Source organism: Apium graveolens, chromosome 9, assembly GCF_009905375.1.
Source record: "Apium graveolens cultivar Ventura chromosome 9, ASM990537v1, whole genome shotgun sequence".
Classification (NCBI taxonomy): domain Eukaryota; kingdom Viridiplantae; phylum Streptophyta; class Magnoliopsida; order Apiales; family Apiaceae; genus Apium; species Apium graveolens.
The window spans coordinates 276075811-276147899 of record NC_133655.1 but is presented as its reverse complement, the minus strand read 5'-3'; the positions used below and the strand labels follow the sequence as shown (position 1 = coordinate 276147899).

At 35.2% G+C, this 72089-nt stretch overlaps 1 protein-coding gene and 2 long non-coding RNA genes across 4 annotated transcripts; all 3 read right to left on the bottom strand.

Annotated features, from left to right (window-relative positions):
- Nucleotides 1-44098: 44098 nt before the first annotated feature.
- LOC141686969 (uncharacterized) lies at nt 44099-46573 on the bottom strand. Of its 2 annotated transcripts, none has more exons than XM_074492085.1 (8): nt 46452-46573; nt 45974-46224; nt 45812-45878; nt 45653-45681; nt 45364-45428; nt 44905-45023; nt 44321-44416; nt 44099-44237 (listed from the first exon to the last, which is right to left on the bottom strand). In XM_074492085.1, exons 2-7 carry the CDS (start codon nt 46130-46132, stop codon nt 44358-44360), a joined length of 498 nt encoding a protein of 165 aa, XP_074348186.1. In that variant the 5' UTR covers nt 46133-46224; nt 46452-46573; the 3' UTR covers nt 44099-44237; nt 44321-44357. The 2 variants fall into 2 exon arrangements, 1 of the variants encoding a protein (XP_074348186.1); XR_012560872.1 differs by having other exon boundaries at nt 44168-44237; nt 44321-44517.
- Nucleotides 46574-55215: 8642 nt separating this feature from the next.
- On the bottom strand, nt 55216-56990 carry LOC141682735 (uncharacterized). The gene is made up of 3 exons (XR_012559928.1): nt 56322-56990; nt 56123-56200; nt 55216-55261 (listed from the first exon to the last, which is right to left on the bottom strand). It is a non-coding gene; the product is annotated as an uncharacterized LOC141682735 (long non-coding RNA).
- Nucleotides 56991-64771: 7781 nt separating this feature from the next.
- Nucleotides 64772-66301, bottom strand: LOC141682984 (uncharacterized). Its single transcript, XR_012560033.1, has 3 exons — nt 65878-66301; nt 65679-65756; nt 64772-64817 (listed from the first exon to the last, which is right to left on the bottom strand). It is a non-coding gene; the product is annotated as an uncharacterized LOC141682984 (long non-coding RNA).
- Between the last annotated feature and the right edge of the window lie 5788 nt (nt 66302-72089).

The window sequence follows — 72089 nt, the reverse complement described above, 5'->3', positions numbered from 1 at the left end:
TTACTGGATAACCAATCCATTCCTAAGATTACATCAAATTCTCCTAACGCAAATGGGATTAGGTCAACCTCGAAGATCCTCCCTTCTAACTTCAACTTGCACTTAGGGTGTACTTGATTTACAGGAATTATTTCTTTGTTTGCTATTTCCACTCGCAATATCTCACGTAAGGGTATGGCATTAAGTTTTAACTTTTTAGAAAAATCTTGAGATATAAAAGACTTGGTTGCTCCAGAATCAAATAGGACATTTGCATGTTCGGAATTTAACAAAAGGGTACCTGCTATCACGTCAGTGTTTCGGACAGCATCTTGAACAGTCATGTTGAAGGTCCTAGCAGCTGGGGGTCGGTTGGATACAGCTCTGCTCATACCTGAGACTGGGGGCTTCATTATCGGGCAATCCTTCCTCATATTTCCTACTTTCCCACAATGGAAACATGTCTTGCTATATTGGGGACAGTTGTTAGCAAGGTGTCCGGGTTGGTCGCACCTGTAACATTTCAGAAGGGCTCTTGCCTGATTACATATCCCAAGGTGTCTTCTCTTACAGGTCTGGCACTTTGGTATTGGGGCACGGGGTTGGCTATGAAATGTGGCCCTAGATTGTCCGCCGCCCTGGCCAACACTCTCACTCGGGGCCTTTCTGAATCCGGGGCCTCGTGCAGGTTGGGACACCGCTCCCCTGACGAACCTGCTCGGAAGGCTCATGTTTCCGGTTCCTATTCCTTGGCTTCCTATCTTCCTTTTCCTATTTTCCTTCTCCTTCACACTCTGCTCACTGCCAGCTTCAACAATCGAGGCTTTTTGTACTAAGGTGGCATAGTCTGTCAGCTCTAACACTGCCACTCGGTTCTGTATCCACTGTTTCAGACCAAGCTGAAACCTTCACGCTTTTTTCTCTTCGGTGTTCACAAATTCAGGCACAAATCTCGACAACTCAGTAAATTTGGCCTCATATTCTGCTACAGTCATCTTATCTTGTTTCAACTCCAGAAACTTAATCTCCATTTGGGTTTCCATAAACCTAGGGAAATACTTGTCTAAGAACAGTCGAGTAAATCTATCCAATGGAATCACAGCATCAGTTTCTAGGTTTCGTTTGGACTCCCACCAGTAGTTAGCTTCTCCTTTCAGTATGTAAGAAGCGAAAATGGTCTTATGTCGTTCCTCAACTCCTAGTATCTCGAAGGACTTTTCTATCTCCTTGAGCCAGGCCCGTGCTTCAACGGGGTCGGCAGATCCTAGAAACTCTGCAGTCTGTTGGGCAGCATGTGGCTGTGGTGGAATAGGCTGTTGGTTCAGATTTGCTCTTAACAGTTCCATAAATTCATTCATAGGGTTTTCTCCCTGATGGGTATCCTCAGCCTCTTCTTCTACATATTCTTCCTCATCATATTCATTATAGTCTAAATCTTCTTCACTTTCCTCATTCACTACAGGGTCAGGTTCACCTCGTTGTTGGTTAACAGATTCTGGGGTTGTGCCCTGGTTCCTCTTCTACGGGGTGGCATTGTTCTGATATTGAAAATTGGTCAACATAGTTGTAATTATAACAGTTGGATTATTTTATTCATATGCAAGCATGTCATTTATTACTTAGCAGGTTTTTATAAAGTACAATAATATAGATATCATTTCTTAATAACTTCTTAGATATATATTAATAAGATCTCCCATTTATATCTTGGGGAACGAAATAACTAGCTGAGTTCATACATGCCTGATTATAATACATCACTACTAGTCCTGAATACTGAAATGAAAATACATAAGCCGTGTACCCTGAAGGGCTAGGAACGCTATCTACTACTAGCTATCCTATCAAAATTGGTGACAAGTCACCCAGCCTTCTTCAAGGTCCATATCTCGTCACTAGTCTCTCAGTCACTATCACTGCGAGTGAGGTCACGCACCCTCCTCATCGCTCCTGCAATCATCAGCTCTACATCAACTATCGGGGTGTATCCTCCCACCGCTGTCATCCTCATCTGAACCCTGGTACGGAGCTCGATCCCATCGATCTCTCTGCGGGCTATGGTTGGGGAAGCAGCTCTGAAATCTCCTAGGTATCCTAGTCGGGTGACTCTCTCAGCTGTCAGTGCCTGGCGTAACACCGCAATGCGAGCAGATGCCGCAGTGATCTCAGCGTTAAGATGATCCACTATCCAGTCGTGTACGGCTGCATGCATGGTCGCCGGTGGTGGTAGAGGTGAATCTGGGTCGCTAGAGGATATGTCATGAACCTTGTGGAACTGTGCACGTATCGCCTCCTCCTCATCATCATCAGTATAGGGTATAGGGCTCTGAATCCCTGGGGGTGGTGTAGGAGAGCGAATAGGCGAGTGAGGGTACATCTCTACATCTCTCCATACTACGCCATTAGCTATGGGAACATGAAGCTCAGTCTCCTCCTCTAGGACATCCTCAGTAGGGTCATTATCCGAATCATCAATGGGTGGGCTCTCTGGCTCGGGAATAGGGTCACGCTCAGGGACCATGACATCATCAACAGGATCAATCTCCCTCATAGGCTCCACTGGTACCTGACACAATAGGCAAGGTGTTACTAACTTAGAGTCGAAATTCCCTTGAGGGTAAAACAGTCAAGACTACCCGTGTAGCCTGACTACGAACTCGACTTGAGTTCTAATTGATTATTTTATTATTCCTATGTTTATGTATTTTATATCCTATCGATTCCAAGATTTGATAACCTAAGGCTCTGATACCATTTCTGTGGCGCCCCAAAACCCGGGGTCAGGAGTCTCGGAGGCCACGCCATCTAAACACACACAACTTACACTACAATATATAAATACTCACGCTTCACGACCCCACACTTATCACACACACACACTTACAGGTTATTGTCTTGGAAACAAACCATCATAACTAGAGTAATTGTCAACCATCAAGTGATATTTATTACAACCCAAAAGTAATTAATCTTACCGGGGAGTGACCTTTAGGTAAGGCTAGTCCGCCGGCCAAATATACGTTTCTTGTTTCTTATCTTACATAAGTCATACTTATAAATAAGCCGAACTATAAACAACCGAAAACTAATCCAGCTTATTCTGACTACCTGTGGTACAACACCAAACAATCTACGGAACAGCTGGCCATTTCCTACCCATTTTTTGGCTGTGGTTCTCATGGCAGGCATCTTGATTCACAGTTGTGTTGTGTCAATTTAAGAAAACAAGTGTGAGCTATAATGCCCAGCATAATAATGTACAGTATGAAAATGACTGTATGATAACATCATATATGATAATTATGTTTTATTCGAAAATAGTTTTCCTTGGTGATACACACCTTCTTATGAAAACAATTCTTTAAGAGATTTTAATATCCTGCGAATACCTTAATAGTAATCTCAGCACCTAGGCTTGGGTTACGGTATTGTATCTCAATTCCAGTTGGAAAGGACATTCGTTGGAGCCACCGCATACGATGATCAGTCGTACTGCGATAAAAGTAACCTTTTCTACTAGTAGAGGGACGACACCTTCACATCTCGGTTATCACCCTTGCCGCATACGGGCTATGTGTCCTCATTTCGGGTATACACACACTTCGCAGGTCCGTAGGTACATATTGTACCGTCTCCTACGGTACCAGTAGTCTATCCAATACATGAAGTACTTGGATCCTACCCCTCCCTTATCCTTTAGGAAATCCTATCATATCTCGAGAACTCGAACCACATCAAAGTTCCTCCAAGCGTTTTGCTTGTTGATAGGCACAGCTATACTGTGTATATATATATATGTGTGTGTGTACTTCCGAAAGTTTCGGAGGAAGTACTAAGGATGTGAGTTGAACGTTGTCAACAGATAATTAAATAAGGGGGAAAATTTCTCCTTGAAACTATATTCAAAATATTTAAATAAGTCGGGATAATATTCTCCGACGATCTGAAATTACTCGGATGATTTCCCGAAATCAGAAAGTATGTTTTAAATCAGGATCTATGATTTTAAATCAAAATAAACTCTTTATTTAAATAATAAATAATTAAATGATAATCGTTAAATAATTAAACCTCGAATGAGTTTACTCTTCAAAAGAGTATTTAAAATAATATTCCTCAACTAGTTTATGTTTACGCAATTAATAATCTTTAATGATTAATCAGGTTTGAAATAAATAATTGGTAGGGTATACTACACCCATGATAAAAGAATAAGTATATAGTATTTATTATTCGAATCAATAAAATATAGTTGAGGGAATATGATCGTTGGAGAATCGTTTTAATAAAAGTTCAAGGGGTTTTAATGTTTCGTAAGTGGACGTTGAGTCCCTTATAAAACGTACTACTATGGACTTATAACCGTCCTATAATATTACCAGAATGATTCCCGGATTTTATCTTAAATCTCGACCGACTCTCGGTCTCATATAATATGTCACGCTTAAAGCGAAATATATATTTCACGATATATACTTATCGTACAACATCGCTACATTATGCGAAAATTCAACAACTATGCATCATGGCAAGCATGGTATTTATGCAATAATAGTAAAACAATCCATTCACAATATAACAGTAAAAATGGAGTTGGTTTCATAAACTTGCCTGGGTATCTCGAGGTGGAGGATGCTCTAGGTTCCGCTCGAAAATCTATAACCATAAACATATTTTATTTCGTTAGGTTCCGTTCTAATTTACGGCAACTCGCACTCATGCTCTACTTATTATGGACCCTCTCAGCTTATATTACCCTTATTATCCTTTTAAGTCCTTATTCACATCGTGGTCGCTTCATTTTTTCAAGTATCTTAGGTTCATTCTTATTATCGTCGTCGGCTCCGCTTATGGATTCTTACAGTTTCTACTCGCGCGGTCTCGGCTCCGACATTTTTATAAAATTAAAAATCATTATTTTCACTTGAAATTTTTATGGAAGTTAGGAAACTCAATATTTTACTCTCTTTAAAAATTTCATGATTTATGAACACTTTCAAGTCGATCCTTTATATTTTCAAAGTTCATGATTTGTAGCAGTTTTCATCGCGTAAATCACTTTTAGTAAAACAGCCATAAATTTTGATCCATAAATCGGAATCAAGCGATTCAAGCGCCTAAACGATCCTTATAACATTTTATATCCTAAAAAACGGTTAGTTTATAATAAACTACAGTTTACAACTTCTGGACTTTCTGCAGAAACTTAAAGTTACGATTTGTTGGTTTTAACGAAGTTACGTTTACGATCGGGGTTTCCTTTACGCCCTAACTCTTAACACAACCACCAACAATCATCATTCCATCATCAACACACAAACTCCTCTCAAGAACATCATGTTCTTGAGGCAACAACAATAAACCTTAAATCTACTTATCTTAAACACCAAGATTTCATCAATACCACTTATTAAACTAGGTTCACTACCACATACTAAATGGATCTTAAAAATGAATCTTAAATAAAGTTGGGCCAAATATTTTTACCTTTATTCAAAGCTTGAGATGTGTTCTTGAGAATGGTAGAGGCTTGGAAGTGCTTGGTATGATTTTTGGAACCTAAAACAACCAATGAAATCAAGAAACCAAAGAGAGGTTACTATTCATACTATTCACTTGTGAATTTCTTGATTTTATTTCACCCATCAAACCTTGATAAAAAGAGATGAAAGATTTTTCTTACCTTAGTTTAATTGCTAGGAGGCTTGAGAATTAATGGGAGAATTTAACAAGAGCTAAAACTTTGAGTTTTGAATTTGAATTCCCCTTCTTTTTCATCAATAGCCGAATGGAAGCATCAAGGGGGTATTTATACTTTTCTTGGTTGCTTAGCTTGGTTGATTTGCTAGGTTGCTTCTAGGAAGATGGGGTGATATCTTTCCTTGATCTTTATTCTTCCTAGTATAGCATTCTAGGTTTATTCTTTGTAGCAAATCTTGGGGACAAATCTTAATAGCTTGCTAGGTTACAAGCTCAACTACATGGTTAGCTTCCTTAGCACACTATTTTGCTAGCTAGCTTGATCATCCTATGGTTAGTTCACTATTTGATGAAGTAACCATGGTTACTTTTTTACCATGGTTTAGTTAGTGCGTTACATTTATTTAATCGTTTACGCGTTCGCTCGGTTGCTTAAACATTTTCGTAATACTTACTCGTGAATGGTTCGCGACGTAATTCCTTTCGTATCCATTCCTTATATTTTTAATTATCCTACTTGAATATAAATCCGTAGGGTTTTAATCTCGTAATTATATTGTGATTCCCGTAATCCTCGATGATTCGTAAATACGGTCATTTTTCAAAGTTCGTTTTCTTCGAAAACTAATAGCGTTTACATACACTCATTTGATACGTATAATCGTAATATCAATTCCGGAACTCGTTTTATCATGCACTACATAGTGTGGGCTCAAAAGTTTTTCCCGTCCTTCAGGGTTACTATTCTTTTAAACGTTTTACAAGGTCTCGAAAATTCGAGTTATTACAAAAATCAAATGTTGGACTATGTTCTACAGGTGAATAAGATTCCTATTTTCTGTGACAATACAAGTGCAATTACTGAAAATCCAGTTCAACATTCAAGGACCAAGCATATTGACATCAAGTACCATTTCATTAGAGAACATGTCATGAATGGTAATGTGGAACTTCATTTTGTTCCAAGTGAAAAGCAACTTGTAGACATGTTTACCAAGCCACTTAATGAATCCACCTTTACCAGCTTGGTAAGTGAGTTAGGTATGCTTAATTACTCGTAAATATGTTTTGATGTCTAAGCAGTTTGTATTGCAGCCAGAATAATATCTGATATTTTTTGTCAGAAATGTAAATTTTGTCCTAGTTGAAATTTACATCTCGAAGGATGTTCATTATCCGTTAGAAGTGAATATCCGTTGATTCTTATCATCAGTTGAAATATTAAATATTATTCTGGGTACTTTTATCGAGGTAAATAATTGTCCAATCGTTATCCGTCAAATTGCTCTCAATCCTAGCCGTTAATTATAGGCATTATCCGTCGAATTTACTTACAGCATGTAAGTATATTTCGATGGATACTCATTAGAATTTTAACAGTTTATTTTATTCTTCAATGGCTATTTTGGGATAATTTGATTGGTTACTTTATTTTATTTTTTTAACTTTTGACAGTTAATTTCAGAGAAAGCATAAAAGCCAAATTCATTTTCATTTTTACTTTTATCTTTCTCAAGCAAGTTCAAACTCTCTCGTCTCCAAAGCAAACCCCCCCTTTTCTGCAAATACTCTCAATCACAACAATGGCACCAATAGTCAAAATCATATCTCAAACCGGGTATGTATATGAAAAGAACAACTTTTTCGCTTTGGTGAACAAGCAGATTCTTGCATCTGGAGACGATCATAAAATGATAGACTTCATTCTAAACTGTAAACTAAGTTATTCCATGCTCGAGTCTCCAATCATCTACTGTGAAGTTGTTGAGGAGTTTTGGTCTACTACTGTGTTCAACTGCAAGGATAAAACCAATACCTTCACTCTCAAAGGTAAGGAACACTGTATTAACTGTGATTCTATTGAAACATGCTTCAAATTTCCTGAAAATAACACACTTGCTCCACACACAGACACTGATGTGAGTAACATGCTAGTTTCTATGGGCTATGCTCTTGATGCCACTAAGTTAGGTGATGTTAGGAGAATGGGTCTTAGGAAAGAATGGAGCTTTTTATGTGATTCATTTATTAAGGTGTTTTCTAGAAAAATTAGTAATTTGATGTTGTAACTTACTCACTTGTGCACATGCTTTATATGCTTTTAAGTGATAAGTATTTCAATTTCAGCACCTCTATATTGTTTGAATTTGGGGGTAAATTAGGAGATATAAAGAAGAGTGTTAGGTCACACACACTGTAGAAAGGGATTGAATACAGTGTTTACTACAATCAAATCGAATATAAGAACTCAAGTAATAGAAAACAGATTTTATTCAACACAATAAACTCTGTTATAAAGAACTGTCCTCTCTCAGTGATGGACAAATTATCACGAGAGCTGCTAGGGTTACAATAAATAATAAACTCGATTATGATAACACATATAGTGTAAACCCTATGCTTGTGTTTATATACTACACAGTTACAAGATAATCTTCTAATTGATATCGAATACAATTCTGCTTCCTAATATCTATTCCTTGTAGAATTCTTCTCCATGCATATTTCCTCTTATGTTTGTCTTGATCTTCTTTCCTTTCAATCAGTCGCCTTCCTTATCTGAACGTCTCCTTAAGTCCTGATATTATCTCCTGATAAATATCTCCTGATAACTTAAGTTCTGACAACTGAAGTTCTGATATCTTAAGTCCTGACTTCAGTATAAGTATTGATTTCCAGTTAAGTAGTGATTTGTCATGTTAAGTAAGATCTGAAAACTAAACACAAATCATATTAGACATGACATCATAAATATATCTAACAATCTCCCCCAACTTGTAAATTAGCATAATATACAAATTAACAGATATTTGATGATGTCAAAAATATTAAGTATAAATGCATGAGAATTTGACTAGATAATTACAACTTACAGTCCTTGTAGCTTTACCATCCTCAAGGTCTGATAACAGCTTTAGTCTGTATACACTTCAGAATTTAAGCAGTTGTAGATCTTTGACTTGGCTTCAATTTCTGATCTCTTTGATGTCAGGAGTTGTCCAGAGATAGTTCTTCAACAAACATCTCTCAGCATATTCAAGTTCATTGATCATCCTCCTTTTAGCATTCTTCAATTCAACTGTATCTTCACCAGTTTGAAAGATAGCAGCCCTAAGATCATTTATTTTAGCTTTCCTTATATCCTGATCTAGTCGGATTATGTAGGCTTTGTTAGACTCAAGATTGAATTCAAGTCCCTTAATACCAGAAAATGTAGTGATGATTTTAACAATATTAGGCTTCATTTCAACAATTTCTCCACTATGAGATCTATACTTGGGACAGTATGGGCTGTCAGTCTTTACAAAGTAAAGCTTCTTCTGTCTTTGAATATTTGATCTTAAATAATCTGCAGCACCATCTATTGATATGTTTTTCACTTGAAGTAAAAATAGAACATGTTCCAGTTCTTCAAAATACTTCAGTGGAATAGCATTCTTCCTGATCTGGAATACCCTTCCATCTGTCATAAAATATAACATGATATGTTCTTTCAAAACAGAATGGTAAACCATTTGTACAGATTCAAGTTGATTCAATCTCTCAGGAGTTGCTCCTACACCTGGTTCACTTAAGGAAGTTGAATCATTGGTAGTATTGCTTACTCTCTTCTCTTTTGAACTACCCAATCCAGATTTATCTCTTGCTTCCTTTCATGTAACAACTCTTGCTTCAAAACCACTTGATATAGTCTTTAAAGGTTGAGTCTGTTGAGCTTTGGTGAATCCTGGTAGTAGCATCTTTGAAGGTTTAACATGAGCAATGTCAGAGGTTTCATTTTCCTTATCTTCTGATATCAAGCCAACTTGAGCTATGTTAGAGGTTGCTTGCTTCACTGTCATATCAGAACTTACTACATGTTGACTCTAAACAACTTGAGCCATGTCAGAGGTTGTTTGAGAAATCTTTTTTTTCATCAGAGTAAGACTAGCATCTTCTTCATCAATTATTTCTTCATCCATGACTGGCACATATACCTTTACAGGTTCATCAACTTTTTATTTGCCCTTGGATCTTGGATCTACCTTCACTTGTGATTTGGCTTTGGTTGCCTCAGAATTTGTCCTTTCCTTAATCACAATACCCTTAAGTTTTGGAAGTTTCTTTTCAACAACAGAAGCTTTAGATTTGGAGTTGACTTTTTCTGCTTTAAGTCTAGCTTCTTCTTCATTTAGACTTTCAAAGTCCATTCCAGGATTTTCTTTAAGAAATAATCTCCTTGAAATTTCTTCATCAAGTTCCAGATGTTCACTAGAACTTATCCTTTTACCAGTATCAGAACTTATTCTTCTCCCGGTATCAGAACTTGTTCTTTGTGTAGAAATTTCAGTTATCTTTGATGAAGAACCTTTGCCACCTTTGCCTTGACCATGACCTCTACCCATTTCAGATTTTCCCTGGTCATCATTTCCATCATCCTTTCCTTTCAGTGATTGAGTAGATTTGCATTTGGACTTAAATACTTTCTCCCCCTTTTTGGCATCAGCAGGTAAAACACTGAGGATTGGATCTCATTGAGTTGAGTTTGATGAGAAGCTTGATTCTTTAGAATTTCATCAATTTGAGCTTTTTGCTTCTCCTGAGTTTTTTCAATATACCCAATTCTGTCAAAGGTTGGCTTGAAAAATCTGTTCTTTTCCAATTTTATATTCATATCTTGCTGGATCAAGGATTCTTGAATTTTATTCACCTTGTCATGAGTTATTGAGTGTTGACCTTGAAGGTGCCTAGTACTCATTGCAGTAACTCTCAGCTGTGCCTTGAAATCATCATTTATCAGCATGTCATTAGCTTTGGCAAGGTGCTCAGCAAGAATTTTTCCAGTAGGAACAAAACTAACTGAGTTCCATTCCTTAGTCCACTTCTGTCCTCTAGGAGTTTCACTCCAAGGTACTGGTGCATCCTCTCTAACAAACTTCTTGATTAAATCATCTTTGTTTGGAGCTTGTTGAGGTGCATGTCCTGATGGCCCGGCTGCATCAGCATCTACATTTGCAGTAGCTTCACCAGTAAGTTCAGCATTATCAGCATCAGAACTTACAGATTCTGCAGCATCAGCATCCTCTGATAAAAGAACAGTATGTAAGGCTATAGAGGCTTCAACATCATCCTCTAAGTTCTGATCTGCAGCTAAGTTCTGATCAACAACCAAATCTTGTTGCCCACCTAAAATCTGATTTTCATCATCCAGATTCAAAATTGGTGTGGTTGGAATATCTTCATTAAAATCAGCATCTAGAAGTGGTGTTGTCGGTAAAGTGAGTTGAGTTGGTGGAGCTTCCAAGTACAAAACCTCAGGCACAACCAAGTTATGAATATCAATTTCAGCACTTGTACATGGGTCTTCAGTATGTACTGGATCAATTACAGGAGACACGAGAGGTGTAAGCACTTGCTCTGGAATATTCCCTTGTTCTTGAATATGAGACTTTTGAGCTAATTCAGCAGTAGGAAGTAATTCAATTACTATAGGTTCTGTTGGGATCAGAGATTCCTGACCCCCTTCCTTAGCTGCTACTTTCAGAGTTGTTTCAGAGTGTGATGATACACTTACAGCCCTCCTCGCTCTTTGCTTTTTAAGTCTCTTTGCAGAATTAGAGACTTTGGGAGCTTCATCATTAGAATTTAGCTTTCTAAGGCTTTTGAGGGTCCTAGAACTCCCAGTTTCAGTGTCTTTCTGAGAAGAGATCTTCTCAGCTTCTACAACAACAGGTTCTGATAATGGAACCTGTTCCTCATTGTCTGACTCATCTCTCAGAACAATTCTCCTTCTCATCTGTTGAGTCTGAGGTACTATCTTAGTCCTCTTGGGTTTGGAAGATGAAGGCTTCACCGGATGTGCTGAAGGTTGAGGTTGAGATGACTGTGATGGTTTGAAATATGGAGGGTTGAGAAGTTGGAGGTTGATGAGAGATGGTAGGTTCTGATGGCTGTTGAGTTGGCTGTGATGTGTTGGTGGGTTGAAAATCAGGATAAACAGATGTATATGTTTGTGGATCAGCATTTACCAAAATCTGTTTTACTAACTGAGGAATCTGTAAGGGTCTCTGTATTTGTTTCTTAATGTCAGCATTTAACAAATCATTAAATGCCCTTTTTGTAAGCTTAAAGGGTGGAATTAAATCACTGGTAGGTTGGGGTTCATCAGCACAACAAAATGTATATATAAGCTGATAGAATCTAGAAAAGTATACTACATTCCTATCCTCTTTCATCCTATCCCCTATGAAACCTAGCACATCACTTGCAAAATCAAAATGAGTTTGATGAATAAGGGCATACCCGATTTGTTGACTCATGATGGGAATAGCATCAAAGTTGGAGCACTTATTTGCGACTGCCTTAGTGATACAATCAAAGAAAAATCTCCATTCCTTTCTGATATTTGCTCTTTTCAGTTGACCCAGCTTTCCCAAACTTTTCTCATAGCCCAAACTGGCCATGAGCTGCTGTAAGATAGGTTCCTCCACTGTTGAGAATGTGCAACCTTCAGGTAAATGAAGAGCTTTACGAACTGCTCTAGGAGTAACCACATGCTCGACATCTCCTGATGTGAAAATGATGCTTGGAGTACCAGTAGCACCACCATCATCAAAAAGCCCAGTTCTCCAAAATGTCAGCACTTGTTGGCTAGAAATAGTTTGAGGTTGGGTCAAAGCATACCCAATCTCACTGTGAGCTAATAAATCTTGCACAAAGTGTAAATCTGATGGAGCTTCAGCCTTGGTCAGGATTGCAGCATAATTATTTAGGATAAATGGCTCCATCAACAATTAAATCCTTGGGCGCCATCAGAAATAAGTGAGAAGTTAAAGTGCCTGTAAAGTATTTGAGAAACTGTCTATAAAGAAAACCGTTAGAAAATGTGAGAGAGAATAAGAAAAGAGAGAGAGAGAGTAGAATAAGAATGAAAATAAAAGATTTGACAATCTTATATCTCTTTTACTTAAACACCCCACGTGACAGCAGTTAATAGGAAGTGGAACAAACCTTTACACCTGTCAGGCATGCAGCAGTTAAGGCAAAAGTTAATGGGCACGGTAAATAAGTAATAATTACATTGCACGTTCAGTTTTTTAAAAAAACTGTTCCCACTAAACAAATGATTATTACTGATTTATCTCACATAAACCAATATTCTTTAAAAATATGACCGTTCAAGTAATGACCAAAAATAAACCAAGTAAATAAATACTGCCACGTCAGCATCAGAACTTGATTCTTATCAGGATTTAAAAGTCATCAGAATATGGCTCCTTAACTTAAAAAGTAAATGTTTATTCCTGTTATTCTTCACACAAATACTAATATGAGTACATCAGAACTTAATCATCAGAACTTCCATTAGAACTTGTCCTCAGAATTTATGCAACTAACACTTAAACTGTTCATCTAAAATAACATTTATTACCACAGTAATTTTCATCATTCATATGGAGTGTATGTGTGTGCATTAAGCTAAATATCAGACAAAGAGTAAAGTCTGATTCACTTCAGTATATCTTAGAAATAAGGCATAACTAAGAACTTTGCTTAAAATCTGTCATTATTCTGAAGTCTACTATAGAATGAGTAAATGCATGAGTCCACCTCACCTGTTTTGTGCTCATTTTATGCATCTTTTGAAATTCCTTTTTACAGTGGCTTCTCAGTGTAAGTGAGTCACAACTGCTTATCAGAATTTATGCTATTATCAGAGTATTTCTCCAGTAATCAGAGAATGTGAAAAGTCACCAAGAAAATTTTATTTTGCTTTTCTAATGCATATTACTTAATACCAGCAATGCACTTGGGTCTTCCCTTCCACATATACTTTTCTCTAGATCTCAAAGGGGTACCTGATATATATTTCTTTTCTTTTCTTTTTCTTTTTCTTTTGATAAGTGAGGCTTATCAGCACTTAGTACATCCATCAGATTTACTAACATCAGAACTTAACAGATAAGAAGCACTATTCTACTTTTTGACTTAGTAATAAGATACACAAAGTAAACTTTAACTGAGCTCAATATCAGAATTTGCTAGTGTCAAAAGATTTCCACATAAACAATTACTTCATACATGGGATATTTAGTATGTTAAAGACTACTAGGTCAGCATCTAGCACAGTTATCCTCATTAGATTGAATAATCACAGAAATATTCATATCACTATCAGAGTTTAGAAATTCACATCAAACAACAATCAGCACTTAGAAAATTTCAATTTAAGCACATAATACACAAGGATAGTAATATATGTAAATACTGATCATAAAATTTGATGTATCAGAACATAAACTAAGAAAATTTATAGAAAGAACCTGAAACCATTCCAAGTTCATTTACCAATCTTGTAAAAGTAGCTTCACACAGTGGTTTTGTGAAGATATCTGCTAGTTGTTGATCTGTTGAAACAAAATGCAATTCCACTGTACCTTCATCCACATGTTCCCTTATGAAGTGGTACCTAATGCTGATGTGCTTTGTCATTGAGTGTTGAACTGGATTACCTGTCATAGAAATAGCACTTTGATTATCACAGTAAATAGGGATTTTAGAATATGTTAACCCATAATCCAGTAACTGATTCTTCATCCAAAGAATCTGTGCACAATAGCTTCCTGCAGCAATGTATTCTGCTTCTGCAGTTGATGTGGAAATTGACTTTTGTTTCTTGCTAAACCAAAAAACTAATATGCCTCCAAGAAATTGGCAGCTTCCACTTGTGTTTTTCCTGTCAATTTTGCATCCTGCAAAATCTGCATCTGAGTAACCTATTAGCTTAAAGTCTGATTCTCTTGGATACCACAATCCCAGATCAGCTGTACCCTTAAGGTACTCGAAAATTCTTTTCACAGCTGTTAAGTGAGGTTCTCTTGGATCTGCTTGAAATCTTGCACAAAGACATGTAGCATACATGATACCAGGTCTACTTGCAGTTAGATAGAGTAGTGAGCCAATCATACCTCTGTAATCAGTAATATCTACTGATGTACTAGTATCTTTATCCAATTTTGTTGCAGTGGCCATAGGAGTGGATGCACTTGAACAATCTTGCATTCCAAATTTCTTCAACAAATTTCTGGTGTACTTAGATTGACAAATAAAAGTTCCTTCTTCATTCTGCTTGACTTGAAGGCCCAGAAAATAGCTAAGTTCTCCCATCATACTCATTTGATATCTTGACTGCATTAGCTTGGCAAACCTTTTACAAAGTCTGTCATTTATAGAACCAAAAATGATATCATCAACATATATTTGCACCAAAAGTAAGTCATTTCTATGGTTAAGATAGAACAATGTTTTGCCAATAGTCCCTCTGTTAAATCCACTTTCCAGAAGAAACTAAGCTAATGTCTCATACCATGCTCTTGGAGCTTGCTTAAGGCCATAAAGTGCTTTATCAAGTCTGTAGACATGATGAGGAAATTTTGAATATACAAAACCTGGAGGTTGTTCAACATATACTTCTTCTTCTAATTCTCCATTAAGAAAAGCACTTTTTACATCCATTTGAAAGACTGTAAACTTTTTGTGAGCAGCATAAGACAAAAATATCCTTATGGCTTCCAATCTAGCAACTGGTGCAAATGTTTCATCATAATCAATTCCCTCATGTTGAGAATATCCTTTTGCAACCAGCCTTGCTTTATTCCTTGTAATTATGCCATCACTATCAGTTTTGTTTCTGAACACCCACTTTGTACCAACAATAGATCTGTTCTTTGGTCTTGGCACTAGGGTCCAGACTTTATTTCTTTCAAATTCATTTAACTCTTCCTGCATTGCTTGCACCCAATCTGCATCTGGAAGAGCTTCTTCCACTTTCTTTGGTTCAGTTTGAGAAAGAAAAGAGTGATTGAGACATTCATTTGATGTTGTTGTTCTAGTTCTTATACCTGCTTCAGGATCTCCAATAATAAAGTCAGGTGTATGTGCTTTAGTCCACTTCCTTGCAGATGGAAGGTTATCTCTAGAACTGGATGCTCCCCTATGATCCATGCTGTCTCCATCAACATTTTCTGATTCTCCCCCTGAAATTATGCTCTCTGAGTTGGATCCTTCAGAATTTGAGTTTCCAGAATTATCAGAACTTGGCTCATCGGAACTTGATTATTCAGAACTTGAAGAGCCTGTTCTTGATTCTGATGCTTCTTCAGATATGGTTGGATCTTCTATATACTCCCCCTGCACGGGTGCATTTTCCTTTGGCATAGTCACCACAGTTTCAATAACATCAGAGTTTAATTCATTAGAGTTTGCAGTATCAGGATTTAGACTATCAGAATTTACGATTTTCAGAATTTAAAACTTCATTCTCAAATCTAAACTGATCATGATCATTGAAATCTTCAAGTCCTGTTATCTTCTTATCATCAAAAGAGACATTGATAGATTCCATGACAACCCTTGTTCTTAAATTGTAGACTCTGAAGGCTTTTGTGGAAAGTGGATATCCAACAAAAATTCCTTCATCAGCTTTTAGATCAAATTGGATAGTTGTTCAGGATGAGTCTTAAGAACAAAACACTTGCATCCAAATACATGAAAATACTTCAGATTTGGCTTCTTTTTCTTCACCATCTCATATGGTATTTTTTATGTTTGTTGATAAGTGTTGCATTCTGAGTAAAACAAGCAGTCTGCACAACTTCAACCCAAAAATAGGGTGGTTACTTTGCTTCATCAAGCATAGTTCATGCAGCTTCAATAAGAGTTCTATTCTTTCTTTCAACAACTCCATTTTGCTGTGGAGTTCCAGGAGTAGAGAATTCATGCTTGATTCCTTGGTCTTTGCAGAACTCTTCCATGATCAAATTCTTGAACTCGGTGTCATTATCACTTCTTATGATTTTCACAGAGTCTTTAACCACTTTATCCAGTTGTTTGATATGATCAATCAAGATAGATGCAGTTTCACTTTTTGTGTGCAAGAAATACACCCATGTGTATCTGGTGAACTCATCCACTATGACCAAAGCATATTTCTTCTTTGCAATAGACATGACATTCACTGGACCAAATAGATCAACATGTAGAAGGTGATAAGGCTCAAGAATTGAAGATTCAGTCTTGCTCTTGAATGAAGATTTTCTTTGTTTTGCCTTTTGACATGAATCACAAAGGCCATCAGGAGCAAATACTGATTTTGGAAGTCCTCTCACAAGATCTTTCTTGACTAGTTCATTTATATTGTTGAAATTTAAATGAGAGAGTTTCTTGTGCCAATTTCAGCTTTCTTCAATTGATGCTCTACTTAACAAACAGATCGCAGAACCATCGGTACTTGTTGAAAGTTTGGCTTCATAAATGTTACCATGCCTGTATCTTTTCAAAACAACTTTTCCTTTAGATTTGCTAATAACTTCACAGTGTTCTTCAAAGAAATCTACATGATAACCTCTGTCATAGATTTGACTAACACTCAGCAAATTGTGTTTAAGTCCTGAGACTAGAGCTACTTTTTCAATGATGACATTCCTAAGATTGATATTGCCATATCCTAGAGTTTTTCCCATGTTGCCATCTCCATAAGAAACACCTGGGCTAGCTTTCTCCACAAAGTCTGATAGCGGGGCTTTATTTCCAGTCATATGTCATGAACATCCACTGTCCAGAACTAGGATGTTTTTCCTGTTGCCCTGCAATCACAAAGACCACTAATGATTAGTTTTAAAGACCCAGACTTGCTTGGATCCTTTGGCCTTATTAAGTTTGTTAACATTTGCAGCGGATTTAGCATCAGAATTTATGTTAATAGTTTTCTTATCCGAATTTGCAATATCAGACTTTGCATCAGAACTTACACTAGAAGAAATAATGCTAACTTTCTTTAAAGAAGGTTTTATTTGATAATAATCATAGTACAAACTATGATATTCCTTACAAGTATAAATGGAATGTCATAAACTACAACAATGAAAATAAGGATTTTGTGGCCTATATCTAACAGACTGACTTTTAACTCCTGATTTTGAAGGTAAGGAGTTTATGTTCTTATTCTTCCTGCAAAAAGAAGCCAGATTGTTAGAATTTCCACAGTTATAACATTTCTTTCTAGGAGCATTAGGAACAGGCTTATAATCATTGCTTTTATTCACACCTTCCATTCCATTCCTATTTTTCCTAGGTAGTTTTACCTTGTTTACATTCTTAACATCTTTCAGCTTATGCTTAAGCTGCTTTTTTGTCATTAAGCCTATGTTTACTTCAGTTGGATTATCCTATTTTGGTTTGTCAGAAGTTAATTTCTCTTTAACTTCTGATTTATCAATATCAGACTGTACAGCTAAAAACTTAACAGGATTTACCTTTGGATTTTGTTTAACAACTATAGGCTCAATTTCTACAGTTTCTTTATCATTCTTATCATCTCCATAACCTAAGCCCTCTTTCCAGTTTCCACTACTTAACAAATTCTGTGTTGTTCTTCCAGAGTTAATCCAAGTCCTGATAATCTCTCTTTCCTTTTCTAACTCAGTTTTTAGAGATTCATTCATTTTAAGCACTTCATCTCTAACATAGAAAGTATCATCTCTATCTTTTCGAGTTTGATGGAACATAACTAATTCTTTTTCTAAATAATCATTCCTCTTTTTATAAGCAAGATTTTCAGAAGTTAATCTTTCACATGTTAAAATTTGATCTCTATAACTAATGAACATGGTTTTAAGATATCTTCTCAACTCACTAATATCATCAGTATGAAAAGCATAGGTTGTTTGAGGTACCTTTAACTCAGCAGCTTCAGAACTGCTATCAGCATTTGCCATCAAGGCATAGTTCACCTCACTTTCAGAATCTGAAGTGTCTGTCCAGCTTTTCTTCTTTGTGACAAGAGCCTTGCCTTTGTCACTCTTCACTTTCTTGCAGTCAGGAGATATGTGGCCTTTCTTACCACAGTTGTAGCATTTGACATTTGAGTAATCTCCTCTGTCAGACTTTCCTCCTTTGCCTTCAGATTTTCTGAAACCTTTCTTATCAGAACTTGCACCTTTCCAGGAAAGCTTCTTTCCCCTTCTGAATTTCCTGTATGCAATCTTTGTGATTCCTTTCACCATAAGAGCACATAGCTTCATCATCTCTTCATCAGGGTCCATCTCAGATAGACTTTCAGTTTCTGAATCCTCATCACTATCAGGACTTGATGACTCAGTATCAGACTTTGTGATGAGTGCCTTTCCTTTGCCTTTCTTTGAGACAGCCACTTTAGGGGATTCCTCCTCAGCCTTAAGAGCAACTATCCTTGACTTTCTCCCATGCCTCTTGCTTCTTTGATCCATCTCAAGTTCATGAGTCTTGGGCATACCATAAATTTCATCAAGAGTAATTTCATCAAGAGCATAGTTGTCTCTTATAGTTGTGGCCTTCAAATCCCAACGTTCAGGAAGAGCTAAAAGGAATTTGAGATTAGTATCTTCAAGATCATATTCCTTGTTAGATATAATTGATAATGTCATGTTTAATATGATTTATGTTTAGTTTTCAGATCTTACTTAAACAGGACAAATCAGTACTTAACTGAAATCAGCACTTATACTGAAGTCAGAACTTAAGTCATCAGTACTTAAGGTTCAGGAGATATTTATCAGAAGATAATATCAGGACTTAAAGGAAACGTTCAGATAAGGAAGGCGGCTGATTGAAAGATCAAGACAAACGTAAGAAGAGATATGCATGAAGAAGGAATTCTATGAAGAATAGAATACTTGGAAGAAAAGATATCTGATTGATATATTTTAGGAAGCAGAATTATATTCCATATCAATTAGCGATTATCTTGTAACTGTGTAGTATATAAACACAGACATAGGGTTTATACTATAAGTGTTATCATTATCGAGAAGATTATTTATTGTAACCCTAGCAGCTCTCGTGATATTTGTTCATCACTGAGAGAGGACAGTTCCATACTGTAACAGAGTTTATTGTTTTGAATAAAGTTTGTTTTCTGTTACTTGTGTTATTAGAATTCGATTTGATTGTGCTATACACTGTATTCACCCCCCCCCCCCCTCTACAGTGTGTGTGACCTAACAAGTGGTATCAGAGCCTATCTATTAACACACAAATAGTTTAAGATTCAAAAACAATCATGTCTGAAGTAGAAACTCCAACTAAGCCCACCAAAACTGAAGAACCTCCAAAGACACAAATCCATAGCTGATATGAGGCTATTAGAGTTCCCATATTGAGACCATCTGAATATCCCATATGGAAGGTGAGGATGACTATGTTTCTGGAAGCTACAGATCCAGAATATCTTGATAGAATCAAGGAAGGGCCTCACAAACCAACCAAGCTCGCTGTTGCAGTTGCAGGTGAAGCAGCAAAGTCAGTACCAAAGGAGAAGAGTGACTACACTGCTGAAGATATCACATCAATTGCTAAGGATGCTAAGGTACGACATTTACTACATAGTGCCATTGATAATGTAATGTCAAATAGGGTAATAAACTGCAAGACTGCAAATGAGATATGGGATGCCTTGGAAACAAAATATCAGGGAACTGATACGATTAAGAAGAACAGGAAGACAATATTCACTCAAGAGTATGAACACTTTGACTCAAAGGCTAATAAGTCATTGACTGATTTATATGATAGATTTGTCAAACTCTTGAATGATTTATCACTGGTTGATAAGGAGTATGATCTTGAAGATTCAAACCTTAAATTCCTGTTGGCTCTTCCTGAAAGCTGGGATTTGAAGGCAACAACAATAAGCGACAACTATAATCTTGATGAAACGACTCTTGATGAAATTTATGGGATGCTCAAGACTCATGAACTTGAGATGGAACAAAGAAGCAAGAGGAAAGGAGGAAAGTCAAGGACAATTGCTCTTAAGACTGGAGAAGAATCCCCCAAGGCAGCTACCTCAAGGAAAGGCAAGGGTAAAGCTCTCTTCACAAAGTCTGATACCGAGTCATCAAGTTCTGATAGTGATGATGACTCAGAATCTGAAAGCTTGCCTGAGACGGATGCTGATGAAGAGATGATGAAGTTGTGTGCCCTTATGGTGAAAGGAATCACAAAGATTGCATACAGGAAGTTCAGGAAGGGAAAGAAGTTTTCCAGGAAAGGTGCAAGTTCTGATAAGAAGAATTTCAAAAAATCTAAGGGCAAAGGAGGAAAGTCTGACAGATGAGATTATACAAATATCAAATGCTACAACTGTGGTGAGAAAGGCCACATATCTCCTGATTGCAAGAAAGTGAAGAGTGACAAAGGCAAGTCTCTTGTCATAAAGAACAAAAGCTGGACAGACACCTCAGATTCTGAAAGTGAGGAGAATTATGCCTTGATGGCAAATTATGATATGGCAAGTGCTAAAAGCAGTTCTGAAGCTGCTGAGTTAAAGGTACCTCAAACTACTTATGCCTTTCATACTGATGATATTAATGAGTTGAGAAGATATCATAAAACCATGTTCATTAGCTATAGAGATCAAACTTTAACATGTGAAAGATTAAAATCTGAAAATCTTGCTTGCAAAAAGAGGAATGATTATTTAGAAAAAGAGTTAGTCATGTTCCATCAAACTCAGAAAGATAGAGATGATGCTTTCTATGTTAGGGATGAAGTGCTTAAAATGAATGAATCTCTAAAAGCTGAGTTAGAAAAGGAAAGAGAGATTATCAGGACTTGGACTAACTCTGGCAGAACAACTCAGAATTTGTTAAGTAGTGAAAACTGGAAAGAGGGCTTAGGTTATGGAGATGATAAGAATGATAAAGGAACTGTAGAAATTAAGCCTATAGTTGTTAATCAAAAATCTAAGTTAAAGCCTGTTAAGTTTGTAGCTGTAAAGTCTGATAATGAGAAATCAGAAGTTAAAAAGGAATTAACTTATGACAAACTAAAACAGGAAAAGACAACTAAAGTAAACGTAGGCTTAATGACAAAGAAGCAGCTTAAGCATAAGGTGAAAGATGTTAAGAATGCAAACAAGGTAAAATCACCTAGGAAAAATAGGAATGGAAAGGAAGGTGTGAATAAAAGCAATGATTATAAGCCTGTTCTTGATGCTCCTAGAAAAATGTGTCATAATTATGGAAGTTCTAACCATCTGGCTTCTTTTTGCAGGAAGAATAAGAACATAAACTCCTTACCTTCAAAGTCAGGAGTTAAGAGTCAGTTTGTTAGATATAAGCCACAAAATCCTTGTTTTCATTGTGGTAGTTTATGGCATTCCATTTATACTTGTAAGGAATATCATAGTCTGTACTATGATTATTATCAAATAAAACCTTCTTTAAAGAAAGTTAGCATTGTTCCTTCTAGTGTAAGCTCTGATTCAAAGTCTGATAGTATAAATTCTGATAAGAAAAATGTTAACATATACTATGATGCTAAATTCGCTGCAAATGTTAACAAACTTAATAAGGCCAAAGGATCCAAGCAAGTCTGGGTCCTTAAAACTAATCATTAGTGGTCTTTGTGATTGTAGGGCAACATGAAAAACATCCTAGTTCTGGACAGTGGATGTTCAGGACATATGACTGGAAATAAAGCCCTGCTATCAGACTTTGTGGAGAAGGCTGGCCCAAGTGTTTCTTATGGAGATGGAAATATTGGAAAAACGTTGGGATATGGCAATATCAATCTTGGGAATGTCATCATTAAAGAAGTAGCTCTGGTCTCAGGACTTAAACACAATCTGCTGAGTGTTAGTCAAATCTGTGACAGAGGTTATCATGTGGATTTCTTTGAAGAACACTGTGAAGTTATTAGTAAATCCACAAGCAAAGCTGTTCTGAAAGGATACAGGCATGGTAACATCTATGAAGCCAAGCTTTCAACAAGTACTGATGGTTCTGCAATCTGTTTGATGAGTAGAGCATCAATTGTAGAAAGCTGGAATTGGCACAAGAAACTCTCTCATTTAAATTTCAACAATATAAATAAACTAGTCAAGAAAGATCTTGTGAGAGGACTGCCAAAGTCAGTATTTGCTCCTGATGGCCTTTGTGATTCTTGTCAGGAGGCTAAACAAAGGAAATCCTCATTCAAGAGCAAGACTGAATCATCAATTCTTGAGCCTTATCACCTACTACATGTTGATCTATTTGGTCCAGTAAATGTCATGTCTATTGCAAAGAAGAAATATGCTATGGTCATAGTGGATGAGTTCAAAAGATACACATGGGTGTATTTCTTGCACATAAAAAGTGAAACTGCATCTATTTTGATTGATCATGTCAGGCAACTGGATAAATTGGTCAAAGATTCTGTGAAGATAATAAGAAGTGATAATGGTACTGAGTTCAAGAATTTGATAATGGAAGAGTTCTGCAAAAACCATGGAATCAAGCAGGAATTTTCTGCTCCTGGAACTCCACAGCAAAATGGAGTTGTTGAAAGAAAGAATGGAACTCTCATTGAAGCTGCACGTACAATGCTTGATAAAGCAAAGCTTCCAACCTATTTTTGGGCTGAAGCTGTGCAGACTGCTTGTTTTACTCAGAATGCAACACTCATTAACAAGCAAGGAAAGACACCATATGAGATGGTGAAGAAAAAGAAGCCAAATTTGAATTATTTTCATGTATTTGGATGCAAATGTTTTGTTCTTAAGACTCACCTTGAACAGCTATCCAAATTTGATCTAAAAGCTGATGAAGGAATCTTTGTTGGATATCCACTTTCCACAAAAGCCTTCAGAGTCTATAACTTGAGAACAAGAGTGGTCATGGAATCTATCAATGTCTCTTTTGATGATAAGAAGATTACTGGACTTGAAGATTTCAATGATCATGATCAGCTGAGATTTGAAAATGAAAACTTAAATTCTGATACTGAAAATCCTGACATTCTAAATCCTGATACTGCAAACTCTGATGGATTAAACTCTGATGTTATTGAAACTGTGGTGACTAGGCCAAAGGAAGATGCACCTATGCAGGGGGAGCATACTCAAGATACAACCACATCTCAAGAAGCATTAGAACATACAACTGGCTCTTCAAGTTCTGATTCGTCAAGTTCTGATAGTTCTGAAAACTTAAATTCTGAAGGATCCAACTCAGAGAGCATAATTTCAGGGGGAGCATCAGAAAATGTTGATGAAGATAGCATGGATCATGGGGGAGCATCCAGTTCTAGAGATAACCTTCCATCTGCAAGGAAGTGGACTAAAGCACATACACCTGACTTAATTATTGGAAATCCTGATGCAGGTGTCAGAACTAGAACAGCTACTTCGAGTGAATGTCTTTACAATTCTTTTCTTTCTCAGACTGAACCAAAGAAAGTGGAAGAAGCTCTTCAAGATGCTGATTGGGTGCAAGCAATGCAGGAAGAGTTAAATGAATTTGAAATAAACAAAGTCTGGACCCTAGTGCCAAGACCAAAAAATAGATCTGTTGTTGGTACAAAGTGGGTATTCAGAAACAAAACTAATAGTGATGGCATAATTACAAGGAATAAGGCAATGTTGGTTGCAAAAGGATATTCTCAACAGGAGGGAATTGATTATGATGAAATATTTGCACCGGTTGCTAGATTGGAAGCCATAAGGATTTTTGGCTTATACTGCTCACAAAAAGTTTACTGTCTTTCAAATGGATGTGAAAAATGCTTTTCTCAATGGAGAATTGGAGGAGGAAGTATATGTTGAACAACCTCCAGGCTTTGTAGATCCCAAATATCCTAATCATGTCTACAGGCTTGATAAAGCACTTTATGGCCTTAAGCAAGCTCCAAGAGCATGGTATGAGACTTTAGCTCAGTTTCTTCTGAAAAGTGGATTTAACAGAGGAACTATAGATAAAACACTGTTCTACCTCAACCATGGAAAGGACTTACTTCTGGTTCAGATATATGTTGATGATATCATCTTTGGTTCTACAAATGACAGACTTTGTAAGAAGTTTGCCAAACTGATGCAATCAAGATATCAAATGAGTATGATGGGGGAACTTAGCTATTTTTTGGGCCTTCAAGTCAAGCAGAATGAAGAAGGCACTTTTATTTGTCAAACCAAGTACACCAGAAATTTGCTGAAGAAATTTGGAATGCAAGATTGTTCAAGTGCATCCACTCACATGGCCACTGCAACAAAACTGGATAAGGATACTGGTAAATCAGTAGATATTACTGATCACAGAGGTATGATTGGCTCTCTACTCTATCTAACTGCTAGTAGACCTGATATCATGTATGCTACCTGTCTTTGTGCAAGATTTCAAGCAGATCCAAGAGAACCTCACTTAATAACTGTGAAAAGAATTTTCAAGTATCTTAAGGGAACAGCTGATCTGGGATTGTGGTATCCCAGAGAACCAGATTTTAAACTAATAGGTTACTCAGATGTAGATTTTGCAGGTTACAAAATTGACAGGAAAAGCACAAGTGGAAGCTGCCAATTTCTTGGAGGCAGATTGGTTTTTTGGTTTAGCAAGAAATAAAAGTCAATTTCCACATCAACTGCAGAAGCAGAATACATTGCTACAGGAAGCTGTTGTGCACAGATTCTTTGGATGAAAAATCAGTTACTGGATTATGGGTTAACATATTTTAAAATCCCTATTTACTGTGATAATCAAAGTGCTATTGCTATGACAGGTAATCCAGTTCAACACTCAATGACAAAGCACATCAGCATTACGTACCACTTCATAAGGGGACATGTGGATGAAGGTACAGTGGAATTGCACTTTGTTCCAACAGATTAACAACTAGCAGATATCTTCACAAAACCACTGTGTGAAGCTACTTTTACAAGATTGGTAAATGAACTTGGAATGGTTTCAGGTTCTTTCTCTAAATATGCTTAGCTTTTGTTCTGATGCATCAGACTTTATGATCAGTATTTACAGAAATTACTCTCTTTGTGTATTCTGTGCTTAATTGAAAATTGCTTAAGTACTGATTGTTGTTTGATGTGAATTTCTAAACTCTGATAGTGAACTGACTGTTTCTGTGACTATTCAATCCTATGAGGATAACTGTGCTAGATGCTGACCTAGTAGTCTTTAACATACTAGAGATCCCATGTTAGAAGTAATTATTTATGTGGAAATCTATTGACACAAGCAAATTCTGATATTGAGCTTAGTCACGTTTAATTTGTCTATCTTATTACTAAGTCAAAAACTAGAATAATGCTTCGCATCTGTTAAGTTCTGATGTTAGTAAATCTGATGGATGTACTAAGTGCTGATAAACCTCACTCATCAAAAGAAAAAGTAAAAGAAAAGGGAATAAAAATCAGGTACTCCTTTGAGATCTAGAGTTAAAATGTGGAAGGGACGACCCAAGTGCATTGCTGGTATTAAGTAATATGCATCAGAAAAGCAAATAATTATTTTTCTTGGTAACTTTTCACACTCTATGATTACTGAAGAAATACTCTGATAATAGCATAAATTCTGATAAGCAGTCGTGACTCACTTACACTGAGAAGCCACTATAAAATGGAATTTCAAAAAATGCATAAAATAAGCACAAAACAATTGAGGTGGACTCGTGCATGAACTCATTCAAAAGTAAACTTCGGAATAATGACAGATTTTTAGTAAAGTTCTTAGTTATGCCTTATTTCTAAGATGTACTGAAGTGAATCAGACTTTACTCTTTGTCTGATATTTTGCTTAATGCACACACTTACACTCCATATGAATGATGAAAATTACTGTGGCATTCAATGTTGTTTTAGATGAACAGTTTATGTGTCAGATTGCATAAATTCTGAGGACAAGTTCTGATGGAAGTTCTGATAAATAAGTTCTGAAGAACCGAAATCAGAATTTGTGTGAAGAATCACAGAGATAGGGAGTTAAGAAATCATGTTCTGATGACTGTTAAGTTCTTATATAAGTCTAAGTGCTGATATTAAATTCTGATCCTCTATTTGACTTATTTGTGGTTAAAATCTGAAACAGTCTTATTTTAAATCAGAATATGTACGTGTGAGATATTAACAGTCAATACAATTAGGGTTAGTGGAACACGTACATGCACAGTAATATTTACTTGTTTCTTGTGCGCATTAAACCCTGTTTTACACTTCCAATGACTGTTTTTCTTCTTCCCAGTCTAGGGAGACGAGGTAGAATTATTTCTACCTGTCAGCAATAAATTTCCTTGCGTCTCCTGGCATTCTATTGCCTATATAAACCAACACCTCAAATCAGCCTACACATCATTTCTTTTCTCACATACTCACTCTCTTTTCCTTCATACCAACACAATCATGGTCAACTATAATATGTTTTTAAATTATGAGACCTTCAACATGGAGTTGAGCTGTGAGGACTGGCAGCAGGAATGGCACGTAACTGTCATTCCTAATGAGATTTGGGACTCGGTTCCCCAGGAGGTTCTCACACACCTCATGTTCTTTTACATGGACTACCATCGCCATCTGGAGCGATTGGAAGAAGAAAGGCTGGAAGCTCTCTGCCAACAAGAGCGAATCATTCGACTCGCTATTCTTTTTGTAGAGAGTCGGAAGAAGAAATAATTTGTTTTCTTCTTCCTGTTTTTCTTCATCGTCAGCTTTGTCCGGCTTCTTAGCCAAGGACAAAAGCTGTTGATGTTGGAATTTATAGCTTAGGACAGTCTTATAATGTTCTGATGTAAATTTCAATTTCATGAATGTATTCTCTTAATATATTAATGGAATTTTATATTTTTGCAAGATTTTATCTCTGAGATGTTTTAAATTCTGCTGCATTTTTAAATCCTGATATATCCATATTCTGATGACCATTTTAATTACTGATATAAATTAAGTTCTTATTTTAAAATATCAGTACTTGTTTACTTGATTTATTTTTTTTGATCATTCTCACACTTGAATATTTTTACAGAATATTGGTTTTGCAGTGAAAATGATTAAATAAGTGGGAACAGTTTAAATTTTGAATTAAAACTGACTTACCTCAATTAATGGGATTACTTGGTAAGTGGAACGGTTTTTCCTTGAAAAACTGCATGTGATAAGTAATGATTACAGTTTTCCCGTGTCCATTAACTATTCATTATTGCTGCATGTCTGACAGGTGTCCAACGGTTATTTTTTTTTAACCATGTATAAGTAAGAGAGAGAGAAGATTATACAATTTTTTATGTACTTTTACACTTTATCTCTCTTTCTTTACTTTTACTCTCTCTCATCTCCTGACGTTGGTTTTCATACAGACATTTTATCAAATACCTTACAGGCAACCTTAATTCTCAATTTTTTTTCTCATGGCACCTAAGGATTTGATTATAGATGGAGCCAAGTTCGTTGCCAACAACTATGCTGCAATCCTAAATCATGATGAAGCTCCATCTGAGTTGCACTTAATGCAAGATCTTCTGGCACACAGTGAAATTGGGTATGCATTGACCCAGCCTCAAGTCATTTCCAGCCAACAAGTTCTGACGTTTTGGCGCACTGGGCATTTTGATAATGGTGGTGCTACTGGTACTCCCAGCATTGTTTTTGAAGTCAATGATGTTGAACATGTGGTAACTCCTGGAACAGTTCGTAAAGCTCTACATTTACCAGAAGGCTGCATTTTCTCAATACCGGAGGAACCAGTTCTACAGCGGCTTATGGCCAATTTGGTGTATGAGAAGAGTTTGGCTAAGCTTGGACAGTTAAAACGAGCACATATCAGAAAGGAATGGAGCTTTTTCTTCGACTGCATCACTAAAGCCTTCGGGAATACGTGTTCCAACTTTGATGTCATTCCAATAATGAGTCAGCACATCGGGTATGCTATTATTAACCAAACTCATTTTGATTTTGCAAGTGTTGTGCTAGGCTTTATTGGGGATAGGATGACAGAGGATAGAAATGTAGTTTACTTTGCTAGATTCTGTTAGCTTATATATACCTTTTGCTGTGCTGATGACCCTCAACTAGCCAATTCTTTATTTCCACCTTTTAAACTTGCAAAACGGGCTTTTAATGACTTGGTAAATGTTGACCTTAAGAAAACAGTGGTTAGACCTTTACAGATTCCTCAGTCTGTAAAACAGATCATGGTAAATGCTGATCCTCAAACCTATAGATATGTTTATCCTGATGTACAACCTACCACCACATCCCAAACACCACAACAACCATCAGAATATACTACTCATACATCTATACCTCAATCCTCTATCAGAACACATCTCAAACCTTCACAGATAGCTCAACCTTCATCATCAGTACATACTGTGAAGCCTTCATCTTCCAAGCCCAAGAGGACAAAGACTGTCCCTCAGACACCACAGAAGAGAAGGAGGATTGTTCTGAGAGATGAGTCTAATAGTGAGGAACAGGTTTCTGCATCAGAACCTGTTATTAAAGAAGCTGAGAAGGTCCCTTCTCAGAAGGATTCTGGAATTGGGGGATCTAAGCATCTCAAAAGGCTTAGAAGAATGACTTATGCTGAACCTCCCAAGAAATCCCCACCTTCAAAGAGATACAAGAAACAGAGAGCTAAAAGGCCAGCTTCAGATGATGAGGAAGCAGTAGCTAAGGAAGGAGATCAGGAATCTCTGATCTTAAAAGAACCAAAATTTGCTGAAGCTACTGCATCTCCCTCTCCATTATCCCCAACTCAGGAAGCTGCTACCGATAAGGCAAACACACCATTTGTGTCTCCTGTACATGAAACTGTATCTTCTGTAGACCAAGGAACAAGTGCTGAAATTGATATTTACAACCTGGTTGTGCCTGAGGTTCTCTACTTAGAAGCTCCAACAGCAATTAATCCATCAACAACACCACTTACTGATGCTAATGAAACTCCAGAATTGTCTACAACACCTTCTCTGCATCTAGATGTTGATGATCAGAATATAGGTGAGCATCAGGATATGGCTGTTGATCAGAACTTGGAACCAGATGAGCACTTAGAGGATGATGCTGAAGCTTCAATTGCTTCTCATATTGTTGTTTTATCAGAAGATGCTGATTCTGTCAGTTCTGATGCTTCAAATACTGATACTACTGGTGATGCTGCTATAAATGAAGATGCTACTGCAGCTGGTCCATCAAGACATGCACCTCAATAAACTATTCACAAAAGTGAGTTGGTCAAGAAGTTTGTTCGAAGAGAAGCACCAATACCTTGGAGTGAAACTCCTAGAGGACAGGAGTGGAATAAGGAATGGAACTCAGTTACCTTTGTTCCATCTGAATAGATTTTTGCTGAGCACTTGGCAAAAGCTGATGAAATGTTAATTAATGATGATTTCAAGACACAGCTTCGTGTCACTACATTGAGTACTAGACATCTTCAAGGTCTCCATTCAACAACTCATACAGAGTTACATAAAAATTCAGGAAGAATTGCTCAAGCAAGAAACGACTCAGAAAATTGATAAGAAAAAATTCTTCCAACCTACCTTTGACAAAGTTGCTTACATTGAGAAGACCCAAGAGAAGCAACAGTCTCAGATTGATGATATTTTGAAAAATCAAGCTTCTCAGCAATCTCAACTCGATGAAATCCAAGCCTCAGTGGAATTGCTTGTCTCTCTTCTCTTACCTGCTGATGCCAAAAAGGGGGAGAAAGTAATTAAGTCCAAATGCAAAACTGTTAAGACACTGAAGGGGAAGGATGATGAAAAAGATGACCAGGGAAACTCTGGAATGGGTGGAGGTCATGGTCAAGGTAGAAGTTTCTCATCAAGAAGAGCTGAAATTACAAGTCACATGACAAGTTCTGATGCTGGAAAAAGAATTACTTCTGCTACTGGTAAAAGGATAAGTTCTGATGAACTTTTGGATCTTGATGAAGAAATATCAAGACAGCTATTTCTGAAAGAAAATCCAGGAATGGACTTTGAGAGTCTGATGGAAGAAGAAGCTAGACTTAAGTCAGAAAAAGTCAAATCTAAATCTGAAGCTTCTGTTGGTAATAAGAAACTTCTAAAGGCCAAAGGCATTGTGATAAAAGAAAGAACAAATCCTGAAGCACCCAAGGCTAAATCACAATTGTAGATAGATCCAAGGTCCAAGGGCAAAGAGAAAGTTGGTGAACCTATCAAGGTTTATGTGCCTCTTGTGGATGAAGAAATTACTGTTGAAGATGCTGATCTTGCTCTCACTTCAAGAAAATTTTCTAAGACAACCTCTGACATGGCTCAAGTTGTTCAGAGTCAAGATATAGTTAGTTCTGATATCTCAAAGAAGCAAGTAACCTCTAATATAGCTCAAGTTAACTTGATATCAGAAGATAAATCAAAGTAAACCTCTGACATTGCTCATGTTAAACCTTCAAAGATACTCCTACCATGATTCACCAAGGCCAAACAGACTCAACCTTTGAAGACTGCTGTAAGTGGTTTTGAAGCAAGAGTGGTTACTGGAAAGGAAGCAAGAGATAAATCTGGATTGGGTAGTGCTGATGAAAGAAGAATACAGAACACAACCAATGATCCAACTTCCTTAAGTGAACCAGGTATTGGAGCAACTCGTGAAAGATTGAATCAACTAGAATCTGTACAGATGGTTTACCATACCTACTTGAGAGAACACATCTTGTTGTACTTCATGACAGATAATAGGGTTTATCATATAAGGGAAAATGCCATTCCACTGAAGTATTTTGAAGAATTGGAACATGTATTATTCTTACTTCAAGTGAATGACAAAATAACAGAAAGTGCTGCAAACTACTTGAAGAGTCAAATTCAGAGACAGAAAAGGCTTTATTCTGTAAAGTCTGACAGCACATATCTTCCAAAGTACAGAGATCACAAGGGTGATATTGTTGAGATGAAGCCTAACTCTGCTAAGATTATAACTACCTTTCTGAGTTACAAGGCTGTGGAATTCAATCTTGAGTCTGACAAGGCGTATTTGATCAGACTGGATTGGGACATAAGGAAAGCTAAAATTAATGATCTCAGGGCTGCAATCTTTCAAACTGGTGAAGATTCTGCAGAACTTAAAGATGCTAAAAGGAGAATGATTGATGAACTCAGATATGCTGAGAGATGTTTGTTAAAGAATTATCTCAGAACAACTCCTGACATCAGAGAGATCAGAAAGTGAAGCCAAGTCAAGATCTAAAACTGCTCAAATTCTGATATGAATACAGACTGAAGTTGTTATCAGAAGTTAAAGTTGGTAAAGCTTTAAGGACTGTAAGTTGTAGTTATCTAGTAAAATTCTCATGCATTTGTACTTAATATTTTTTACATCATCAAATATCTGTTAACTTGAATATTATGCTAATTTACAAGTTGGGGGAGATTGTTAGATATATTTGATAATGTCATGTTTAATATGATTTATGTTTAGTTTTCAGATCTTACTTAAACAGGACAAATCAGTATTTAACTGAAATCAGCACTTATACTGAAGTCAGAACTTAAGTCATCGGTACTTAAGGTTCAAGAGATATTTATCAGAAGATAATATCAGGACTTAAAGGAAACGTTCAGATAAGGAAGGCGATTGATTGAAAGATCAAGACAAACGTAAGAAGAGATATGCATGAAGAAGGAATTATATGAAGAATAGAATACTTGGAAGAAAAGATATCTGATTGATATATTTTAGGAAGCAGAATTATATTCCATATTAATTAGCGATTATCTTGTAACTGTATAGTATATAAACACAGACATAGGGTTTATACTATAAGTGTTATCATTATCGAGAAGATTATTTATTGTAACCCTAGCAGCTCTCGTGATATTTGTTCATCACTGAGAGAGGACAGTTCCATACTGTAACAGAGTTTATTATTTTGAATAAATTTTGTTTTCTGTTACTTGTGTTATTAGAATTCGATTTGATTGTTCTATACACTGTATTCACCCCCCCCCCCCCTCTACAGTGTGTGTGACCTAACATTACTTATCCACCAATGACAGATCATTCAAGAGTTTGACAAATCTATCATATAAACCAGTCAATGACTCATCAGGTTTTGAGTCAAAGTGCTCATAATCTTGAGTGAGTATAGTCCTCCTGTTCTTCTTAATTGAATCAGTTCCCTGGCATCTTGTCTCCAAGGCATCCCATATCTCTTTTACAGTCTTGCAGTTAATTACCCTGTTTGACATGACATTATCAATGGCATTGTGCAGCAAATGTCTTACCTTTGCATCCTTTGCAATAGATGAGATATCTTCAGCTGTATATTCACTTTTCTCCTTTGGTACAGTCTGTGCTGGCTGATCAGCAACTATAACAGAGAGCTTGGTTGGCTTGTGTGGTCCTTCATTAATTCTGTCAAGGTATTCTGGATCTGTAGCTTCCAGAAACATAGACATCCTCACCTTCCATATGGGATACTCAGAAGGTTTCAGTATGGGAACCCTAATTGTCTCATATCGATTATGGATTTGAGTCTTTGGAGTTTCTTCAGTTTTGGTGGGCTTGGTTGGAGTTTGTACTTCTTCAGACATGATTGTTTTTGAATCTTTACTGTATGTATTTTAACGCATAGCTCTGATACCACTTGTTAGGTCACACATACTGTAGAAGGGGGTTGAATACAGTGTTTACTACAATTAAATCGAATATAAGAACTCAAGTAACAGAATACAGATTTTATTCAACACAATAAACTCTGTTATAAAGAACTGTCCTCTCTCAGTGATGAACAAATTATCACGAGAGCTGCTAGGGTTACAATAAATAATAAACTCGATTATGATAACACATATAGTGTAAACCCTATGCATGTGTTTATATACTACACAATTATAAGATAATCTTCTAATTGATATCGAATACAATTCTGCTTCCTAATATATATCAATCAGTTATCTTTTCTTCCAAGTATTCTATTCCTTATAGAATTCTTCTCCATGCATATTTCTTCTTATGTTTGTCTCGATCTTCTTTCCTTTCAATCAGCCGCCTTCCTTATTTGAACGTCTCCTTAAGTCCTGATATTATCTCCTGATAAATATCTCCTGATAACTTAAGTTCTGACAACTTAAGTTCTGATATCTTAAGTCCTGACTTCAGTATAAGTACTGATTTCCAGTTAAGTATTGATTTGTCCTGTTAAGTAAGATCTGAAAACTAAACATAAATCATATTAGACATGACATCATAAATATATCTAACAAAGAGGTCTAAGAATATCTATTATGCTAAATTATTTATGATGTTAGCTAATTTTGTTACTGAGGATCTCTCCATTGTGAACCCAACAAATAAGTTAGATTGTTGGGTCCAAGAGAGAAGAATTATTGTTGACTTGAACAGGGCAAATCACCACAAGGATGTTCCACTTGTATACATGCCAATTATGGAGCAGCCTCTGGTAAGTGAGGTAAACACTTCTGTCCCTACTACTTCTCTACCACCAGTTTCTTTGCAGACAACTATGGTGATGACATATGTGACAATGACCAAACGGGTGCCTACCCAAGCCACAAAACCTAGAATTTCAAATCCAAGTCAAATAAAGCCCCCTCTAGTTTCTCTCAAAAGAAGCTAATTGTAACATCCACTAAAAACCAAGAGGGGAGTGTGAAGGGAAGTAAGTCCGGTGAGGGACATGGTGAACATAAAAGAAACCCTAAGGATAAGGAGGGAGAGGTGTATGTAACTCAACCTAGCCACACTGCAGTTTCCCAACAAGTTGTAGTGCTTAATAAGGACTTAAGCTCATTCCTAGTTTCATCTTCTCAAAAGGATGTTACTATTGAAACAAGCTCTCAACCAAGAGCATAGGCCAAAAGGATTAGGGGCATAGACTCATCCCAAACTTACACAAGAAAGAAGAAATCTAAAACACTTGGGGATACACAGGGTGCACACACTGTGCCTACTGCAGTCAAAGACTCGGTTAATGCACCTTCTCAAACTCAGGTTGATGTGGCTCCAATAAATGTGGAGTCATAGCCAAAATCTAAAGAAGCACCTCATACACAAAACTCACCCATTATCTCTTTGGATGTGGACATGATTCACACATCAGTTCCTGATTCTCCATCTTTAACTTTGTTGGAGAATCCAAAATCTCTAGCAAGTGAGCATCATCTTTTAGGTGATTTGTTGGCTCATTTGCCATTTCTTTCTGATTCTACTAAGAAATCTGTGCATAATCTCAAATCAATCACCACAGATTCTATAGTAGTTTCAACTCCAAACTCTGCCATTTCTACTACCTCGACGGATATAGTTCATCCGTTGACCAGTGATTGCTTCTCGACGGATGTGCTTAACAATAATTATTCATTGAACCCTTCAACTTCTACTTCGATGGATGCCTCTCATCCGTTGACTGTCTCTGCACCACTTGAAATCTTAACTATTTTTGTAAGTGCAGATGATTTAGTAGTTGTGCAATCACTCCTAGGATTGACGGAAGGGAGTGACCAGAGTGAGAGGCTGAGTTGCTCTCAGGAAAAAAGAGAGGAAAAGAGTGAATATATGCAAGCTATCTCTTCCAGCTTGGCAAAAGTGAGTGAGTGGAGTCCCACCGTAAAAGGTGAAGGTGAGGGTGTGAGGGTGGGAAGCCAAGGGGAGCCCTTGATGCAAGAAAAGAGAGATTATGAGAGAAAAGCAGGTACAGAAGAATGGGAAGAGCCCATTGTAAGTGAGTCAAGGGATGTCAATGAGGCTGAAAAGAATCAGCTATTTCAGCAAGATTATCAAGCTGTCTTAAACTCTGTTTCTTATGAAACTGAGGCATTTACTCACCCTGTTCCATCTTATCAAGTTTTAGCTGAACGGGACAATATAGGTTCTGAGAGAATTCTCAACTTGGTGCACACAACTGCTTCTATGCAAAGGGCCAATGATGCAATTACTGCCATGCCACCCATCGCTGGTGATGATGTTGATTATCCAACTGGTGGTTCTGAAGACATGTTTGGGGATGAAGATGATGATGAAGGAGATTTCATGGATATAGGGGGAGAAGCAAGCCCTAGCTCAAGATCAAACACTCCATCTTGGGTGTTTGCCAAAGAATGTGATGAACACCATTTCAAATACACTCTCTTTCGCATCATTCAACAAACTCAGAAAACTCTTCAAGCTACTACAAATGCTAACACCAAAAGACTTCTTCAAGCACATCTAGAATCTCCGCATCTATACCAAATTCAATCTCTCAAGCAAAATCTGGTAATCACTGAGCTCAAGACAGAAATTGGTCAAGTCAAGAAGGATATTACTGAACGATTGGAGGCTACCTTTCCTAACATAACAATGCTAGATATCAACAGACAGCTTAGGAAAAACTCTGATCTAGCCAGCAAAGTGGACTTCTTAGACACAACGCTCAAAACCCTGGAAACATCTATTACTCAAATTCATCTCCATCAAGCTCAAAAAATCTGCTACTTCAGAACCTGGTGGTTGCACAAACCTCAACCTCCACTTAACTTGATGCTAACAAAAAGGGGGAAAACGACTCTATTATCCCAGTTAGTCAAGGGGAGTCAACAACTGAGGGGGAGAAAGTCCTCAACATACAAGTTAGCAAGGTGATTATTCCAGCAATTGCTTTCACTAAACCACCAGCCTTTGACAGCATTGATTTGATCAAAATAGCAGCAGCTAAGTTGGAATCAAATGACAAATAGAAGAAGCTTGATATAGCAGCAGTTGAGTTGGAAATAGATGAAAACTGGAAGAAGTTTGATGAAGACATCAAGAAGAAATTTGGTCTAATTGAGAAGCAAGACAAAATTTTCTCTCATTTCTCATAATTAAGACTAATTTCGATAAATGATATGAGCTTGGGGAATATGGAAAGAGGTCAATGCTCATCCATCAAATCTCCAAAGGCCAATATGATTTTTAAACCCAAGAGAAATTATCCAAAGAAATCAGATAAAAATCCATTGGACCTAATGTATGAAACCCCTAATCCAGATGAAAAGAAGCTGCTTGGAAGGTCCATTGATTTCTTCAAGGATCCCAGAGACTCAGTGCTAAAGAAAAGGATTGCTAAGATATACAGAAATGGTAAATTGATCTGTGTAGTGGCTGGAAATCCACAGTTTGCAAAGGCTAAGAAGGAAGAAAAGGTGAGGCTCAAACAATAACAAAAGCAAGCTACTTTAGATGCCAAGAACCAAGCTGAGAAGCCTGCAATCACAGAAACTGAATTGCCAACTGAAATATCTGAGAATCTGAACAAGAAAAACCAAAGAAGACAAGGAGATTTAGACACAAACCCCAATCAAAGAGGAAGTTGGATTTCAATGATGATAAGGAAGACTACATGCATGTCTAATCTATAACTTCAAGTCAATCAGCCATACCTACAGTAAAGAAGGCTGAATCCAATGTTGATTCCAACATAACTTTCTATGGTGAACATGTAATTCCAAGGATGAATCCATAGATTGGGACAATCTGTCTCATTCTGATCTAAACATTCCAATCTTTTCCAAACGAAGAAAAATAAAGAAAAGAGCAGTCAAAATAGTCAAGCCTGTCAAACTTCAATCCAAGTCAGTGACTAAACCCAAACCCATTGTCAACAAGGGAGATCAACTCTTCATTTGTGACATTAAAGAATTCACAGAATTCTCAATGAAGGCTGTTCTGTTTTGGTGAAGATTTTCTCCTCAATAAAGAAGAATTTTGGATTCAATATTATTGCCAAGAGAATGACACTGAACAAAATTGAGAAGATAATGAACAACAGAAGAAATCCAAATGCACTACCAAGAGTATTAACCATTCCTTTTACTGGAGATAGGGTGCATTTGAGGCCATACTGGATAATGGAATTCAAGGATGAGAAATGCATCAAAAGATTCTTCAGACTGGAAGATCAGCTAAAAATCTCTAGCAATGAAACTCTCAAGGAGATGCAAGAAAAGCTGGATCAGTCAAATGAGGATGAATTTAAATTCTACAGGCAACTCCAACACCAGATTGAAGAAAGAATGTGAAATTGGGAAAGAATTTCAGACAATCAAGGAAATAAGCTAAATTTGCTCAGTCTAGAGGAGCACCTTGAAAATGATCTGTGAGACTTTCTACAAATTTTCCTCTATGTGTTTGTCAATAAATTGCAGCACTTGTTAATTTTATGTACTAGAAATCTGTCTGTATTCATAGGGTGTTTTGTTATCATCAAGTTTCTCTTAATTTATGTCTCAATTCCAGTAGACATAAATTGGAGGAGATTGTAGCTTTCAACGGATGATCAATTCAACATCCGTTGAAAGAGTAACTTATGTAACAATAAGAATAGTAGCACATTCCTGCATATAATAATGGTTTAGTGATCTAGACGTTGCAGAATGTTTTATTCATGTTGACTACTAGATTGATATGCAAGATAGGTTGGTTAAATATAAATATTAGATGCCTTATAATCTTGTATAAATGAAATGGAGTCAACAACCAAGAAAACAGTTTCAACAGATGATTCACAAAGCTTCAACGGATGATCAACTGAAGTCTCAACAGATGTTTAGCCAGATCCTCAACGGATGAACAAATTCAAAAGAGCAGTTGATAGTGACTTGAAAGTCACATGCGTTGGTTATATGCAAATGGAAGGTGGCATCCTAATTCAGGTTTTAGAGAACAAAGAAACATTTTCATTTTCATGCTAAACTGAAGATATTCAAAGATGCTGGATTGAGAAATGAAGAAGCATGGAATTAGACTGGAGACATTTTTGTCTTATTTGTTTGTCTTTTTATCATGTATCTTGGTAATATATAAAACCAAGAGTAGCAAGTTGAAAAACAATGATGTTAGTAAGCAACTACCAGAGAAATTAGAAAAGGCTACATCTATAAAGAATTTCTCTGTTCTTTGTAAGTTCAACTTGTAAGCGGCTGTGTGCAAACATTGCATCACAAAGTTATCATATCAATATATATCTCTGGTGGAAAAGATCAATCCACTAGAAAGTTTTTAAATACTTGTATTTGTTTACTTTGTACTTTGATTTCAATACTACTTTCATTCTGCACCATTGCTAAATCAAACACAGTTATATATTTATAGAAGAATTGTTCTTAAAATTGAAAAGAAGCCAGAATTACATTTAACCCCCCATCTGTAATTCTTTTTTAGATTATTTGGGAATAAAAGTGAGCGAGAATCGAACCGAGGACCTGTGTATTGAAGCTTGGTAACGTATCACACAAATTTTTGCGATATTTTGACGTTAAAAGGACAAGAATCGAGGAATAACTGAATTACAACGGGTTCTACAAAGGTATACCTAATTTGTTTGGTTAATAATATATAACTTTTTCTACGGCGGTTGTAGAGTGGATTTAGTCTCGTTATGTAAATTTTTAATTATTTAGTTGTAAATTTTTTCTTTCCAATTGTCATTGTTTGATTAAAATTATTAACTTAAAAAGTGAATCATGGTGTGTTATATTACTAGGACATTGACAATTAAAGTGGCTGCCATTACATGTTGTAAAACCATTTTATGTTGTAAAAATTACAGCTTTTGGGATGAAAAAAAGAAAGTTATATAAGCTATTGGAAGGAGCGAGGTTATATTGTGGTTTTACACTATAAGTCTGTCGTTTTATTATGTTAAATTTAAAAAACCTGTTGTAGTGCTGTTATATATTTAAGGTTGTACTTCTATTGACTTAATCTTGTTCAAAATAATGTTTATGTTAAGGTACATCTAACTTTTACTGTAATTTCTTATTTCAGAAATGTTGAGAAAATTGTCCCATAAGCACAATCTCTCAAGATCTTATTTTACAAAGGTCTTCGAGAAATAATTAGTCAGAGAAGTTATTTATATAAATGTTCATATTAGAAGTTAAAAATATTGTGTAAGTATTTTTCATGTGTCCCGTCAGGGCTGAGAATTCCGTCGGTTCGGTCCAAAATCAGACAGAACCGAATAGACCAAAAATCTGAATTTTCATTTTTTTTTGGACCGGATCGGACCGAACAGAAATTGAAATATGGACCGGACATAACCGAAATAATTTATTTCGGTCCGGTTTTGGACCGAACGGACCGAATTTTTTTCAAAAATAATTTTTTTTTGAAATTTTAAACCAAAATATTATAAAATCTAAAATATATTTAAAGTAAGGTGATATATAGAGTACGAAGAGTGTATAAATACAATTATAAATTAAAAAATATGATTATAATTTTTAAGATATATGTAAAATGTATATAATATAAAATTAGAGTATTTATAATTTGGTTTATTCGGTCCGGACCGAAATATTTTTAAAAGAACTGGACCGAACCGAATTTTATTTTGGTCTTTCGATCCGGACCGAATACACCGAATTTCTGAAAAATCAGGACCGAACCAAATTAACATGATTTGGTTCGGTTTTTCGATTTCAGTTCGGTTTTGCTCAGCCCTATGTCCCGTTACTGTTATGTAATATGATTATAGATAAAATTGTAGTGATGATCTGTATTTTTCGTTCTATGGCCATATAAGAGCTGAGCAGCTTCTGTGTTCCGATGTACGATTCTATTAATTTGTTGTGTAAGGTAAATTTGTTTCACGAATAGAAGTAAAAGAATTAAAGAGTGCTACTTTTCAAATAATTTTTTAAAAGCAAAAGTATAAAATAAGCCTATATTCATTAATCTATAAAATAAGACTACATAAAAAAAAGAGATTGGATTTTGAAATTCTGGCTAGGTTTTCTTGATCCTTTAATGTTGGATCAAAGCTAATTTTGCTTTGTTTAGTATGGGTTAATATTTGCTCAGTGAAAAATTGTATTAATTTAAAAATAGTTTTGTTTGAGGAGTGTGGACCCGCAATTGCAGATTGTTGATATCATATATACATATATCTATTATTATTATATAAAAGACGAAACATTGAAAGGTTTGGTACGACACCTGTTTTTTGTTACACGCTGAATTTATTGAATTATCTTTATTTTAATTAAAAAATTTATTAGCCTTAGTAATCGAATTATAATAGAAAAAGAAATATAAATCGTTTTCAACTATAACGCCTTACCTTTTTTATTTCTCTCAATTAAAACAACTTCGAATTACGGGTCCACTTTAAAAAATATTTGTTTTATATAATTTTTAGTATTAATTAAAAAAAATTTATTAAAGTATGTATTATCTTACAATTCAATTACATAAACAAAATAGAAAAAAAAATAGACGAAACATTAAAAGTTTGGTAGTCGGTCGGTCGGTACTTGATGAAATTACTTAATTACCCTTACTTAATAATTCTAATTCTAATTATTGGGTCAATCAATTCTAATTCTAATTAATATTGAAGTCAACTTCCTCTATTACTTTACCAATTTCAATTCTATTTTATATCGAATTCTATAACACTATAATTTATATATTAAATTTAACTTAATGTGATTCGGGCTAAGATAAAATAATAATATTATAAATTCTCCTAAAAAAATTATACCAATGAACTTGGATAAACAAAATAATATATATTATTTATCCTGGATAAAAAAATACATTATACAATTGATTAAGGCTAACACAAAACTAAAATAAAAATACAATCTGGCCAAAAATATATATATACTAATTACTCAGTCTAAAACAAAATTATCTTATTGATTCGGACTTTAAAAAAATTAAAATTAAACTAAAAATAATTAATTTGATTTGGTCGGTGTATTGGGCATGAGGAGAAAATAAAATAATATAAATCATTGATCCGAGATAAATCAAATTAATATTAGACCAAGTATAATTCGTATCGTATTCATGTGAAATGAAAAATCAAATTTTATTTAAAACATATTTTTTTTAAATACACTTAGAATTATCAATAAAACTATATCGTTCAATCACTAATATTGCCTTTTTCAAATATCTTTTATAGAGTTATAGTTAATCAATTAAGTAATTATCATGCTAAAAGAATATTTTTTTAAGGTTCCAACATAATAGAGACATTATATTTTTACCCTTAATAAAACAATAATTTCATAATAATAATATTTCCCCCTTACCAATGTTATCATTTTAAATAAGTTTAAATGTTTTAAAAAGTTATTAATATATACGTTTGCTTATATAATTATCATGAAGTTATATCATTTAAAATTTTAAATGAACAAAATTAATAATTAAATTCAAGTACTTATTTTTAAAATTATGTAATATTAAAAAAAATATGTGCAGTCCGTGCATCGCACGGATTTTAAGCTAGTATATATATTAAACACAAAATAATGAAAGTTTGGTTAGTAGTCGGTGTGATCATCATAATTATAGTAATATTTAAAACACTCTCATAAATATATTAATATTTACAATAGAATTATTTAAATACAAATTAAATTATAATATGTCTAATGGTCTTGATTTAAATAAAATAATATATAATATTCACCCGAGCCAGACTAATTTTTTTTTTACTACTGATCCAACCTTTAATATAAATTAAAAATTAACTACATACAGTTAGCTGGATTTGCAGTCTCGGACTAAAACAAAATGATAATGATTAATAAAAATTTGAAAGAAAATTTGTTTGATCGATATAATGCCATCAGGCGAAAACAAAATAATAAAGAGGCTAAAACAAAATCAAAATTTAAAATAAAATTTGTCTAGTTGATATAATATCATCAGGCTAAAACAAATTTGTATATTATCCATTCCCTCTAAAACAAAATAATGTTTACCCCGACTCAAATAAAATTAAACAAAAAATTAAATATAATTAGCTGAATTTGGTTGATATAACATGTGTGAGGCTAAAATCAAGATTTGTTATCTCATGTTAAAACAATAAAATAAATACTACCGACCTGGCTAATATTTTTTAGTGAACCTTTCCAAAACAAAAATAAAATTTTAAACGTAATACGTTGATTGATATAATATTATCATACTAAAATAAAATATATTATTTATTTGATTTAAAATAGAATAATATTCACCCTGAGCTATAAAAAAATATATATATAATTAGATGTTTGATATAACGTGCCTGATATTAAAACAAATATTGTAGATTATTGATCTATGTTAAACTAAAATTAAATTCCAACTAAAGATAATTCTTATATTATTAATTGGTATTAAAATATAATTAAAATACCTAATTTATTGGTAGATTTAATGTAGGATTAGAAGAGTAGGATAACGGGCTAAAATCCAAAATATTAAAAGTTTGATACTAGGTTTGCGGGTGCAATATTTGGTTTATATAATTACGTGTTTACTTCAATTTTTATAAGATATATATACTATTTTAATAAAATAAAAATATAGATGATTTATTGGTGAGTATGATTGTGTGGACTAAACTAAATCAAAAAATGCTATATAGCTACAAAATTATACAATTAATTTATTTTAAAATAAAATTAAACATAAAATAACTTATCTGTATTGGGCCAGGCCCACAATAGATAGAATATAAATTGGGGAGGGGGGGTGAAGAAAGCGGAAGGGTATTAATTATTATGTCGGGTTGAGGAATACAAAATTAGGGCAAAATTGGTGGCAATGAAGAAGCGGGAGATGATGGAGGAGAATATTCCTTTGGCTGATTTTTATAAGACGAGTCGAAAGAGCGCGAAATCGAAAGAGGAGATTGTAGAAAAGAGTAGCAGCAACTCACAACTAGATAAACAAGTAGAGCCGTGTTATGATGAAGCTGGTATACTTTTTGGCAAGTCCTCTGAGGAGGATTCTGAGGAGGACAAAAAGCATTATAACAGGTCTCCGTTTTACATCAAACGAGTTTCTGATTTCATTAATTTCAAGTTATGTGGGATTAGGGAAAAGGAGAAGGAGCCCGAGTCGGACGAGGAGCTTTTACTCGACTGTGATCGTAGTAATGAAGTTGATCATGGTTACACTTACGTCCTCAAGAAGCGTTGGAGGGCCATTACCAATCCCATAAATCCCGTTCAAACTTACCACAAAACAGGCAGTAGTGATCGCATCAGATCTGTACTACATGACTCTAAATACCCCCTGCTCACTTTATCCAAACTGGCTCTTCGCACCTATAATGAAATCCAGGGCACACAGTATGAATTTGTTGGTTTGGTCAAGGCGTACTTGCGATTAGCTGATGGTTTCTGTTTCACTATCCGTTTTAAAGCATCTGTTGGGGGTCAAGATGCCATCAATTTCCAAGCTTCCATATTTGAGGAAATTCCAGACAGAAAAACAAATGTTGTGTTTGTACGTGTTAAAGCTGTCTACCCTCTTCCTTCCTGGTAACATGCTGTTTTATTCTATCTGTGTATAGCCTAGTGTTTGCTTAACTTCCTGTTGGATGTTTACGTACATCTCGTACCTGCTAAAACCTGATGATATTTGGAGGACAACTGTTATTGTAATCCAAATCCATGATATTTTATTAATGTTATTCACTGGGATTCTATTGAAGTGATACATCTCTTCTTTACTCGAACAGTGAGATATTTAGAACAACCTCTCATATTTCTGTCTCAGTTGTACCCATTACCTGGTTCCTGGTGTGTATGTGCATAGATAATTTAACAAAGGAAACTGAAATATAATTGTATTCTTTTTTAACAAGTGATAACTGTAAAAATGGTCAAGTCGTTGCAATAATAACAGCAAAACAAGCACAATTAACATCCTCTATATATGAACCAAGAATCCGATACATACATGACAGATATCTGATGCGGCTTTTGCATAATATGAAACTGTCGGTGAAGCTCATAAGTGAAGAGTAGTAAGAATACTGCATTAGAATTTGGCATGTGTTAGCGTATAGCTTATATTGAAAAGATATTTAACTGGTATCTACGTGTAAATGTATCTTACGTTTTGAATACTCGTATATATGAGAATACGGATAGCATCACAATTTGGAAAAGGACATCCCAGATACAGTTTCCTTGTCAACACGAACCCCAGATACTGAGAAAAATGATAGAAAGTTGCTGTGAATCAGAAAGCTGTCACAATCCTCCAGTGTGTGCATAACTATGACCATGAACTCCAGCACCGAATCAATATGACTGGTAGATCAACAGAAACCTTATTATATTTTACAAGATATCATCATGTGAAAGTCATCCAAGTGGTGTAGTTTAGAACATACAAAATTCATAAAAGGGGCTTATCATCTAAGATGTCAACATATTGTTGGCACTAATACCCGTCCTCTAGGAATTAGATATAGATCGCTTTAGCCATACTAAACAAGAGTTTGGATCATTTTAGATTTTACAAGTAAATAAGTTTGGAGGCACATTTCCATGAAACATCAGCATGACCAGAAAGTATATTCTTCTGGGGAAATGTATTGAAGTCAGGGTAATACAGGCTTGATGAAGTTCTATAACAGTAATATCAGAGACAAAATGTAAAACACATTTCAAAATACATATGTATATAAGTCTTACCATTACGATGCGTAAATGATGATACATTAACAATCCGAGAAGGGACAGGACTTTTTTCCAGGAGCTGCTGTAGAACCTTCGTTAGAGTGAATGCACCAATATAATTAGTTCCCATCATCCTAAATATCACAAGGATTTTTGTGAGCAAACAATATTAGTTTATTAGGAGACATTTTACTGATGTAAGACCTAGCAGCAAAAATAATACATGGAACAGTTACGAACAAGAAACAAATATGTAAAACGATAACTAATCAACTAAAGGTTACAACTCTTTATTACAGTATATATTGGGAGAGCTAGTGTTAGATCTACGGGAAATTCTACCTTTGACTTTTCTTAACTAATCGAAGGACATAATACAAATTTGTATGTATTTTAAATATTGGTGCTGAAAACGATAATGCTTATGTTCTAAACACAATGAACTAATAAGACTATAAGGGTGAAAGAAATTACTGATCATGGCCCTCAGAAGTGCATCTATATGATGTTGCAAGTATTCCAACATTATTTATTAAGATCTGTATAGAACAATGAAAATCTGAATTAAGAAGCCACTGCTGAAGGGCGGCTTTGAACTTCAATATTGACCCAAAAGATGATAAGTCTAGATGAAATGCTTTGAGATCCGCGGCTTTATTTTGTGATCTGATCTTAGAAATAACCAGAGATATTAACAAGAAAATAAAGATATGCACAAGTACGGGGTCTCATACGATGAAATGAAGACAGTCATGTAATGTACCTTTGATAACAGGTGAGATGATCTTCCAGCTGCAATAAATTAATTAAAAAAAAACATTAGCATAAAACAAGTCGTCTCCAATTTTCTTCTGTTTTGTCCAGTCAATACTTTTGAAAGATAATGAAAAGAATTTGACACGAAAAGAAATTTGCAACATACCTAGAACAACATAAAATCCATCTCTCGCAAGATCAGCTGCTGCTGCAGCACCCAAACCAGACGTCGCCTGCCAATACCATAATAAAAAATCAAGAACCCGCATTAACTAAAACTACAACAATACGTAAAGAAAACATAAACAGAACTAATGTGTTTATTTACGCCAGTGATAACGCAGACAGGCTTTCTATCAACTGTGCTTTTCATCGTTTCAACCATTGTCGAACAACGACCATATGTTTTGCTCTCTCGACTAAAAAACCTCTGAGCAAGTAAACGAGCATACGCCATAATAAGAGACAGTGTCCAACATACTCCCATTCTCTAAAATTCCACAGACCGCATAAAATGCAAAACCTCTAGAAGCTCTTTCACCGCCATCTCGATTCCGAAATGGTTCAAATTTTTTCGGCCTAATACAAAAGATTTTAACTGTCATTATAACTTACAACATATATTATCAAGTTGTCTGTATCTACAATTCTAGCACATGCATTCATAAAAATGTAAACCGTAAGAGTAGTTGGACTTGTTGTAATAATAATTCATGCAGTTCTAGTCAAAAGTTAGTTGGGAGAATTTATCATATATCTTGTGTGCATTGCATGGAAATTTTGAAACCAAAATGGTCTATACGTACCTGATATAAACAGAGACTACAGTATCTTCAAGTCAATTGACGCGAGGCATTGGTTTATGCATGTTTTTGGGTCGGGTTTATTGTATCTTTTATTTTATGTTTTATACATTTAAATGATTCTGATCGAGGTTCTTTTGATTTAGAAGAATCTTTTCTATTACGCAGTCATGATCTAATATTAACTATTATAAAATTTGTATACATGCTAGTGAAATGAAATATATTTTATGTTATAAAAAGTTATTTTATCTGTATATAGTGCCCGTTTGGGAAATATTAAAATAAGTAACTTATGATTTAAAATGAACAAGTAACTTATAAGTGATAAGTAGATAGACACTTATAAGTTAAATAAGTGTCTGGTTAAACGTCAGATTTTTTTTTACTTAAATAAACTAAAATAAATAAATTTTAAATATATTTATCTTAATTCATAAATTTTAAATCGGAAACACATGTAAAAACATAAATCTTAAAATAAAAATTAACAAAAAATCGAAAAATAAAAATAAGTTGAGAAAAAGTACGTCACTGCTAACATTCAACTTATCAACTTATAAGTTGTAAATTTAACTTATAAGCTGGGTCGACAAACACTCGTCGATAAGTACTTACGAGCTTATAAGTTAATAAGCCACTTATTTTTTTTCCCCAAACAGGCCCATAGTCTTTTTTGTAAAGATGAGTTTTTTTCGGCATGTGTATTTTATAGCTCAAATGAGATACATCTATATATATCTATCCATCTATCTATACTATACTATTATAAGCAGAAACCCTCTATTTGGTAGTCCGATACACTTGTTTGGTACGACAAATAACAACCGTCAGATCTAAAGTCAGAAAGATGAGAACCGTTGGATGCAATAATAAAATATTATTATATTAATATTTAAACTGCTCTCATGGATTTAGGATTCAAACCCCGTCAACAACTTATTATATTTAAACTTTTATATTCTTTATTTTAACAATTTCTACTGGTTCAGGGTTTGGGTCCTGGTCCTGTGAATAACATATTATATTATATTATTTATTTTCAGTGAAGTCTTAAATTATTATAAAATATATATTGTTATAACTTATTCTATTCTTCAATTTATTTTTCAACTATTGAGAATTATATTATAAAATATATTATTAAAAACTATTGAATGTTAAAAGCAATTCGTGCATCGCACGGGTTATAGGCTAGTACAATTTCAAAACTAAAATTTTAATGAAATGTACATGTTATATAATTGAAAAATATGATATGGTGTGAGATTAGACCTGGCAACATTCCGTGTCGTATATAAACGTTTCGTGTACTTTCATATTTTCGTGTACCAAATTTTAAACCCGAACCCGATCCGGATTTGCATTCGTGTATCAATTTGGTGACACTAACCCGGAACTAATATATTCGTGTTTACCCGCTTTAGTACACTAAAGTATACGGATTATATACGAAAAATATTAATTGGTAAAAAATGCAATAGATAATTAAATGGTGAAGTGCCCACACGTATTCAAGCAACAATAAAATATATTTTAGTATTTACAATTATATATATGTTATTTAGAATAGGTAAAATTCATATTTGGTATTTAGTATATATATGTATATTATATATTTTTAAAAATTTAATTATTTATTTATTCCGTGTATTTTCGTTCCGTGTCGTATACCTATATTGAAAACCCAAACTCGACACTAATTATATTCGTATTTTTTCGTGTTCGTGTACTTTCGTGTTCGTGTACCAAATTTTCGAACACAAACACTAATTATTCGTGTCATTTCGTACCGTGTTCACGTGTCGTATACCAGTATTGACAGGTCTAAGTGAGATGCACTTTTTTCAATTTTGTATCTGATGATTAATGGATGATTTTTGTAAAAGTCGTACTTCAAAGTGTTCAAAATTTTGTGAAATTTCATAATTGTTACTGTATAGCATTGAAATTCATCATTTGAGAAGATCATGTTTATCGATTACGAAAAAATTGAGTTAATTTGTGTTAGTTGCCTTAATTTTTTATATCTTGTATGCATGTTTGTATGTGTATATGCATGCATATGCATGCATGTATGTGTTTGTGTATGTATGTATGTATGCATGCATGCATGTATGTATGTACGTATGTATGAATGTATATATGTATGTCTATATGTATATATGTATATGTATGTATGTATGTGTATATGTATGTTTATATGTATGTATGTATGTTTATATGTTTGTATGTATGTATTTTAATTTTAAATGTTTGAAAATACGTTATACGATAATTAATTTGACACAAATACATATGTATTGTGAATTTATAATACAAGTGTTATACGTATCTCAATAAGAATAAAATATTTATTTTTTTGTTCGAATATAAGTTTCTTCAAATGTAAATGGAATAATTAAAATGTGACATACGACATTAAATGCGATAATAATAGATATATAAAAATATAATAATATTAGAATTTTAGTCTATACATATAAATACATATGTAATTATAAGTATAAGCATAAGTTCTTACTATACAATAATGGGGTAGTAATACTATATAATTATTAGTAATTAATAAGCAATATGTAATTAATATATGTTATTAAATTTGATATTTATTAGTATTTATTTATGAGGGATAATTAAGTAATTTTAAATGAATAAATTGTATCAATGAACCCCCTAGTTGCTCTATTATATATATAATAGGTAATAGATGGTTAGCTAATAGGAGTATTATTGATTATCTAAAATTTAATATTGGCTAATAAAATTTTGGTTATTTAAAATTTATTTTCTTGTAATGGTTGTCTGTATGTTAAAAATAATATGTTTTTTATTATTTTAGTTTGTTATAAATAAAATGTGTTTTATTTTAATATACTAATAGATTATGGAATTTGGTAAATTGCAACATGTTCGGAAAGGTTCTACGATCTGTATAATTATAGTATGCTCTTATAATTTTGGTATATGTTTCTTTTGGAGAAAAATGTCTTTTACTAATTTTTGGTTTTTTTATTTTATAAAGATAAATTATTTTTGTATATGCCAATCTATTTATTTAAAATATCATGCTTCTAGAAAATAACTGATTGTTTTTCAAAAAAATAAAATTACAGATCCTTCATGTTACATATTCATATTGATCAAATTAATAATACATGATTAATATTGGAAATTGATAATTAAACTACTCGTTTTATTAATTTAACTCCAAATTTAAAATAAGGTCATTTTATTACCCATTTACTCATATTTTTAACAAGTATAATTCATTAAATTTGTATTCATCATGGGCAATAATGTCATTTACAAGATACTTGAAGATTAAATAGTAATTTTGGGAGTTTATTATCAATTCCCTTAATATTACAGAGCAATATTATATCCTTCTCGATCATTTTCCATCAATTTTTTTGTCAAAATAATTAAAACTCAAACTTTTTAATCAGTAACTTAAAATAATGAAAATCCAAATTGCCTTTCTTTTAAAATGAAGTTACTAGAATGCCGATTAACGGAAAATATGGTCCTAAATATATACACTTCACCTGCGCATGTTTATAGGCATATATATGTATGCACATGTTTAAAATATGAATTCTTATTTTTTTATTTCACTTAAGTTTACGTATTACTAGAGAGCGTATACTAACTCAACCCAGTCCACCCAGTTCACCAGAGTATACGCTTGATAAGCATGCACATGATTTGAGATGAGGTATTCCCCCTCCTACCAAACTTAAGTTGTAATTGTTGGACACCACGGGAATATTTATAAAAAAAAGTATCAGACTATCAGGCAACTGCATTGTCAAGTTATATGTGTTATTACTGCATCACGTAGGGGAGAGCATGGCCGGTTCAGCTCAGTTTTTGGCTAAAACCGAAACCGCAACCATATATATTCGATTTCTAAAATCCAAAACCGCAATCGCCGGTTTGAATTCGGTTTCGGTTTAAAAAATATCGGTTCGGTTGTAATCGGTTCAGTTCCGGTTACAAAACCGATTAAATATGAAATTAAAATATTATATTGTAGTTTAACATAAATAACCCGAAGAGCGTATTTTACGTTTTAACAAGAAGAAATCAAGTTAGTCTTTTACAAAGCAAGACAAGAATTCGTTATGTAAAAAGTGTTAACATGTGCATAACAAGTGAATCACATGTTAATCTGCTTGGATGCTTCAAAGATGCACAAAATTGGTATCTGTTACCAAACTAACATGTTAATCTTGTCTGGCATGATTGAATCACAAAAGAATGCAAATTTTGTCTGCCATTTGTTCAAAACCAGTAAGAGTAAAGTTAAAGAAATGTAATATTTATTTGTGTAATTATCTTTAACCAACTACAAAATGGTGTCAAATTGAGCTGTGCAAAACTAATATTAAGATCTCAGTAAATTGCGTCCCCCGACCCTTCCCTTTAAACAAACTATTAAACAAACAAATCATACTCCTTCTTTTTGTTGCACCCAGGATAAATGAAGTTTGTGTTTTTTTTGTGTTTTAGGTTATGCTCGACACAGTAGGACCTCAACTGCAGATGGACTAACTAAGGTTGGAATTCTTCAGCTCCTAAGCATTAAGTTGTTTATAAATTTGTCAAGTATTAAAAGTATGTCGATAGGAGTATATTTTCTCTTTTTTGTCTGGTTTCTAATGCACAATTATACCATTATTTTAAGTAAGGTTTATCAGTAGTACCATTAGTAAGCGCTTGGATAATTGCTAGTAGCTATGTGGAATCACTTTCATGCTTCATTTTAATCCAGGTAGGTTGCTGAGAGCCTGAGGCCTCTTTTAGACGTGACATCATAACACTCTACACCGATTGATTTTATAATATGATAATACTATTATAATTTTTAGAAAATTTCATAAATAATATATGTATTATATATGTAAAATATATTATTTATTTATTAATATTAGTAACCGTTTCGGTTCGATTTTTATCGGTTCGGTTAGAAGGTATAACCGGAACATAACCATTTAAATCGGTTCGGTTTTTTAAATTTCGGTTCCGGATCAATTTTTTCCAGTTCGGTTTTTCCCGGTTTTCTTCGGTTTCGGTTCAGTTTCGGTTCGGTTTCGATTTTAAATCAGTTTTTTGCTCAGCCCTAGCATCACATGTCCAATCTTAGATGTATACGTATCTTTATCAAGCGTACACGGGTATACTGGATCGCACTTATTTCGAAACGGTTTTTAAGGATATTTATATTCAAAATATAGGTAATGACAGTATATGATTTGTAAAGTCTAATTTATAACCAATTGCAAGACGAAATCCATAAAGGGCTTATAAGATCCAAAAGACATACAAGATGGGGACAGATATGTGCAGGGCAAAATAGAAAGTGTTAGGTCACACACATTGTAGAAGGGGGTTGAATACAGTGTTTATCACAATCAAATCGAATTAAAGAACTCAAGTAACAAAAAACAGACTTTATTCAATATAATAAACTCTGTTACAATATGGAACTGTCCTCTCTCAGTGATGAACAAATATCACGAGAGCTGTTAGGGTTACAATGAATATTATTCTCGATAATGATAAAACTTATAGTGTAAACCCTATGTCTGTGTTTATATACTACACAGTTACAAGATAATCGCTAATTGATATGGAATATAATTCTGCTTCCTAAAATATATCAATCAGATATATTTTCTTCCAAGTATTCTATTCTTCATAGAATTTCTTCTTCATGCAAATCTCTTCTTGTGTTTGTTTTGATATTCTTTCCTTTCAATCAGCCGCCTTCCTTATCTGAAAGTCTCCTTAAGTCCTGATATTATCTTCTGATAAATATCTCCTGATAACTTAAGTTCTGACCACTTAAGTTCTGACTTCAGTATAAGTACTGATTTCCAGTTAAGTACTGATTTGTCCTGTTTAAGTAAGATCTGAAAACTAAACACAAATCATATTAGACATGGCATTATCAAATATATCTAACAATCTCCCCCAACTTGTAAATTAGAATAATATACAAGTTTAACAGATATTTGATGATGTCAAAAACATTAAGTACAAATGCATGAGAATTTGACTAGATAACTACAACTTACAGTCCTTAAAGCTTTACCAACTTTAACTTCTGATAACAGCTTCAGTCTGTATACACATCAGAATTTGAGCAGTTGTAGATCTTGACTTGACTTCAATTACTGATCTCTTTGATGTCAGGAGTTTTTCTGAGATAGTTCTTTAATAAACATCTCTCAGCATATTTAAGTTCATCAATCATCCTCCTTTTAGCATTCTTCAATTCAACTGTATCTTCACCAATTGGAAAGATAGCAGTCCTGAGATCATTTATTCTAGCTTTCCTTATGTCCAGATCCAGTCTGATCAAATATGCCTTGTCAGACTCAAGATTGAATTCCACAGCCTTATAACCCAGAAATGTAGTTATAATCTTAGCAGAGTTAGGCTTCATCTCAACAATATCACCCTTGTGATCTCTGTACTTGGGACAGTATGTGCTGTCAGACTTTACAGAATAAAGCTTATTCTGCCTCTGAATTTGAGTTTTCAAATAATTTGCAGCACTTTCTGTTAATCTGTTCTTCACTTGAAGTAAGAATAAAACATGTTCTAGTTCCTCAAAATACTTCAGTGGTATAGCATTCTCCCTTATGTGGTAAACCCTTCCATCTGTCATGAAATATAACAAGATGTGTTCTGTAACACCCCCAAATCCAAGGTCGTGAATTCGGGTCGTTACGATCACTTATTAATTAAATAATTCTCTTTTCACAATATTACTCGACCTTTTATTCAAACTCACATACACACAGGTTATATGCTTGGAAACATTATCAAATAAATCATTTCCACTTATCTACCTGACGGGGCTGGCGCACAAAAAGCCTACGGAACTCACGAGCGTTCCTTACCCGCCTACGGACAGCAGTCCTGGTCTGATCCATGCTGGTAGTCTGTTGTGATATGATATATAAAAGCAAGGGTGAGCATTAAAGCTCAGCAAGGTATATATCCCCATAATTAAGTATGTAAGGATAAATAAAACCAATAATTATACTTTGTATCTCCAAAGCGTTCTGAAAGTTTATATGCTTATCAAATTTATAATATTCTCAAAATCAACTACAATAGTATATCCACTGAATACTTGTATTCATCTCTTTCTTAAAATCATTTTATACTCGTACTCATTTTATTTCAAAATCTCAAGATGTTACTCGAACCAAGATTCTCATATGGGTGTGATATATATTCGTCAACATCCCAATTTAAAACTCAGCCTTATCGGCAGATTTCTCAAATGGATTTGATATATAATCATCAACATCCTTATTTAAACTCAGTCTTATCGGCAGATTTCTCAAATGGATTTGATATATATTCATCAATATCCTTATTTAAAACTCAGCCTTATCGGCTCTCTGTTGTATATTTCACAACAGTTTTTCCAAAATGGAAGAAAGGGACTATACTGGAATAAACCACGTATCGGTGATCAGCCGAATACGAAATTTTCTCTACTAGTAGAAGGAATACAAACCTAGCCGCCTTTGGGCTCATCAAGACACTACACGGTGGTTGCCCATTGCCGTGCAAGTCCGAAAGTCAATGGTCACATAGACCATATAACCGTACAATGCGCCACTCCGCGCTTGCATAATGCGCCACTCCGCGCCTGGTCACTGCCCGATACCACTCTGTGCCGGGCAGGCCACATTCCAGTCCCAAAATAGTTATATCTTTTGCTCAAAATCCTTTTTCGAAGGAATAGGTCGTTAAAAGTTGACCTGTAAATAAGATGTTTTATTCATCACTTTTAACTCAATTGATCTTTGGGAGTTGTCGGATTTTTGAATTTAAAATCATTTTCAAATCCCTATCTGTAGTAGGGTGACACGTATATTACTCACTTGTTCTTTATTGAACGAGGAAGCAAAACTCTTATGCTTCAAGACTAAGTTCCCTAAGGTTTTGATACGTTTCAAATGATTAATCTCTTTCAAGAGTTTTGAATAATTTAGAAAGTACCTTTGGGAATTATGTCTATTTTTAAATAAGTTTTTAGAAGTCCGAAGATATTAAAAATCTAAGGTCTCATAATTATATAAGAGGGATTTAATGAATTGATAAAATCTTAAGTACAAAGTATTTCTAATTAAGGTTCAATGAATTAATAAAAACCTTAAATACAAAATATTTTGTGAATAAGGTCCAACGAATGGAGACACCTTAATCAAATAATCAAAACATGATTTGGTATCCTATAATTGCTCTTTGAATAGTTAAATCTTTATTAAATAACGTGGAATTATTTATAAACTATTCAGTATATTTTTAAATACTTTCTGGATATTTAATAATCCCTTAAATATCGCTTTATAAAATAATCAATCAAGTAAGGGTGTCCTTTAAATGAATAAACCAATATTTCTCGAAGTTTAAGTCAAAATCTCAATCGTTCGCTTGATATATATATTACGCGAACGTACTTTATTTATCGAAATAGAAATCTTTCGCGTCCGGCTCTCTCCGGAATTAAATCGTTATTAAAATATCTTCAACTCCCATTATCATATATTATATTTGAAATACGTTTCAACTTCTCATACTCGTGTAAAACGAAATTTGTTTTCGTAAACAATCGCATAATTCGTATGCATTGATATCATAGACAAGCATATATATTTGAACTTTAAATCATGATATCAATATCACAACAGTATATATATAGCATGGATAGTATGAGATAGGGTTTCGAAAACTTGCCTCGAGTAATCGAAGTGGTATGGTCTCTGGTGTTTGGTTGGGATCTATAAACAAGAACCAATGGTCTAAGTTAGTACGCGATTAACGTCTCGCTTTTATTAAGCAACTTTCGCAACTACTCAAGTATAACGAATCTCCGATCGTCATATTCTCAACACTTATATTCTCACTTTAAAACATGGTCGAGTTTTGAAATCGATCGTTCGCTTTAGAAAGTCCATTTCGAGTTTTAAGCTCGAACGTGAGAAAACGCGCGTCAAAACTAGGTTTTTATGCGTTTCTTGCTTGCGCTCTCTTTACCAAAACATTTTTATAAAATCGAAATATTAATATTTTCTCAAAATTCTTTTTGGACATTCTTCTCTACTGTCATATCCATGTTTTATAATTTTTCCAGAATCTCGAAATTATTTTAAGTCCTTCAAAATCACCATGCAAGTGGACTTAAGTGCAGTTGGCTAATCGCAGAAATGTTTTACACTAAAACGACCATAACTCCTAAACCGTAAATCTCCTCATGATGATCTACACATGTATAGAAACTAAAAAACAAGATCTATCTGCTCATGGCCAGTGGTTTTCAAATTTTAACAATTTTCATGGCCGAATGTCCTGCAGAAAACAGATCAAGTGCAAGAATGCCCAAACTCAATTTCTACTACTTGATCTTAACACAATCACTACCTATAACCATCATAAACACAAGTACTTCTCAAGATCCACCCACATGAACCTTATATGCTCTATATAGTACCACATACATGGATTACAACTCAACATCTCAAGTCTTTAGCAAGAACATAATCAATACAAACTCAAACAAACACAATCCTTTGGATCTTAACACTACAACAAACATAACTCTTAAATTCAACCATAAAACCTTAAAAAGTTGAAAGTTATACCTTCTTGGATACTAGGAAGGTTAGTGCTAGGATGATTGAGGCTTGGTTTGCTTAGAAAACACTTAGAAGGGCTAGATCCTTAAGAAACAAAACAAAGAAACAAGTTAAAATTTCGGAGTTACCTTTCAGCACCTCATTCAAACATTTTTATAAAATTGAAAAAATATAATTTGAGGCTGAAATTTGGTACGAAGCTTACCCATGATATAGAAAAGCTATGGTAAAAATTGCATGATATTTGAATGAGTATATTTTGAGTTATGAATTTTTCTTTCTCCCTTGCTCAGAAAATCCGAACTGCTGGAATGAAAAATGGGAGAGCTTTAAGTGAGGGAAAAGGGGTTGTTTTCTTTTGTGGCTAAAGTGTGGGAGTGTATAATGAATATATGGGATGTATGCAGCAGATTTGACAATAATTTGGAAAAGGTATGGGTTGGTTTGATTGTGTGGTGAAGTGAGAAAAGGGAGAAGTATGGCTTGTGTACTTGTTTGTCTCCCATCACTATTCAACACTATTCCACTAACTATTCTAGTTAGCTTCTAATCATCTAGTTACACTCCTAACTATTAGTTAGGATTTGGTTATGCATGGCCAACTTGCATGGGATTTAATTTCTCATTCGTTTATTTATCGTAAACGCAATCGTTGTTCCATTCCGATAGTTTCCACGTATAACGACTTGTTTCGTAGCGATTTCTTTTATCGCTTATAATCCTATAACCAATTTCATTCCTTCTCTTGATCATAGAAACACCTTGATATATTATTTATTTCACGTAGTATTCCCGGTTCTACGCCATTCTTTACGGATACGAAAACACGTAGTATAATTGTGAATCTTCGAATTCCATCGGCTTTTACATTCACTTATTTTCCTCGATAAACAAGAATATGATCTCGGATTCTCAAAATTCCACTATTCATTTAATGATGATCCCCATACGTATTACTTAATTAGCTCAAGTTACTATTCACAGAAGTTTTAAAATATTACAAAAATCAGGGTTCTTACAGTCTCCCCCCTTAAAAGGATTCCGTCCCGGAATCAACTCACAAATAGATGGGGGTACCTTTCTCGCAGGTGGCTCTCTAATTCCCAAGTCGACTCCTCGACCTTGGGATGTCTCAATAAGAATCTGAATAGCTTGACACTCTTGTCCCTGAGTACTTGCTCTTTTCAACCAATGATTTCAACTGGTTGCTCAATGTAGGACAGATCTAGTACTTACTCATGTTTCACTATATTCTTGGTATCCGCATTATACTTTCTCAACATTGGCACATGAAAAACACTATGAACCTGTTCAAGGTTTAGAGGTAAAGCCAATTCGTATGCCACGGTTCTATTTGTCACAAAATCTCAAAGGACCCATATATCGGGAACTCAACTTCCCTTTCTTTCCAAATCTCATCAGTCCTTCCCATGGTGACACTTTCAAAAATACCTGGTCACCCACTTCATACTCTCTGTCTTTTCATGCTAAGTCCGCATATTTACGTTGTCGGTCTTGGGCTGCCGCTAAGCATCCTCTGATCAACTCAACTATGTCCCTCGTTCTTTACACCAAGTCGGGACCTAGTAACCTTTTTTTTCACCAACTTCATCCCAGTACAAGGGTGAATGGCACCTCCGACCATACAGCACCTCATGTGGGGGCATTACTATACTCGCATGATAACTATGACTGTAGGCAAACTCTATCAAAGATAGGTGTTCATCTCAATAACCTTAAAAATCAATTACACAATTTCTCAACATGTACTCCAATGTCTGAATGATTCACTCACTTTGTCCATCGGTTTGGGGATGGTATGCAGTACTCACATTCAGTTTGTTTCATAAGCATTCCTGAAAGCTCCTCAAAAAAATCTGGAGTTGAATCGGGGATCTCTGTCAGATACGATAGCTACAGAGACTCCATGTCTTATCACAATTTCCTTGATGTATAGCTCTGCTAATCTATCCACCATGTAGGTTTTCTTGATTGGAAGAAAGTATGCTGACTTGGTCAGTCGATATATAATTACTCATATTGCATCACGGTTAGCCTTAGCTCGGGGAAATCCTACCACAGAATCCATGGCTATTTGTTCCCACTTTCACATCGGAATTCCTAAGGGTTTTAGGAGTCCCCTCGGTCGCTGATGTTCCACCTTCACTCTTTAACAGGTCAAACACTTACTGACCCAATTGGCCACGTCTCTTTTCATGTTGGGTCATCAATAATATTCCTTTGGATCTCGGTACATCTTGGTACCTCCAGGATGAATTGAATATCTAGAATTATGTCCTTTGCGTAAAATTTCATCTTTTAATTCTCGAACATTCGGAATCCAAATCCGGTTCGCATACCTCATACTTCCCTTCTCATCTTTCTCATATTTGACTTCTTCTCAGTCAAAGATTCTCGCTCTTCATTCGTCTTCTCTTCCTGATAATGTCCCATCTTTTCTAACAATTCCAGTTCTAATTTGATCTCAATTAGTCCATCAGTCCCTTTACCAGTGACTTCACCTATATCTCCATCTCCTCGAGTTCTCTCACTAGTTCCTCCGGCGTTGTCAACATCTTGAGTCTCTCTTTACTACTAAGGGCATCGACCACCACATTGGCCTTCCCTGGGTGATATAAAATCTCACCGACATAGTCTTTCATTAACTCTAACCATCTCCTCTGTCTCCTGTTGAGTTCTTTCTGAGTAAATATATACTTAAGGCTCTTATGGTCAGTGTAGATCTCACAATTTTATCTGTATGGATATTGTCTCCAATTTTTCAAAGCAAAACTATTACTGCTAATTCTAATTCATGAGTAGGGTATCTTACTTCATATTCCTTCAGCTGCCGTGAGGCATAAGCAACCATTTTCCCATGCCACATGAGCATGCATCATAATCCTTTATGTGACGCATCACTATAGATCACAAAATCACCCTTTCCATCGGGCAATGCCAGCACGAGGGCTATTACCAAACTTCTTTTCAATTCCTGAAAAATTTCCTCATATTTTTCATTCCACACAACCTTTTCCGTTTTGCATGTAGGCCTAATCAAAGGTCCTGATATCTTAGAGAAATCCGGTACGAACCTCTCATAAAACCGGTTAATTCCCAAAAAGTTCCTACTTCCGTAGGTGTGGTTATTCTTTCTCATTGGAATACTGCCTCAACATTGGTAGGGTCAACTAACACTCCTTCACTGCTCATCAATTTTCCTAAGATCTGAACTTCATTTTGCCAGAATTCGCACCTTGAGAATTTGGCAAACAACTTTTCTCTTCTCAATGCTTCTACCACTATCCTCAGATATTCCGCATGTTCTTCTTCTGTTATAGAATAGACTAAAATATTATCAATAAAAAAATAATGACGCACACGTCCAAATACTTTTTAAACACTCGATTCACAAAGTCCATGAAAGCTACTGGGGCATTCTTTAGCCCGAACGACGTCACCAAGAACTCATAATGTCCATACCTCGTGCGAAATACGGTATTTGTCCCCTGTTTTAATCTTCAGTTGGTGATATCCCATTCTTAGATAAATTTTCAAAAAGTGTACCACTCCTTCAAGTTGGTCAAACGAATCGTCAATTCTAGAGAGATGGTATCTGTTCTTAATAGTCAGCTTATTCAGTTCCCTATACTCTGTGCACAATCGCATACTACCATCCTTCTTTTTGACAAACAACATTGGTGTGCCTCATGGTGACACATTAGGTCTCATCATTCCTTTATTCAACAGTTCTTGCAACTGTGAAGTCAATTCTTTCATTTCAACCGGGGCTAGCCTATATGGGGCTTTTTGAAACTGATGTCGTTCCTGATGCTAATCTGATAGAGAACTCTATCTCTCGGTCAGGTGATAATCCTGAAAGGTCTTTGGAAAACACATCCTCAAACTCGTTAACAACTGGTATGTCACGTACATCGGGGCTTCTCTCTTGGTACCCGCCACGTATGCTAAATACGCTTTTCTATCTTTCCTTAATAATTGCTTTGCTTGAGCAATATTAAAAAATTTGTGGGTCTGACGCTGACCCTTAATCACAATTTTCTTGCCGTTAGGCATTCAGATTTTAACTTTCTTTCCTTTATAATCAATCTGAGCACCATTGCTCGACAACCAATCAATTTTTAAGACCACACCAAATTCTCTCAGCCTGAAAGGAATTAAGTCCAACTTAAAGCCCTTCCCTCCTAGTTCCCACTTGCAGATTAGATGAATCTCATTAATTGGAACAACCTCTCGATTCACTATTTCTATTCGCAATAATTCTCGTGTTGGAATCACATTAAGTTTTAACTTGGCCAAAAATCTCGCGATATAAAATACTTAGTTGCTTCAGAATTAAACAGAATATTTGCAGTAACCAAATTGAGTAAAAGGTTACCTGCTATCACGCCCTAGCTGGGTTGGGGCAGTTGCTAGAATAATGTCCTGGTTGGTTGCAATTAAAGCACCTCAGTAGCTCTTTTCCCAAATTACATACCCCGGGATGTTTCTCCCCACATGACTTATGATCTGGTAGGGGTGAGCGAAACTGGTTATGAAACGTAGTCCTATATTGACCACCTCCCTGGGTGATACTCTTGCTTACCGGTTCGCTAAACCTGGTACCCACTGCGGGTTGGGACACCACTCCCCTCTCAGTCCTAATCGGAAACTTTTGTTTATCGCTCTGCCGCCTTGGCTTCCGAACTCCTCTTCTTGCTCTCTTCCTCTTTTTGACTTTGCTCACTCTCTGCCTCAACAATCGAGGCCTTTTTGCACAAAGTCTGTTATCTCAAGTAATGACACTCGGTCCTGAATCCATTGTTTCAGCCCTTGCTGAAATCTCCTCGCCTTTTTCTCTTTCGTGTTCACAAACTCCGGCATGAATCTCGACAGTTCAATAAATTTGGCTTTGTACACAGCCACTGACATCTTATCTTACTTAATCTCTAGAAACTTCAACTCCATCTGAGCCTCCATAAACCTGGGAAATACTTTTCCCCATGTGATAATCACATCAGTCTCCAGGGTTCCTTTAGGTTCCCACTAATAATTTGCTTCTCCTTTTAACATATAATTGGTGAACACAGTCTTTTGCGTCTCTTCTATGGGCACTATCTCAAAGCTCTTTTCCATTTCTTTCAGCCAAGCTCTGGCCTTAATAGGTTAGCAGTCCCTTGAAATTTCTGGGGGTTTTAATCACTTAAAGGCCTTAAAGACATTAGTAACTGGAACATGATCCACCTAGGTTGAGGGTGACAATTTAAATTCTCTCGAAGAAGATTCATAATTTGGTCCAGGGGTTTCCTCTCTGGCCTTCCCCCTCATTAGTATCCATAGTTTCTTCTTCATTGTAATACTCTAAGCCGAATTCATTATATTCGACTTCCTCGTGTTCTTGGTTATTTTGATTTACCAATTCAGCAGGGTTTGCTCTAGTTTCCAAATATGTCGGGGTGGCATCTTGATGCTAATATAAAAGATCACCAATATAACATTATTCACGTCTCTACTCATTATGTTAAAGTCGCTTAATAACTCGCTTTGTCACAAATACATTCTTCATTCCTCTTTAGTTACTCGCAATGTTGTGCCCACGCACCTGATTTGATGCGTTAACAAAAGACGACATCATGTCGAGAATATACACGTAGCTCCTAGTGACATCCCACTCTTGTAATTCTGCGTCAGACTTATTGGTCTTCTCCTCCAGTAGTTGGTTGGGAGCTTGCAGCGTTGATTGCAGGAGCATGAAACTTTCCAAAAATTATTCTGTTGATTCTCGCTTTCCGTGCCGAACCATAATGGCTTAACGGACGAAATGATTTTGTATTATTGCATAGCATTCTCATCTTGGGACACGCTAAAATCTTTCTTATAGGACATAGGTTCCTCAATGGTATAGCGAATACCCTTCTTGGTAGAATCGATGTTCGTCATGTATTGAACCCTTATTATCGGAACAATACTTTCAACCAATTCAGGTAACGTAATCACCTTAATAGTAAAAGAATTAAGCATCTTGATTCTTGCCTAATATGTCTCCTCAAGGACACTCTATAAAGAGCTATGAGTGGCAAGACTCGGGTTTTCCAATCAACCTATGGTATTGGGGTATCGTCTTCATCCCGCTTTCTCCGGAGACTTAGCTCCACTTCTATATCAACATTATAAAAAAAATCATGTACAATTTTCTCCTTTCCTCATTATGTCGATCTTAAACGATTTCATCAATTTCCGTATAACACTTCACATAAACACTTCAACATAACTCCTGGTAGTCCATCAACAAACTCTATTGGCTCAACCAATGGACTCTCTTTCGCATATAACTCTTAGCAATCTTTTCTCTGAGTGCTACAACTCATTCTCTTCCCTTAATGTTGGCTTTTCAATCGACTGTTAATAACTCAACCAATGCCTCAACTCTTAAGGCTAAGGTCCCCTTGGGTACTACCGTCGCGACTACTCCATAGTAATCCGACTACGAACTCGATTAGAGTTCTTGTTAACTTTTAGATCCTCAGTCTACCCATTTTACTCTTACTGCTTCCAAAACTTATAACCTTTGGCTCTGATACCATTTCTGTAACACCCCCAAATCCAAGGTCGTGAATTCGGGTCGTTACGATCACTTATTAATTAAATAATTCTCTTTTCACAATATTACTCGACCTTTTATTCAAACTCACATACACACAGGTTATATGCTTGGAAACATTATCAAATAAATCATTTCCACTTATCTACCTGACGGGGCTGGCGCACAAAAAGCCTACGGAACTCACGAGCGTTCCTTACCCGCCTACGGACAGCAATCCTGGTCTGATCCATGCTGGTAGTCTGTTGTGATATGATATATAAAAGCAAGGGTGAGCATTAAAGCTCAGCAAGGTATATATCCCCATAATTAAGAATGTAAGAATAAATAAAACCAATAATTATACTTTGTATCTCCAAAGCGTTCTGAAAGTTTATATGCTTATCAAATTTATAATATTCTCAAAATCAACTACAATAGTATATCCACTGAATACTTGTATTCATCTCTTTCTCAAAATCATTTTATACTCGTACTCATTTTATTTCAAAATCTCAAGATGTTACTCGAACCAAGATTCTCATATGGGTGTGATATATATTCGTCAACATCCCAATTTAAAACTCAACCTTATCGGCAGATTTCTCAAATGGATTTGATATATAATCACCAACATCCTTATTTAAACTCAGTCTTATCGGCAGATTTCTCAAATGGATTTGATATATATTCATCAATATCCTTATTTAAAACTCAGCCTTATCGGCTCTCTGTTGTATATTTCACAACAGTTTTTCCAAAATGGAAGAAAGGGACTATACTGGAATAAACCACGTATCGGTGATCAGCCGAATATGAAATTTTCTCTACTAGTAGAAGGAATACAATCCTAGCCGCCTTTGGGCTCATCAAGACACTACACGGTGGTTGCCCATTGCCGTGCAAGTCCGAAAGTCAATGGTCACATAGACCATATAACCGTACAATGCGCCACTCCGCGCTTGCATAATGCGCCACTCCGCGCCTGGTCACTGCCCGATACCACTCTGTGCCGGGCAGGCCACATTCCAGTCCCAAAATAGTTATATCTTTTGCTCAAAATCCTTTTTCGAAGGAATAGGTCGTTAAAAGTTGACCTGTAAATAAGATGTTTTATTCATCACTTTTAACTCAATTGATCTTTGGGAGTTGTCGGATTTTTGAATTTAAAATCATTTTCAAATCCCTATCTGTAGTAGGGTGACACGTATATTACTCACTTGTTCTTTATTGAACGAGGAAGCAAAACTCTTATGCTTCAAGACTAAGTTCCCTAAGGTTTTGATACGTTTCAAATGATTAATCTCTTTCAAGAGTTTTGAATAATTTAGAAAGTACCTTTGGGAATTATGTCTATTTTTAAATAAGTTTTTAGAAGTCCGAAGATATTAAAAATCTAAGGTCTCATAATTATATAAGAGGGATTTAATGAATTGATAAAATCTTAAGTACAAAGTATTTCTAATTAAGGTTCAATGAATTAATAAAAACCTTAAATACAAAATATTTTGTGAATAAGGTCCAACGAATGGAGACACCTTAATCAAATAATCAAAACATGATTTGGTATCCTATAATTGCTCTTTGAATAGTTAAATCTTTATTAAAATAACGTGAAATTATTTATAAACTATTCAGTATATTTTTAAATACTTTCTGGATATTTAATAATCCCTTAAATATCGCTTTATAAAATAATCAATCAAGTAAGGGTGTCCTTTAAATGAATAAACCAATATTTCTCGAAGTTTAAGTCAAAATCTCAATCGTTCGCTTGATATATATATTACGCGAACGTACTTTATTTATCGAAATAGAAATCTTTCGCGTCCGGCTCTCTCCGAAATTAAATCGTTATTAAAATATCTTCAACTCCCATTATCATATATTATATTTAAAATACGTTTCAATTTCTCATACTCGTGTAAAACGAAATTTGTTTTCGTAAACAATCGCATAATTCGTATGCATTGATATCATAGACAAGCATATATATTTGAACTTTAAATCATGACATCAATATCACAACAGTATATATATAGCATGGATAGTATGAGATAGGGTTTCGAAAACTTGCCTCGAGTAATCGAAGTGGTATGGTCTCTGGTGTTTGGTTGGGATCTATAAACAAGAACCAATGGTCTAAGTTAGTACGCGATTAACGTCTCGCTTTTATTAAGCAACTTTCGCAACTACTCAAGTATAACGAATCTCCGATCGTCATATTCTCAACACTTATATTCTCACTTTATAACATGGTCGAGTTTTGAAATCGATCGTTCGCTTTAGAAAGTTCATTTCGAGTTTTAAGCTCGAACGTGAGAAAACGCGCGTCAAAACTAGGTTTTTATGCGTTTCTTGCTTGCGCTCTCTTTACCAAAACATTTTTATAAAATCGAAAAATTAATATTTTCTCAAAATTCTTTTTGGACATTCTTCTCTACTGTCATATCCATTTTTTGTAATTTTTCCAGAATCTCGAAATTATTTTAAGTCCTTCAAAATCACCATGCAAGTGGACTTAAGTGCAGTTGGCTAATCGCAGAAATGTTTTACACTAAAACGACCATAACTCCTAAACCGTAAATCTCCTCATGATGATCTACACATGTATAGAAACTAAAAAACAAGATCTATCTGCTCATGGCCAGTGGTTTTCAAATTTTAACAATTTTCATGGCCGAATGTCCTGCAGAAAACAGATCAAGTGCAAGAATGCCCAAACTCAATTTCTACTACTTGATCTTAACACAATCACTACCTATAACCATCATAAACACAAGTACTTCTCAAGATCCACCCACATGAACCTTATATGCTCTATATAGTACCACATACATGGATTACAACTCAACATCTCAAGTCTTTAGCAAGAACATAATCAATACAAACTCAAACAAACACAATCCTTTGGATCTTAACACTACAACAAACATAACTCTTAAATTCAACCATAAAACCTTAAAAAGTTGAAAGTTATACCTTCTTGGATACTAGGAAGGTTAGTGCTAGGATGATTGAGGCTTGGTTTGCTTAGAAAACACTTAGAAGGGCTAGATCCTTAAGAAACAAAACAAAGAAACAAGTTAAAATTTCGGAGTTACCTTTCAGTACCTCATTCAAACATTTTTATAAAATTGAAAAAAAATAATTTGAGGCTGAAATTTGGTACGAAGCTTACCCATGATATAGAAAAGCTATGGTAAAAATTTCATGATATTTGAATGAGTATATTTTGAGTTATGAATTTTTCTTTCTCCCTTGCTCAGAAAATCCGAACTGCTGGAATGAAAAATGGGAGAGCTTTAAGTGAGGGAAAAGGGGTTGTTTTCTTTTGTGGCTAAAGTGTGGGAGTGTATAATGAATATATGGGATGTATGCAGCAGATTTGACAATAATTTGGAAAAGGTATGGGTTGGTTTGATTGTGTGGTGAAGTGAGAAAAGGGAGAAGTATGGCTTGTGTACTTGTTTGTCTCCCATCACTATTCAACACTATTCCACTAACTATTCTAGTTAGCTTCTAATCATCTAGTTACACTCCTAACTATTAGTTAGGATTTGGTTATGCATGGCCAACTTGCATGGGATTTAATTTCTCATTCGTTTATTTATCGTAAACGCAATCGTTGTTCCATTCCGATAGTTTCCACGTATAACGACTTGTTTCGTAGCGATTTCTTTTATCGCTTATAATCCTATAACCAATTTCATTCCTTCTCTTGATCATAGAAACACCTTGATATATTATTTATTTCACGTAGTATTCCCGATTCTACGCCATTCTTTACGGATACGAAAACACGTAGTATAATTGTGAATCTTCGAATTCCATCGGCTTTTACATTCACTTATTTTCCTCGATAAACAAGAATATGATCTCGGATTCTCAAAATTCCACTATTCATTTAATGATGATCCCCATACGTATTACTTAATTAGCTCAAGTTACTATTCACAGAAGTTTTAAAATATTACAAAAATCAGGGTTCTTACAGTCTCCCCCCTTAAAAGGATTCCGTCCCGGAATCAACTCACAAATAGATGGGGGTACCTTTCTCGCAGGTGGCTCTCTAATTCCCAAGTCGACTCCTGGACCTTGGGATGTCTCAATAAGAATCTGAATAGCTTGACACTCTTGTCCCTGAGTACTTGCTCTTTTCAACCAATGATTTCAACTGGTTGCTCAATGTAGGACAGATCTAGTACTTACTCATGTTTCACTATATTATTGGTATCCGCATTATACTTTCTCAACATTGGCACATAAAAAACACTATGAACCTGTTCAAGGTTTAGAGGTAAAGCCAATTCGTATTCCACGGTTCTATTTGTCACAAAATCTCAAAGGACCCATATATCGGGAACTCAACTTCCCTTTCTTTCCAAATCTCATCAGTCCTTCCCATGGTGACACTTTCAAAAATACCTGGTCACCCACTTCATACTCTCTGTCTTTTCGTGCTAAGTCCGCATATTTACGTTGTCGGTCTTGGGCTGCCGCTAAGCATCCTCTGATCAACTCAACTATGTCCCTCGTTCTTTACACCAAGTCGGGACCTAGTAACCTTTTTTTTTCACCAACTTCATCCCAGTACAAGGGTGAATGGCACCTCCGACCATACAGCACCTCATGTGGGGGCATTTCTATACTCGCATGATAACTATGACTGTAGGCAAACTCTATCAAAGATAGGTGTTCATCTCAATAACCTTAAAAATCAATTACACAATTTCTCAACATGTACTCCAATGTCTGAATGATTCACTCACTTTGTCCATCGGTTTGGGGATGGTATGCAGTACTCACATTCAGTTTGGTTCATAAGCATTCCTGAAAGCTCCTCAAAAAAATCTGGAGTTGAATCGGGGATCTCTGTCAGATACGATAGCTACAGAGACTCCATGTCTTATCACAATTTCCTTGATGTATAGCTCTGCTAATCTATCCACCATGTAGGTTTTCTTGATTGGAAGAAAGTATGCTGACTTGGTCAGTCGATATATAATTACTCATATTGCATCACGGTTAGCCTTAGCTCGGGGAAATCCTACCACAGAATCCATGGCTATTTGTTCCCACTTTCACATCGGAATTCCTAAGGGTTTTAGGAGTCCCCTCGGTCGCTGATGTTCCACCTTCACTCTTTAACAGGTCAAACACTTACTGACCCAATTGGCCACGTCTCTTTTCATGTTGGGTCATCAATAATATTCCTTTGGATCTCGGTACATCTTGGTACCTCCAGGATGAATTGAATATCTAGAATTATGTCCTTTGCGTAAAATTTCATCTTTTAATTCTCGAACATTCGGAATCCAAATCCGGTTCGCATACCTCATACTTCCCTTCTCATCTTTCTCATATTTGACTTCTTCTCAGTCAAAGATTCTCGCTCTTCATTCGTCTTCTCTTCCTGATAATGTCCCATCTTTTCTAACAATTCCAGTTCTAATTTGATCTCAATTAGTCCATCAGCCCCTTTACCAGTGACTTCACCTCTATCTCAATCTCCTCGAGTTCTATCACTAGTTTCTCCGGCGTTGTCAACATCTTGAGTCTCTCTTTACTACTAAGGGCATCGACCACCACATTGGCCTTCCCTGGGTGATATAAAATCTCACGGACATAGTCTTTCATTAACTCTAACCATCTCCTCTGTCTCCTGTTGAGTTATTTCTGAGTAAATATATACTTAAGGCTCTTATGGTCAGTGTAGATCTCACAATTTTCTCTGTATGGATATTGTCTCCAATTTTTCAAAGCAAAACTATTACTGCTAATTCTAATTCATGAGTAGGGTATCTTACTTCATATTCCTTCAGCTGTCGTGAGGCATAAGCAACCATTTTCCCATGCCACATGAGCATGCATCATAATCCTTTATGTGACGCATCACTATAGATCACAAAATCACCCTTTCCATCGGGCAATGCCAGCACGAGGGCTATTACCAAACTTCTTTTTAATTCCTGAAAAATTTCCTCACATTTTTCATTCCACACAACCTTTTCCGTTTTGCATGTAGGCCTAATCAAAGGTCCTGATATCTTAGAGAAATCCGGTACGAACCTCTCATAAAACCGGTATTCATGCAGCAGTAAAAGATAATTAATTGGCACGAGTATTCATTAATCATTACTTATCACATTCAGTTTTTCAAGGAGAAAAACCGTTCCACTTACCAAGTAATCCCATTAATCAAGGACGTTCAGTTTTATTTTAAATTTAAAAAAAAACTGTTCCCACTTAATAAATGATTATTACTGCTTTACCAATATTCTGTAAAAATATGACCAATGAGAGAATGACCAAAAATAAACCAAGTAAACAAATAATGCCACGTCAGAATCATAACTTGATTTGTATCAGAGCTAAAAAGGTCATCAGAATATGGTTAGTATCAGGATTTAAAAATTCATCAGAATATGAAACGACTCAGAGACAAAATCTTGCAATAAAGGAAAATTTCATTAATATGTCAAATTAATACATTCGATGAAATTTAGAAATTACATGAAAATGTTGCAAGACAGTCCTAAGCTACGATTCCTAACATCAACAGTTTTAGTCCTAGTCTAAGAAGATCCTATCGACTAGTTCTTGTTGCTGGAGATGAAAAGCACTGCAAGACGGATGATCCGTTCTTGCTGACGGAGAGCTTCTCTCATTTCTTCTTCCAATCTATCAAGATGGAGATGATACTCCATAGATAAAAACAAGAGTTCGGTGTGAACCTCTTGTGGAACCGAATCCCAGAGTTCATTAGGAATGGCAGTGACATGCCACTCCTGCTGCTAGTCAGCACAACTCAACTCAATAGTGAAAGTTTCATAGTTCAAGAACATGTTGAAACGAACCATTTTTGGTGATATGAATAAAAAGAGAGTGAGTTTGTGAGAAAGTGAAAGATGTTTTGGCTGGAATGAATCATTGGTTTAAATAGCCAATGAAATACCAAGGGACGCGAGAACTGGGCAACAATTATAAGTAAAAATGATAACCCCTCGACTCCCTAGACTGATGAGCAATTATGACAGCCATTGGAAGCTTTAAAATAGGAGTTAATGAGCACACGAAACCAGTAAAAATTACTATCCATTTACGAGTACCACTAACCCAAATTATGTTGACTGTTAATATCTCACCCAAACATATTCTGATTTTAAATATGACTGTTTCAGATTTTAACCACAAATAAGTCAAGTAAGAAATCAGGATTTAATATCAGAACTTAGACTTATATCAGAACTTAATAGTCATCAGAACATGATTCCTTAACTCGAAAGGTGAATGCCTATTTCTGTAATTCTTCACACAAATTCTGATTTCGTTTCTTCAGAACTTAATCATCAGAACTTTCATCATAACTTGTCCTCAGAATTTAGGCAACTGACACTTAAATTGTTCATCTAAAAGAACATTTATCACCACAGTAATTTCCACCATTCATATGGAGTGTATGTGTGTGCAGTAAGCCAAATATCAGATAAAGATTAAAGTCTGATTCACTTCAGTACATTTTAGAAATAAGGCATAACTAAGAGCTTTGCTCAAAATCTGTCATGATTCTGAAGTCTACTTTAGAATGAGTTTATGCATGAGTCCACCTCAACTGTTTTGTGCTCATTTTATGCATCTTTTGAAATTCCATTTTACAGTGGCTTCTCAGTGTAAGTAAGTCACGACTGCTTATCAGAATTTATGCTATGATCAGAGTATTTTTCTAGTAATCATAGAGTGTGAAAAGTCACCAAGAAAATATTTATTTTGGTTTTGTGATGCATATAACTTAATACCAACAATGCACTTGGGTCTTCCCTTCCACATTTTTACTCTAGATCTCAAAGGAGTACCTGATTTTTATTCCCTTTTCTTTTCCTTTTTCTTTTGATAAGTGAGGTTTATCAGCACTTAGTACATCCATCAGTTTTACTAACATCAGAACTTAACAGATAAGAAGCACTATTCTAGTTTGTGACTTAGTAATAAGATACACAAAGTAAACTTAACTAAGCTCAATATCAGAATTTGCTTGTGTTAAAATATTTTCACATAAACAATTACTTCAAACATGGGACTTTAGTATATTAAAGACTACTAGGTCAGCATCTAGCACAGTTATCCTCATTGGATTGAATAGTCACAGAAATATTCATATCACTATCAGAGTTTAGAAATTCACATGAGAGATCAATCAACACTTAAACAATTTTCAATTTTAAGCACAAAATACACAAAGAGAGTAATATCTGTAAATACTTATCATAAAGTCTGATGTATCAGAACATAAACTAAGCAGATTTAGAGAAAGAACCTGAAACCATTCCAAGTTCATTTACCAATCTGGTAAAAGTAGCTTCACACAGTGGTTTTGTGAAGATATCTGCTAGTTGTTGATCTGTTGGAACAAAGTGCAATTCCACTATACCTTCATCCACATGTTCCCTTATGAAGTGGTACCTAATGCTGATGTGCTTTGTCATTGAGTGTTGAACTGGATTACCTGCCATAGCAATAGCACTTTGATTATCATAGTAAATAGGGATTTTAAAATATGTTAACCCATAATCCACTAACTGATTCTTCATCCAAAGAATCTGTGCACAACAACTTCCTGCAGCAATGTACACTGCTTCTGCAGTGGATGTGGAAATTGACTTTTATTTCTTGCTAAACCAAGAAACTAATCTACCTCCAAGAAATTGGCAGCTTCCACTTGTGCTTTTCCTGTCAATTTTACATCCTGCAAAATCTGCATCTGAGTAACCTATTAGCTTAAAGTCTGATTCTCCAGGATACCACAATCCCAGATCAGTTGTACCCTTAAGGTACTTGAAAATTCTTTTCACAGCTGTTAAGTGAGGTTCTTTTGGATCTGCTTGAAATCTTGCACAAAGATAGGTAGCATACATGATATCAAGCCTACTTGCAGTTAGATAGAGTAATGAGCCAATCATACCTCTGTAATCAGTAAAATCTACTGATGTACCAGTATCCTTATCCAATTTTGTTGTAGTGGTCATGGGAGTGGATGCACTTGAACAATCTTGCATTCCAAATTTCTTCAGCAAATTTCTGGTATACTTGGATTGACAAATAAAAGTGCCTTCTTCATTATGCTTAACTTGAAGGCCCAGAAAATAGCTAAGTTCCCCCATCATACTCATTTGATATCTTGACTTCATCAGTTTGGCAAACTTCTTGCAAAGTCTGTCATTTGTAGAACCAAAAATGATATCATCAACATATATTTGTACCAAAAGTAAGTCATTTCCATCGTTGAGGTAGAACAGTGTTTTGTCAATAGTTCCTCTGTTAAATCCATTTTCCAGAAGAAACTGAGCTAAAGTCTCATACCATGATCTTGGAGCTTGCTTAAGGCCATAAAGT

Bases quoted from the DNA above. Each gene is read 5' to 3' on its own strand.
- LOC141686969 (XM_074492085.1), bottom strand. From the start codon at position 46,132: ATGGGAGTATGTTGGACACTGTCTCTTATTATGGCGTATGCTCGTTTA. The intron at 45,879-45,973 runs GTAAATAAACAC...TGGTATTGGCAG, and splicing joins CTGTCTGCGTTATCACTGGC to GCGACGTCTGGTTTGGGTGC. The intron at 45,682-45,811 runs GTATGTTGCAAA...AATTTATTGCAG, and splicing joins TGGATTTTATGTTGTTCTAG to CTGGAAGATCATCTCACCTG.